This window comes from Saimiri boliviensis, chromosome 2 (assembly GCF_048565385.1).
Source record: "Saimiri boliviensis isolate mSaiBol1 chromosome 2, mSaiBol1.pri, whole genome shotgun sequence".
NCBI lineage: Eukaryota > Metazoa > Chordata > Mammalia > Primates > Cebidae > Saimiri > Saimiri boliviensis.
In genome coordinates, this window is record NC_133450.1 from 234916625 (window position 1) to 234988713 (window position 72089).

Consider the following 72089-nt stretch of genomic DNA (forward strand, 5'->3'; position numbering starts at 1 on the left):
AGATTATTAATACATTTCTCAGCAGAAACCCTGTAGGCCAGAAAAAAATGGAAACCTATATTCAATACTGAAAGAAAAAAAAAACGTCAACTGAGAATTCTATATTATACAAACTTGTCCTTCACAAATGAATTGTTAGGAAATTCCCAGATAAATGAAAGCTGGCAGAATTAATTATCACTGAATCTGTCCTGTAAGACACTATAAAGGGAGTTCTCAAAGTTAAAATGGAAGGACACTAGATAGTAAAGCAATGCCTTTTGAAGTTATAAAAATCCCTATTAAGTAAAGTATCTGGGGAAATATAATATAACCAGTTTTGTTGTAATTTTTGTTTGTAACTCAACTTTGAATTTTCTTCAGAATTAAAAGACAAATGCATAAAAATAAGTATAAATATATACTCATGTGTTTACCATGTATAAAGATATAATTTATGGCAGCAATAGCATGGTGAAAAATGGACTGTAGAGGAGTAGAGTTTTGTATGTGATTGAAGTTAAATTAGTATTAAGTAGATTGTTATAAATTTAGGATATTATATGTAACCCCATGGCATCCAAAATATCAATGGAAAGTATATGGGGAATTGCATAGACGAATGACTAGAAGCAGCTAATGTCACTGATGTCATGGAGAGGAAAGGAAGGGGTTAGCAAATACAGTATCTTCAGCTGAAACATCCAGAGACTGTCATTAGGACTAAGTGAGGAAACAACTCAACCTACAGAGAAAGAAGAAAAGCAAGTCAAGACAATGGCCCACCTAGGAATGACATGGGGCCAAGGGACGCTCCCTCACCCAGGAAAGTGATGAGTGAATGATATAATGTTATATGTGGAAAACCCTAAAGATTCCATAATAAAATGTTAGAACTAATGAACAAATTTTGTAGAGTTGCAAGATACATAATACACAAACATTAGATACATTTCTATACATTAACAATTAACAATCCAAAAAGGAAATTAAAAAAAATCACTTTCAATAGCATCACAAGAATAAAATGCCTAGGAGTAAACTAAACCAAACAGACAGAACTAATGAACAAACTTTGCAGAGCTATAAGATACATAATCAATGCACCAATATTACATATAGTTCTATAAATTAACAATTAACAATTCAAAAGGGAAATTTAAAAAATTCATTTTCAGAAGCATCAAAAGAATGAAATACTTAGGCATAAACTAAATCAAAGAAGCAAAAGACTGAAAACTATAAAACATTGCTGAATAAAACTTAAAAGGACATTGAAAAAAATATTTCACATTCATGGATTGGAAGACTCAATATTGCTAAAGTGTCATTACTACCCAAAACGATTCAGCAATTCAGTGCAATTTCTACTAAACTTTTTCAGAATCTCAATTACAGTTTTGCAAAAATAAACTTTTCCCAAAATTCATATGGAATCTGAAGCAATCCTAAATATAAAAAATCTTGTAGAAGAAAGACAACACTGGAAGATTCACACTTCTTGATTTCAAAACTTATTACAAAGGCAAAGTAATCAAAACAATGTAGTACTGACATAAAGATACACAAGTAGACCAATAAAATGGAATAGAAACCTCAGAAATAAATCCTTGCATATATAGTTAAATGGTTTTTGCCAAGACCATCCAATAGAGAAAGACTAATCTTTTTGAAAAATGGTGCTGTGCAAACTGGATATTCAGATGCAAAAGACTGAAACTTTTCCCTCACTTTACATCATATGCAAAAATTAACTCAAAATGAACCATAGACCAAGATGTAAGAACTAATACAATAAAACTCATAGGAGAGGGCAGGCGCAGAGGCTCATGCCCGAAATCCCAGAACTTTGGGAGGCCAAGGCAGATGGATCACCTGAGGTCAGGAGCTTGAGGCCAGCCTGACCAACAAGGTGAAACCCCGTCTCTACTAAATAAATACAAAAATCAGCTGGGCTTGGTGGTTGGCATCTGTAATCCTAGCTAGTAGGGAGGCTGAGGCATGAGAATCACTTGAACCCGGGAGGCAGAGGTTGTAGTGAGCAGAGCTTGGCCACTGCACTCCAGCCTGGGCAACAGAGTGAGGCTTTGTCTCGAAACAAAAACAAAAACCAAAAAACTCGTGGGAGAAAACGTAGAAATAAATCCTTGTAACCTTGAATTAGGCAATGATGTCTTAGGTACAACACCAGAAACAGGCCACAAAAATGTAGATAAATTGGATTTCATAAAAATGAAAAACTTTGGTTTTTCAAAGGCCAGTATTAGCAGAGTAAAAAGACAACACACAGAATGAGAAAATATTTGCAAATCATGCATTTGATAAAGAATGGTAACCAAATTATACAAAAATCCTACAACTCAATGATAAGAAAATTGTTTTAAAACGGGCAAAGAACTTGAACTGACACTTCTACAAGTAAGATATATAAAAGGGCATTAAGCACATAAAAATATGTTTGACATCACTAATAATTAGTCAAATATAAACCAAAACTGCAATGAGACATCACATTTGTTAGGATGGTTAATATAAAGAACAAAACAGAAAAGAATAAGTGATGTCAATGATGTAGATAACTGTTGCCAGGACTGTCAAACGGTGCAGGTACTGTGGAAAATAATATGGTAGTTCCTCAAAAAATCAAACAGAATTTTCATATAATCCAGCAATTCCACTTTGAATATCTACCCAGAAGAATTGAAAGCAGGGACTTAAACAGATGCTTGAACACCCATGTTCATAGCAGCATGCCTATGAACACAATAGCTAAAGGTGAAACAACCTAAATGTTCATTGACAGGTAACTGGATAAGTGAATGAGTTGTATATATATGATGGAGTATTACTCAGACTTAAATAATTCTTCTTCATACTATAATATGGATAAACCTTAAAAATGCAAAGTGAAGTAATCCGGACACAGAAAAAAAATAAGACTGCACTTAATATGAGGTATTTAGAATAGCCAAGTTCATAAACACAGAAAATAGAACAGCGGTTCGCTGGGGATGGGGAAAGGGGAGTTATTATATAATGGGTACAGAGTTTCAGTTTGGGATAATAAAAAAGTTCTGGAGATTGATAGTGGTAATGGTTTCAAAACAATGAGAGTGTATCTAATTCTACTTAATTGTACACTTGAAAATGGTTAAAACAGTAGATTTTTATATTATGTATGCTTTACCACAATAAAACGCATTTTTAAGTTCTTCTAAATTTAATACATTAACTCTTTGAACTTTGTCAAAATAAGATTTCTCATCATAATCTCCAGAGTAATATTCAAGAAATATACAGCCAGGGCATTTAGTAGGAAAAGTAATTTCCTTTAGTGCATTTCTTATTTGATACAAATAGCCTTTCAAAAGTAACTACTTAATGTTCAGTCTTGCTCTCACACCAGTGCCATCTGATCTCCTGAATGCTGCCTCATTGAGAACAGACACATTTGGGGCAGCTCTTCCATGCCCACCTTTCAGAATTAGAATTTTTACTTCCAGCATCCTCTTCATTTATGATTACACTTGCTTTCTTCTCTAACTGCATGTCATCATTTTAACTGCTTACTTAGGTTTTTTTTTTTTTTTTTTTAAACAGGATCTTGCTCTGTCGCCCAGGCTGGAGTGCAGTGGTGTGATCTCGGTTCACTGTAATATCTGCCTCCTGGGTTGAAAAGATCCTTCCACCTCAACATCCCAAGTAGCTGGGACTACAGGCATGCGTCACCACGCCCCGTTAATTTTTTGTAAGCGAGGGTTTCACCATGTTGCCCAGGCTGGTCTCAAACTCCTGGACTCAAGAAATACCTCCTGCCTCAGCTTCACAAAATTCTAGAATGACAGTAATTAGTTTTTTTTTTTTTTTTTAAAGAAAATTCCTTAATGTTAAAAAATCATACAGTGGAGCATGAACATCTAGAGTATCCAAATCCTCCCGACTAGTTTCAGTTGTACATGGATCTATCCAGCAAGCCATGAACTTGAGAATACATTTGTGCTCTCCCATCTCTGGCCATCAAACCTTGCCCAGTATACTTCCTTAAGTATCAATTATCCCTAACTTCTGTGCTCTTGTCACTGCCTCAGTTCAGCCTTTCATCTCTCCCTGCTGTGATTCATGATGTCTCACTGGACTTGTCTCTCTGCCTCTAGTCGCTTCCCTTCCAAATCCGCTTCAGATTTCTAGCAAGCCCAGAAAACAATCAGTCCAAATTAGATCAAGTTGCCACTAGCCTTTGGAAAAGAGATCTTTTAAACAAAACAAAACAAAACAAAACAAAACAAAACAAAACAAAACAAAACAAAACAAAACAAAACGTCTTCTCTGGGCTTTAAACATAGGGTCTTTATTGTGTTAGGGTAGCTTCTTGTTTTGCTATTTCTAGTTTGTTGTTTTTAATCATGAAAGGGTGTTAAATTTTGCATTATTTTTCATCAGTTGTGTTGATTATGTGTGTATTTTCTTCTTCGTTCCAGTTATATGGTAGATTACATTGATTGGTTGATTTTCATATGTTGAATCATCCTTGCATTGCAGAAATACATCCTACTTTGTCATGGTGTATAAATTTTTATGTACTGTTGAATTATGTTTGCTAGTATTTTATTCATATTTTTGTATCAATATTCATATAGAATATTGGTCTGTAGACTTATTTTCTTATAGTGTCTTTAACTGACTTTGGTATCATAGTAGTGCTGGCCTCATACAATTTTTTACATGACTGAGAATAATTGCTAGTAAGTATTTGTTAAGTTTTTGCTTACTGATTAAATCTCCCCATTAGTCATAGGTATATGCAGATTTCCTGTTTCATTATTATCCTGTCTCATTAGGCTGTGTTTCTAGAAATTCATTAATTTAGCTTGGTTATTTGATTTATTGGCATATAATTGTTTATAGTACATTTTTATAATCCTTTGTATTTCTGTAATATTAGTAGTAATGTCTTTTCTTTCACTTCTGAATTTAGTAATTTCAGTCTTCTAATTTTTGAAATTTACCAATCTACTTAAAGGTTTGTCAATTTCGATTATCTTTTCAGAAAGTCAGCTCTTGGTTTTGTTAACTTTCTATTGGTTCTCCTCTATTTGGTTGATCTCTGCTCTAATTTTTATTATTTCCGTTATTCTGCTAGCTTTGGGTTTAGTGTGTTCTTCTTTTTCTAGTTCCATAAAGCATGATATGGTTTGACTGTGTCCCCATCCGAATCTCATCTTGAATTGTAGCTACCATAATTCCCACATGTCATGGGAGGGACCTGGTGGAGGTAACTGAATCATGGGGCAGGTCTTTCCCTTGCTGTTCTTGTGATAGTGAATAAGTCTTATGAAATCTGATGGTTTTATAAAGGGGAGTTCCCCTGAAAACACTCTCTTGCTTGCCACCATGTAAGATGTGATTTTGTTCTTCATTTGCCTTCAGCCACGACTGTGAGCCTTCTCAAGCCATATAGATCTGTGAGTCAATTAAACCTCTTTCCTTTATAAATTACCCAGTCGTGGACATGTCTTTATTAGCAGTGTGAGAACACACTAACACAAGGCACAAGACTTAGGTTGTTATTTTGAGATTTTTCTTCACTTTTAATATAAGCATTTACAGAAATAAATTTTCCTTAGCCCTGTTTTTATTGCATCTCATAACTTTTGGTATGTTGTGATTTCATTTTCATTTATGTTAGATATTTTATAATTTCTCTTATGAGTTGTTCTTTGGTTCACTGGTTTTTGTTTTGGAGATTTTTCCAGTTTTCCTTCTGCCATTGATTTCTAGTTCCATTCCTTTGTGAACATAAAAGATATTTCTATGGATTTCAATCAATCTTCTAAAAAAATTGAAACTCATTTTGTGACCTAATATATAACCTATCACATAATTTTCATGTATTCTTCCCATGTTGGGTAAAGTGCTATGTATATGCTTGTTATTTCCAGTTGTTTTACAGTGTGCTCACTCCCTGCTTTTTTAATTAATCTTTCATTTAATTATTCTATTTTTTATTTAAAATGGAATATTGAAGTCTCCTACTATTATTGTAGGAGACTATTTTTGTAGTTGTCTATTTTTCCCTTAATGGTCATGTTTGACTTTTATATTTTGGATCTCTGATGTTTGATGCACATATTTTTATAATGGTTATATTTTCTTGATAAATTGAATTTCATCATCATATAATGTATTTATCTCTTATAACAGTCTATGACTTGAAGTCTATTTTTCTAATTTTAGTATAGGCACCTATGCTTTCTTGGTGACCATTTTCATGGAACATTGGTTTTCATTTTTTCACTTTCAACGTAGACACATCCTTGGGCCTGAAGTGAATGTTTTGTAAGCAGCGTATAGTTGTGTCTTATTTATGCATATTCTGCCAAACTATGCTTTTTGATTGCAGAGTTTAAAGTAATTATTGATAATATAAATTTACTATTACCACTTTATTTTTTTCTATATGTATGATAGGTTTTTTAGGGGCCCTCATTTTCTTCCTATTGCCCTCCTTTGTTTTCAGTTGATTTTTTGTAGCAGCATATTTTGATTTCATTTTCATTTTCTTTTGTGCATATTTTCTTTATGCTTCCCAGTGGATTATATATAACATTCTAAACTTAGAAAAATCTGTTTAAAACTTGTAACAACTTAACTTCAATTTCATACAACCAAAAAAAGCCTTTTAGTCATTTACAGCTCTGTCCTCCCTTTATATTATTAAATACCATACATTTTATCTTCATGTATTTTGTATCCATTATATACAGTACTCATTAATATAGATTTACAATTACTTTTATGCTTTTGTCTTTTAAATTCTATAAAATAGTAAGTGGAGTCAAGAACCAAAATTACAATAATATTAATAACTTTTTCCCTCAGGTATTTACCTTTACCAAAAATTTCTAAATTTTTGTATGGCTTCAAGTTACTGTCTCTCATGCTTTCATCTCAACTTGAAGAATTTCCTTTAGGATTTCTTGTAGGGCAGATCAAGTGATAATAATCTCACTCAATTTTTGTTTGCCTTGGAATGTCTTAATTTCTCCTTCATTTTTGAAAGACAGCTTTGGGAGATACAGTTGTCTTATTTTTAACACTTCAAATATATCATCTTACTGCCTCCTGGCCTGCAAAGTTTCTGCTGATAAATCTGCTGATAATCTTATTAGGGATCCATTGTACATGACTTGTTGCCTCTCTCTTGCTACTTTGTCTTCGACTTTTAACAGTTTAATTACAACGATGAGTTTGTGTCCTTTGTAGGGACATGGATGAACCTGGAAACCACCATTCTCAGCAAACTGACACAAGAACAGAAAATCAAACACCACATGTTCTCACTCATAGGCAGGTGTTGAACAATGAGAACACATGGACACAGGGAGGGGAACATCACACAGGGGTCTATTGGGAGGAAATAGAAGAGGGACAGAGCAGGGTGGGAAGTTGGGGAGAGATAGCATGGGGGGAAATGCCAGATATAGGTGAAGGGGAGGAAGGCAGCAAATCACACTGCCATGTGTGTACCTATGCAACAATCTTGCATGTTTTTCACATGTATCCCAAAACCTAAAATGCAATTTTAAAAAAAGCAGTTTAATTACAATGTGTATCAGTTAGATCTCTTTTGATTTAGTCTACTTGAAGTTCATTGTCATTCTTGCATTTATACATCTATGTCTTTCTTCAAATTTGGGAAATTTAGATTTTTTTTTTCCCTCTTTTTCTCTTGAAGTTCCTCTAACGTATATATTGGTCTGCTTGATGGTGTCTCATAAATCTCTTAGGTTCTGTTCACTTTTCTCTATATTTTTTTTCTTTTTGCACCTGAGACTTGCTATCTTAAAATGATCCGTTTTAGTTTGCCAAGTCTTTTTTGCATTTGTTAAAATCTGCTGTTGAAGCTTTCTGATAATTTTTTAAATTCAGTAATTGTATTTTTTAACTCTTAAATTTTGGTTTGGTTCGTTTTAATAATCTTTTTATTTATATTCTAATTTTGTTTATATATCTTTTTTTTAAGATTATCTTTAGTTCTTTGTCCATGTTTTCTTTGGATCTTTGATCATATATAGAACAGTCTCTTTTTAGTAAATTTTTTTCTAGTAAGCCAAAGCCAGTGTTTTTTTAGAGTATGTTTTTCTAGATTTATTTTGTTCCTCTGAATGTGCCGTATTTTCCTGTTTCATTGTATGATTTGTGAACTTTTGTTGAAAATTGGGCATTTGAATAAAAACAGCCACATTGCAGACTTTGCAGACTGCCTCTGTGCAGGAAAGATCCTTATTAATCAGCTTGGCATGAAGGTTTAATGTCTTCTCTGGCTCATCTGGGAATGCATCTTCCCTAGGACTGTGTATGCACCCTTTTCCCAGTACCCTTATATACATGACTATTTTTACATGTCTTAATTTTCCTAGGAGTTTTACCCCTTTCTCTTCCCTGGCTTTAGATGTCCTATTGTGGTTCTCTGCCTGTAATATCTTCCTTCCAGATATCTATGGGTCTGAAGCTCCCCTGTAGTTTTCAAGCATTGCAATACCCACCACTGCTTTCAATATCCCCTGACCTGCTATCCAAGCTGCCACCATTCTTGTGTGATTGCTGAGTCAGGCAAGACAGGAACTCATTCCCTGGGCAATCCCCAGACAAGCTAGAACACTGCAAACAAGTTCTTCGCTTTTACTTCTTTCCCAAGAAAAATACCAGGAATTGAGTAGCTTCCTTTGGCACTCTGCTAAGGAGGGAGTGGAGCAAAGTGAGCACAAACACAATGCCATTTTCTGCTATTAAGAATTTTCTTTTCCTTGATTGGGTATTTACTTGGTTGCTACAAAGACTTGACTGGTTTCTAGAACTTTCACTGAGCTATTCAGTCTGTTATTGCTTGATATTTCTCCAGGGAACAAAAACCTGGAATTCCTAGTTTCCCATCTTGCTCAAGTATTTTGATTCCTGAATATTTTTATGTATATTATTTATTGCTTTAGAATCTAGGTGGTGAGGGAGGTAGCATTTACGCACTTCCTTCCTAATTTTTTTTTCAACCTGACATGCTGAAGAAATGATGAAAAGGACTCATGGTGCCTAACTTCATATAGCTTATAGAATAAAGGGTAAAACAAAAATATGCATATAAATGACTAATATACAAAATTGAAGATATTATAACCTAGACTATAAAGCAAGCAGAAATAGGGGCTGGATGATGGAAAGTGTCCTGGGCAATCCAGGCTGCTAGGCTGCTATAACAGAATACTATAGACTGTGGATTAAACAACAGAAGTTTAATTCTCACTCTTTTTTTTTTTTTTTTTGAGTATTGCTTGCTCCATCACCCAGGCTGGAGTGTGGTGGCATGAGCTCAGCTCACTGCAACCTCCACCACCTGTGTTCAAGCGATTCTTCTGCTTCAGCTTCCCATGTAGCTGGGACTATGGGTGCATGCCACCATGCTCAGCTGAGTTTTGTATTTTTAGTAGAGATGAGGTTTCACCATTTTGGCCAGGCTGGTCTCAAACTCCTGACCTCATGATTTGTCCCCCTCAGCTTCCCAAAGTGCTGGAATTACAGGCGTGAGCCACCATGCCTGGCTAATTTTCATACTTCTAAAAACATGAAACTCTAAGATCAATGTACCATGAGATCTGGTGTTTGGTGAGGGCTTTCTTCTAGGTTTGCACATAGCCACCTTCCTGCTGTGTCCTCACGTGGTAGAGAAAGAGTGTGCTAGTGTCTCTCCTCATATAAGGGCACTACTAATCCCATTATGGGGGCTCCCCATCATTATCTAATTCCCTTCCAAAATCCATATCTCTAAATACTATCACACTGGGCATTTAGGTGTCAAATATATGAATTTGGGGGAGGGTTACAAATATTTTGCCCACATCAGGAAGTATTAGTTTGCTAGGGTATCTGTAATAAAGTACTAAAACTGGATGGTTTAAAAAACATATAAGTATTATCTCAGTTCTAGAAGAGGGAAGTCCAAAACCAGGGTTTCAGCTCTGTTCTTTCTAAAGCCTTGGGGAAAAATCCTTCCTCACTTCTCCCAGCTCCTGGTGTTTGCTGTCAATCTTTGGCATTCTTTGGCTTGTAGATGTACCACTCTGATCTTTACCGCCATTGTCACTTGATGGTTTTCTCTCTGTGTGTCTCTCTCTTCTTATAAGGATACCAGTCATGTGTTCTACAAGGGGTGTTCCCCGTAGGGGCCCATCCTACTCCAGTATAACCTCTTCTCAACCTATTCTATCTGTAACAGCCCTGTCTCTAAATAACATCACATTTTGAGTTACTGGGGCTTAGTATTTTACATATCTTTCGTTGGAGGGCACAGTTCAATCCAAAGCGGAAGGTGATGCCACTTTAAACAAGCTGGTCAAGGAATGCCTCCCTGTGGACAAGATTTTTAGGAGTATGTTGGAGGCAAGGAATCCAGTGGAACAGCCACAGCCATAAAAGCATACAGAGACCAGTATGGTGTGTGCAGCAACCCAGTGGGAGGAGGGGCAGGGTGAATTCTGAGAATTAAAAGAAAGCCAGGCCAGTTGGCACCTGTGAGTAGAGAAGAGGATCTGAGATAAAACTGGAGATGAAGCAAGTGGCTGGATCCTAAGAGCTTTATAAGCCCGATGAAGGTCTGGGCTTGATTCTCAAAGCTTTAGAATATCCTGCTCTGCTCATCCTGGCTGCTGCGGAAACAGAGTGGAGATAACACAGGTCAAGGAGACCGCTTAGGAAACTGATACTTACCTGGTAATTCCTTCAATCCTTTTGAATCTTCGGAGGAGACAAATGAGTAAGAAGGACAGATAATGTTTTTTTTTTGCTACCTATTATACAAATGGAGAAGATCTAACAGCCAGGGAGACATGAGGGTGTGGAAGAGACAGACACTTGTAAAGAAGAGAGCCTGAGCACAGAGGAAATATGGGCCTGCTGAAGGCGAGATGTAGCTCTGTGACTGGCCTGGAATTAGGATGCTTGGAACCAATCTTCTATTGCGATGTCAGGGAGCAAGATATGGCTGTCGGTGGGACAGCTGGAGTGCGGTGCAGGAAATGTCAACGGAGAAAAGGAGACCATGACAATAGGGGCCAGATGTGAGGCGAATCTTTCAGGCAGCCAGGTAGAGAGGAAGACCACCAGGCCGAAAGGATGGCAGATAATGAAAAGCTGAAGGGAAGAGAATGGCATCATTCAAAAAGAAGCAAGATTTGTGCAGCTGGGAGGGGAAGATATGGCCCAGAAAAGATCATGTGTCCAGAGGAAGGCGAACATCTGCTTGAGATGGGACCAGAAGCAGAGACCTGGAGAAAGGTCCTTCCACAAAATGTTTAAATTTCCAAGCAATTTGATGAATAGGACACACGCATTCCAGAGGACATGGTGGAAGGTTTGGGGAGGAGGGGAGGAGAGGAGTGTGACGGGTTGGATCCAGGAATGCCCAGAGCAATGCTAGTGCATGGAGTTACATTTTACGCGTATAATCATCTGTGTTCACTAATATTTTGAGTAGACCAAGAGAACTAGGTCAACCTCATAGAAGGCAGGGATGAGAAAGTCTCTGAGATTACAGGGAACAGATGTCAGCTTTAGCATCTGTGTAGCTCGGGTGAGCTGAAAAGATTAAGAACATATAGCAAGCATGGTGCCTCGTTCTTAATGGGGCACACATGGTACAGAAGGAAGGAAGGAAGGGTGGGAGGGAGGGAGGGAAGTGCAGGAGAACAGTGAAAGCTTGTTAAACTTAAGAGCGTCTAGTACAGTTGGATGGTACAACCTAAGGGATGATTAAAAATACAGAATCAGGATTGAAACCAAAGGAATAACACTATACCTTTATCTGCTGTAAAGAAGACCTACCTCTGAGATTCTTTATTTGCAACAAAATTACACCATCCTCTAAAAGTCACTCTTGGGCACCGCCAGGGATGCCATGGTCTACCACCTTATCCATCACACAGGACTGAAGCTTTTATTGCCCCAGTGGCAATACAACGGAAATACACATTTCAGTCCCACTCGGGACCTACTGATTCAGAATCGCTGAAGGTGCAGCTCAGCAATCTGCTTTTTAGCAAACAATCCAGGTGATTCTGAGGCACAGGAGAATTGGAAACTCATTGCACTAAAATTCATTTTAAAAAATATCACACATCTATAATTTTGGAGTATCACTGCTGAAGGCTCTCAGCTGACTCCCTTTTTTAGCATTACCTTCTACCAAAGACAGCCACCTTGTCCAAAATTGCGTTCCTGAGAAGGAGAGACAGCACACAGACAATGACTGATCCAGAGTGGCTTTCTTGCCTCAGTGTGGGCTATCTTTGAAGGGCCACCCCAACTTCAGAGCTCTTATGTTTGGTCCAGTAAACTCACGGACAAGAATTACAGGAAAATTGTATTTTCTTCTTCCCTTTTGGGGGTAGCCTTTATGTGCTTCCTTTCTTCAAGATCGGCAGAGCTTTTTTGCATTTCAAGGCTGTGACCTTAGTTCCCAGGATTTGGCTCCTCCAGAGATTAGGCTCGAATGACGTTGTTGAGGAGGACATGGTGACTGGGCTTTGAGGTGCAAAGAGACTGAGGCCACTCCTGGAGGTAGACATCCTTGCTGGTGACAGGGCTGCTGGGAAATGGAGTGTTCTCTGGGTAGCAGAGGACTATGCCCCACCCTTTTATGAAGGAACTTTAGAAGGGACAGCTGAGAAGAAACTAATGTTGTAACGTCAGGAAAATCTGCCGAGTCTTCATTACCAGAAACATCACAAAGGGTGGAGTGCATTGTTCTCTTGAGCATATTGTACCAGCCTGCTGCCATTTGCTACTGGTCCTGCATGACCTGAGTGGCATTGCTCATCTGGATTCCTGCTCTAAGAAGCATCAGCTTTATCAGGGATCCCACCCCAGACCTACAGAATCAGAAAATTAGGGCATGGCCCAGCTAGAAATGTTTGAACAAGCCCCCTCCTCCAGGGTGATTCTGATATATTGTAGCATTTGAGGCACTCTGGCTTGGAGCTTCTCTACTTCTAACAAGCTTGGGAATCTTCTAGAGATTTTATTGAAGTCAGATACTGAGATTGAAGTAACTTTTCAAAAATTTTAGAGAAGATATGTTGACAGGGCATTTGCTAAATGTATAATTTAAAAAAATGAAAACAATTTGTAGTGCAATGAGTTTCAAGCTCTACTATGCCTCAGAATCACCTGGAATGTTTGCTAAAAAGCAGACAGCTGGGCTCCACCTTCAGCGTTTCTGAATCAATAGGTCCAGGTAGCGCTGACATGTGTATTTATAACAACATCCTAGGGTTGCTAATACGGGTGGTACTCAGAACCACTGTCTTAGAGAAAACAAGATAAAAATAAGACAAGGAGACCCATGGAGAACACAGTCCAAAGGCAAGTGCTCACTGCATGCTTGTTTGCTCAGCACCTGATCAGTGCATCTACTGCCTTCTTTCTTAGTTTGTTAGAATTTGGTTCTTCCTCTTTGTTGGTAGTGTCTGGCACTCTGTGGACCAAGGTCATAAATGGAGCTATGAGCCCTCACACAGACCATGCTCGCCTGATTGGGGAGCAGAGCCGATGGGTACCCTGTGGGATGTGCAGTTTGTATAATATACCAGGTGACCAGCAGAGGGTGAGAGTGCCCTGGGGCTCAGCAGGTGCATCCCTCACCCAGGTGGGTACCCAGAGTGGTTGAACCTGTCCAGGAAGTTCTTTGCACAAAGGGTCTTCTGCCCCTCAAGCCACATGATGTCTGGGCAGAGAGAAGGGTGGTGTCCACCCAGAGAGGGGCCGTCTTTTCATCTGTACCAAGGCCAAGTGTAAGCTTGCAGAGTCCTAAGCTGTGAGAACAAAGCAGGAACTCAGCTGAAGAGGCTCTTTTTACAGGCACCCAAAGGCCCTGGGGAAAGTGCACCTGTGAGACTGTGGAAAATGATGGGGCTTCCCTAAAAGGAGTGACACTGGATTGATTTACTTTAGAAAACAAAGGCCTGTTGTTTCTTCCACCTCAGCATCGAACCGCTCACTACCATTTGCTACTAGTCTCTGCATGACCTGAGTGGCATAGTTCACCTGGATTCCTGCTCTAAGCAGCATCAGCATTAGCCCACCCCAGACCTACAGAATCAGAAAATCAGGCGTGGCCCAGCTGGAAATGTTTTAACAAGCCTCCTCCTCCAAGGTAATTCCGATATATTGCAGCATTTGAGATACTCTGGCTTAGAGCCTCCTCACTTCTAACAAGCTTGGGAACTTCCTAGAGATTTTATTAAAGTCAGATTCTGAGATTGAAGTTCTGGAGTGGGGATTAAAAGTCTGTATTCTTAATAAGTTTCTAGGTAATGTGGATACTGCAGATCCATGAATTCATGTTGAGTAACAAAGGTTTATATTAGAGCAATGGCTCTTGACCTTTGACTTCCTGTTTTACTCTTGGCTACTATTAAAACAACAACAACAACAGCAACAACAAAAACCCATAGCTCTAAACAACCAAAATGTATAGCTCACAACTGTAGAGGCCGGAAAGTCCAAGATCAAGGTAGATTTGGTGTCTGATGAGGGTCCACTTCCTGGTTCATATATGATGCCTTAGCTCTCTGGGCCCTCTTGTATAAGGGCACTGATCCCATTCATGACAGTGCTGTGCGGAGGTCCCACCTCCTCACACTGGTAACTAGAATGTCAGCATATGAATTTTGGGGGGATGCAAACAGCAATTTCACGCTGAAATACATGGATGTTTGGGTCCCACCCACAGAGGACTGGACTGGAAATCGGACCTTGTTTTAAAATGTATTTATAGCTCCCCTGCTGATTCTAATGTGCAGGCAGGTGTCAGGAGCCCCTAGCCTAGAAGCAAATGGGACAGGCTCTTAGAAGGATGTAAGTTAAGGGGAAGTTAAAGGAGGAATCTGGGAGCAATCTGTTCCTTCTGACTGATGAAATGTTAGGGATCCTGGGTAGTGCCAAAGAGGCCAGAGACATCATTTTAAGTGAGTTGCTCCTTGTTTAAATGAGGCCTCTGGGCCCCTGCTTCACATTCTCAGAACAAATAATGACGGCATGTGGCAAAAGGCAGAATCCTTCTGCAATGCGGGGTTCTCAGCACAGAACTGCCTCTCTTTATCAGCTCCAGATTTGCTCTCCCTGCTTCCATGATGGCACTGGCATTTTGCCTTCAGTATTTTTACCCTTCTTTGTTTAGTTCTTAAATTCCATTTTGTCATTTAACCTGATAACCTATATTTTGGTTGTCATGGAAAACAACATCCTGACTTTTAAGACTGTCAGGATGGTTGTTCAGGATCCACAAATTGCATCAGGCAGTGCTCAGAATCCACTGTCACTGTCTTCAGAGCCTCTTCTGGGATGGCTTTCTGAGTGGCCATACATTCCTTTGCAATGAAGAGGAGACTGGAGGAGAGGGTGACCACTCTGCTTTTAGCTATCATTAGCGTAGGTGCAGGTTTGCTGACAATAGCCTTAAATGACGTTAGTAAAAACAGTGTATTTTTTATATTCCAATGGCCATAGGATCAAGGCCAGAATTAGGATGAACTGGGGAATAAAATAAGTTTTCTTGACTATAAGTTGTAAAATGCATAGTTTTAAAGTATGATTTTAAAAACACCTATTTCTTGTGAATAGTAGGGCAGAATTTTACTCTGGAAATGAACTTCAAAGGATAACATGTTTTAATTATTCAGAAAGTAAAGACGGGATTAAAACAGATAAATAAGATTCTACAACACAAACCAAATGTAAAGAGCTACAAAATATTAATTTTGCTCGTCTTTTAGCAAATTTGGTATTACAAAAGAATGAGCAACATAACTAAGAAGAAATCTTCCTTCAGTCTGTAGTTTAAATTTAATACGGCTCAATGTTACGGTCAAGCACTTTTAAAAATGCCTGCACAGAATTGTTAGCCATTAATCGTTTTCTTGCTGATTCACCTGTTTTTAATCAATGTGTCTTTGACAAAATTGTTTATCAATGTCAGGAAATAAACGTGGTTATTTCCTTGAAATGCTAATGCGGAACCAGTCAGTGAAAAGGCAGTTCTAATCCAAGCTCGCCAATGGCGGTGTTGTCCTAGGATCCCATTAAATTAGAATGTATTAATCTACGGTGTGTGGTTGGCTACGGGGCAGGGCATTTCGCCTGTCTTTAAATGAGTCGGTTTTTAAAAGTTACTATCTGGAAATGGAAGGAAAGACTACATGGTTAGTAGTGATTATAGTTGGCAATGCCAACAAAAGAATCTGGTTCCCTTTCGATGGAATTGTTTTAATTCATTAAATTATCAGAACATTCCGGTCCCTCACCATCTATTCCAGGAGCCTGCGGTAGGTGGCACCTAAAAGCTCTTTGGAGGCGAGCAGGCGCCATTTAAGCAGGAGCAGCGGCCTCTGCAGCAGCTGGCACAGGCGAGAAGGCAGAGATCGGGAGAGAGAGGAGGAGGAGCCGCGTGCGGCGGCGGTGACAGTGCCGGGCCGGCGTGGCTCGGGCCAGCGCAGGTGCAGGGGCTGCGGGCGGGCGGGGCGCGAGGGCGCGGGGCGCGCGGCGGGCGAGCAGCTGACAGCGGCGTCACGGCGGCGGGAGGGAGCGCGCGCGCCCGCCCGCGGGAGGAGCTGCATCCACACAGCCTGCGCGGTCCTGTCCTGCGCGAGCGGAGCTCGGAAGACGCTCTGAGCGGAGTTGGGTTCTTCCCCAGGTAACCGCTTTCCCCCTTCTGCCGCGGCCTCGCTGCGTCCGCACTGGGGCACGGGCGGCTTTGGCTTGATGGTTTGCCAGCCCCCGGGAAAGGGATTGCCGCTCTCTGGGAGGGCGAGTCCGCGTGTAAATACTGGAGTTGTTCAGGGGGGAAGAAACCTGCATTTCTGTATCCTCGTCAGGAAGGGTGAGCATCAGCCCTACCCTTGTCTGAAACATATTCTTTAAAAAAAAAAAAAAAAAAAAAATCTGTATCTTACCTATGATTAGGGATTCCTTGCAAAACAAGAGTTACCGTTTTTGGAAAATTCTACGGTGCAGGCGTTTCTGTTAACGTGGAAGTTGAATGGATTGTAGGAAAAGTGTTAAGAAGATGTGGTCTAAAGTGAGAAAAAATGCCAAGCACGTTAGAGACTGCCGCTTGCTTCGGCGTGCTTTCACCCTCGGCTGCTTCACTTCGCGGGCTTGGCTGAGACCTGTCTGAATCTTTTGTTTGTCTTTTTAAGGAATGTGTTTCGTGGTATCTGTCTGTGTTCCTTTCCGCTCTCTTGTTGTAAGGGCAGAAGAGGGGCAAGGGGCTGCATCCAGTCTTCAGTTGTAGGACTGTGGTTTCCTATCAGATGGCAATGACTGCTGACAGCTCCCGGGCGCACCTGCAAAGCCGTGCTGGCTTCGGGCAGTGTGGGAACCTGCCTCTGTCGTCCTCTCTTGAAAAATGCTGTTTTTCCTCTTTAAAACTCCAATTCACATTCTATGTAGGTTGGGGAGACTTTTAAACTACAAGCTCTGTGAATCATCTCTTGCATCAATTGAATGTTGGAATATAACATTGTGGTGGAACTCAGTTTCTTCCTACTGTGCAGAGACACAGCTTGCCTTCCCTAGGAATCTATTTTACATATTTGCCCTTGTTATCTTTTCAATGGATCCCCTAGCATGTGAGAAGCTAGTCTAGCGTATCAGAACTTTTCTGCTTCAAACTAAAAATTTTCAAAAATATTATTTTTAAGGAACATTTCGTAGGTAACGCTGAAAGTCTGGAGGGTTTTACATTCCAAACCAGTCACAATGTGCTCCATTTCCAGTGGCATTTGGATTCGAGGAGGTGGAGTGGGAGGGAGAGAAAAGCGGAGGATAAAATTAGAATAAATGTAACAAATTTGTAGGGGAATCATACTTTTTTTCTTGGTTGTTGCCTGAAATTGCAAATTGTCCACAATTTTATCTATCTCTGGAAACGAGGGAGGCTCTGTGGGTTGGGGACAGGAAGACACAGTTCATTTTATAGAAATAAAAGATACAGTGGCAAGGAAACATTTTCATCCCATTTAACAGATGGCATTTAATTTGGTAATAGTCTCGGGCAGGCACAGAGAAAGGAAGGGGCAGGGAGGGGTAATTGCTGTCGATACCAAGGCGTATATACCGAGAACTGCTGCTCACACTTCAGTGATCCCTGCAGATGGGAAGTATGTGTTCATGGTTATTGCAGAAACCTCCAGAATCTTTCTTTGTTATCCCTTCAATAGACTTGTTCCTAAGAGGCGACTCAGAAAACATACAGATGGAATGCCAAGTTGTGAAAGTCACTTTTCAGTTTGTGTCTAACAACTCAGCATTCTCAGCAAAGCAGTTTCCTCATGAGAAGAGCAGAGGAGAGCTTTATTTATTTATTTATTATATGTTGTTCCTATCCTATACACCCACACACAACTTTTACTGTATTGGAAATGTATTATTTCAGTGGTAAATACTGCATATCTTACTGAAAAATTAAAACCTTTTAAAAAACAACTGGGTGCTTTTGTGAAAAAGATTGTACCTGTGATAATAAAAATGTACTGTTCATTCTTCTTCTAATTTGGAGGCCAGAGTTGATATGCTGGAAATTAACCTATCGATTTAGGCAAAATCATCATTTCCCTATGATAAATGCAGTAAATTTTCCACCAGAGAATTTCTTTGTCAGAGGAGCATTCAGTTGACTGGGGCAAGATGGTTGCCTGCCAGCTATTTTAAGTAAAAAAGTGTTTAGTGCTGAGCTGTAACTTTGGATTCAGAAAACAACCATCCCCAATTCTCATTCATAGGGTGTATTGGCTCTATCTATCATCAGTCTATCTGGTATGAGTATTGACAGTAGACAGATGTCTCTTTAAGAATAGAACTGATTTGTAGGACACTGATGTTGGTTATGATTTTTCCAGGAAAACAGCTACTCAATCAGAAGAGAATACGACAGTTCTTATTTGTCCAAATTGCTGATGGCTTTTTAAGAGTTAAATTTACAATTCATGCATATTTAAATTTGAACTTAAAATTATTTAGCTGATGTCAAATAATGCTTTAGTTTTCAGTTTATTACATGGTTTGCGAGTCTCTCCTCACTGACAGGGAAGGACTCTTTGAAGTACTCAAAACAAATGGCCCCTCATTCTCTCCTTCTTTGCTCTCAGCCACTGGCAAATTTAAGAAAGAGATTCCTTATAGCTGACTTCTTAATGCAGTGTTTTCTTATAAATCAGTACTGTACAATAGAATTGAAATGTGTGAGGCACGCGCAGAGTTCAAAATGTCCTAATGGACGTAATAGAAAAGTAAAGGGAAATTAACTTTAATTTTAGGTTTTTAAAATTTTTATTTTTTTAATTTTTAATTTTTTAAATTTAATTGATTTTAATTTTGATTTTAAAGGTGAAATTAATTTTAATACTATATTTAAGCCAGCATATTAAAAAATGACCATTTAGATATAATCCATATAAAATACTAATAAGATATTTTACCATTTTAAATGACTGCTGAGAAGACATCTCAATTAGGATTCGCTGTGCTTCCAGTGTTCAATAGCTCATGCATTTGATGGCTATTGTATTGTCCAGCACAGCTATAGATCATTAATCAGTTGATGGTAATTTAAAAGCTAAAGCATTCGGCGCCATCACCCACTAAGCACTATCAAAAATAAATATACAAATGTTCTCAGATTGCCATGAGATATGTGTCCTTCTCTTTCCTGCCATTAACTGTTGTGCTGTCTTGAACCTATTACTTGGTTCTTTATCAGAAAGACAAAAGGATTAGATCAAATACTTCCTGTGATTCTATAAAAAATAACCAGTGAGTAGATATGGGGGATCCAATCTACATGCGGCCTAGAGGTTTACTGTGGCAGAAACAACGGAGAACAGGTATGCCAGATGGGTGTCATCATTTTGCACCATTACCAACTTCTATCCCAAGAAGTACTGCCCACCCCACCCCGCACCTGGGGTTTGCTTCAGTGTAATTCTTGATTATGGAGATCAGCAACTTAGTCCCCAGGACCCATTATGGATCATTCAATTTTCATATAATTTTTTTATTGAACAAGCAGCAGTAAACCCATTATAAAACTAATAAACAGCCAGTGGCTATTCTTTACTATGTGATAAAATATATTACACAAATCTTTCAGTATTATTCTTTACTGGTATGAGTATTTTCAATGTTTGTGTCTATTTATTTTGACACCATTAAAGTTTAGGGTGAAATCTAATGCTTTAAAAATGACACATGGATACCAAATTCTTGAAACACAGAAATTAATGGCCTTAATGAAAATATATCCGTTTCTTTATCTAGTCCCTGAATACCTCCATGATCAGTGAGTGCTTGTGGGGTGGGTACCATTTCCATCACATGGTTCTCTGTCTCAGAAATTATGATAGGAGATTTAAAGAGGGCAGCATTTTGTATGAAAGGATTTGGGGCAATATTTTTTAAAGCTAATTAATGTCTGCAAAGTGATAATTTTTCTGAGTTAATAAGAACGCAAGAACTTTCCATTATGCGTTCCCATAATAAACACACACACCCCTCCCTCCTTTAACATCTTCAGATACTCATTAGGGCTCAAAGAAGCCTTTGAAGGAGGAAGCTTTCTTTGCTCTGTCATCCTTACTTTCTGATTGTTTTATTGGAGCACCTTTGTGACTTGAGTTTGGGGATTTCTCTCTAGAAGATGCTGAGCAAGAAGGAAAAGTGATCAGAACCCAGGTTTCTTCATTGAGGAAAATCCAGGTGGAGTCCACTCAGCTCTCTGTTTGCATACAAAAATCCAGCTCAATGCCATTTTTGTATAAACTTAGACTCATCTCCCCAGCCTTACCACCCAGCTCCCTGCTGCCCCAATAACATGCATACAACACACACGATCAGTGGAGTATCTCATTGCCTCCTTGCCTATAAAACAGTCATCTGACACTTAAAAAAGGATTGACTAAGCCTTTTGCTTCCATCTCTTCACCTTTGTGCTTCTCTCTTGGAACCTTTTTGGCCTTCACTGGGTTCTTACAGAATGAATGGGCGTGGACCACAAAATGTAAAACTGACATTAGCTTTTTAGTAAGGTCTGTGTGAGTGTTTGCAAGCCAAGAAGAGATAGAACCACGGATAATAGAAATGGCTGGGCAACCTAGATTTTGAAAATAACCTTAATTTCTCTGACCGTCACGACAACCATGTGCTTATCTATTTTTTAAAAATGTTGCCAGGTTTACGTATAATGCTTTGTGTATCTTTTTTGTTCTTCCATTCTCTAAATGCTAGTTAAAATTCCTCCATATATTCAGTAATTTCAAGATGCAGAAATAAATCAAGTTGTTGGAACAAATATTTAAACAAAGAATGAAAAGGTAAATATGGGAGAATTTTTAATGGTCTCAGAGTAGGGAAGGGCTTTTTAAGGATGAACTCAAACTGAAATACTGAAAAGGAAAAGTTTGTTAAATTGGATCCACAGAAATTTTAAATTTTAAATTTCTTTCCAGAAGACAATATAAAATAAACAATATGAAAGGAAAGATATTTGTAACATATTTTAGATGAGGCCTGTTTTTTTAAACACAGTGGTTCTCAAATTCTGTAAGCATCATAATCACCTGATGGCCTTACTAAGCCTGAGATTGTGATTTCAAACCCATGCGACTCTGATTCAGCTGATCTGACTCAATGGGGACCTGGTGTTTCTAATAAAGTCCCAGTGAAGGGGATTGTGCTGCTCTTCCAAGCACAGCTGGAGAGCCATGGCCTTAATCTAAGATAATACCATCCTTGCAAACCACTAGAAACTGAGCCAGGAACAAGAACACACCAGTTCCAAAGATACAAATACCAATTCCTTTTAACAAATGATGCTCAACGTCGCCCAAATTAAGTAAATGCAATTAATTAGGTAATGAGAAACAGACACCTTGTTTCAATGGAAGGGATCAAAGAGTTTGATAATACTCCATATTATGCAAGGTCTGGGGAAATAGCACTCATACACCATCATGGAATAGGTGATGGAGAAGTTGGTGGTAATTTTCCAGAGCAACAGTCACTCACTACCAAATTTGAAATGTACCTACCCTTTGATTCTGCAGTTCCATCTATGGGCATTTTCTCTACAGGTAGGCTCAGAAACATAAAATATTTTTGTATAAGGCTATTCATTGAGCAAAAGACTGAAAATACCAAGAAAGTGGTTAATAAATGATAGCTTATCCCTCAGCAGAGTCTTTTGAAGCTGTTATGGCTTCAAAGAGTCTGGCTCTATATATGCTAGTAAGAACAAACCTGTAGATGTCTCCCAGCTTGCTATGTGTCAGTGTATGATGTTTTGACTTTACAGTAGTGGGAATGCTATGTACATTCAGTAGAAACTGAACTTTGATTTTTGATACTTTCCTGGGCTGGTGATATGTAGTGGTATATGGTATGATCCTCTCTCACGATGCTGGGCAGTGGCAGTGAGCCACAGCTCTTAGTTATCCACATGATCACCAAGGGAAACAACTCATACTCTATAGTGGACTGTGTTGCCAGAAGACTTTGTCCAACTGTCGGTTAATGAAAGTGTTCTGAGCACATTTAAGGTAGGCTAGGCTAAGCTATGGTATACAGTAGGTAAGTTGTATTAAATGTATTTTTGATGTGATATTATCAATTTATGAGGGGTTTATTAGGAGATAGCCACCTGGTAAGTTGAGAAGCAACTGTACATGAAACACTGTGAATGTCACACTTGCATGTATCTGTCTACCTCTCTGACTAAATAGCTATCAATTGATACGTCTCTCTTTGACTGTGTACCGTTTTGTTAACACTTGATCACAGTGCTGCTTTCTCACCAATGACCACTCAAATCATTTAGTCACATGCTAAATGTTGCACTACCAACCCCCTTCTTCCCATTCAATTTATGCTTTTGACAAGAGACCATTTCTGGCAATTGAGACAAACATCATGTTGAGTAGGTTGCCATTGTGAGTTAATGTGAAACAATGAGCCAATTAAGTTAACCCCTTGTAGAAATATTCAACTTTATTTTGTTGCATTTCAAACAAAATATTGTTGATTTTCCCATTGGTAACTTTTTGGTGATATTTTTATTCTTACAGTGGCATTCTTTAAGAATATTCAGTTGTATTCTCTGTCCTTTAGGACAATTCCAGATTCCACCGAAGTTGTACCAGTTCCATTATGGAAACAAAGCCTTGTTTGGGGCAGAAGCGTCTTGCCCTGCAATCTTGAGACTGCAGATGGAACCCAGACCTCTTATTGTAGGATTTGTACTCAATAGAAACGTATACTAATTGGAAACTGTGAGTCTTTACCCCAGCATTGAAAGATACGTGAATACCAAATATCATCTTACCTTCTCATTATCTTAAGACTGGCAAAGACCAACAGATGAGACTTCCTACTGTGAATCTAGTCTCCCATGGCCTGGCCCTTCTCTGGTCGGGCTTTTGTCCCTAGTGTTAAGGCTACATTGACATCATGAATTAAATATCCCATGATGTAAGCATAACCCATGTCTTCCTCCAAACATGTGTTTTCTTGACCTGTTGGTATAGTTGTCCAGGGTTCATCTTTTGGTGTGGACCTTATATGAAGCATGTATAGCATTTTTGATGAGTCAGAAAACATGCACGGTTATCCATTATAAGCTGTCTAGCATCATCATTGCATTTTTAAATGAATATTATATAAGTTTCAAAGTTGCTTGGCAGTATTATACGTTAGTCTGAAAGACTTCCTTCTGCAGCATTTTAGAATCCAGCACTTCTTTTTCAGTTGTTACTAATTTGGATTGGTTTGGGTGCCTTCCCAGATTAGCTATGATTATTATACCTAGGTGCAATAAAATGTAATTGAAGATTCTGTCCCCAGATACCTGATGGTGTGAAGCGTTCATCCATAGCCTCCTTGTTTTTACTGAAACCTAGACCGTGTTCCTGGTCCCCTAGGCTATTGTGATTGTTCCTCTTCCACACGTGTTTTGACTTACCTAAACTTGAGTTCAAATGTGGATTCTGTCACTAGCTGTGTAACAATTCTCTGTGACTTTAACCATCCAGAGTCTCAGTTCTCTCATCTATAAATTGGGGCTACTAAGAGCTAAGTCGAAAGGTGCTTTTAAGACGAATCTTGCCTAGAACCTCTGGATTCCAGCTGGATTCAGGCTGTTTGGGTGGTTGATATCTGATGAATGTTTGAGTGGTTCCTCTTTCTCAGTGTCTCAGACTTATTCTGCTCTTTTACAACTTGGCATGAAGCCCATTTTCTTATAGTTGTACTTTTTTCCGGAATGGAATTCTGGCTTTAGCTTCAGCCCTTTCTAGTTTACCAGAGCTCACACTCTCAAAGGAATGTTAAAATGTTCCCTTCTTTTCCTATATATCTTTCTGTTTTCATTGAACCAACTGGGATTCTATTTTTTTTATCTGATTGAATCCACTTTCCTCCTTTTGCCAATGTTTCTTTCCTCTGTTGACTGGACTCATCGCTCCACAGGAGTTCCTGGCTCTAACTGAGTTCGGTGGTTTTGAACATGAAAGAACATGCCTTGGTTGATATTCTTGTTTTTCTAGCCTTGAGCTGTTCATCTGTGTAAAGATCCTAGGCATCCTGGCCTTGACTGGAAGCCTGCCAAAAGCCCCTCCGGTACTAAGGACTATATGAGGTTATGGATCATTGGATTCAAGACACACTGGTAGCTATTCCCTCTTACAGCAGTTTTGTTAACCTGCCTGGTCACCGTAAAGCAGACACAAATAAATTTTCATTGATTAATGGCTCCTAGGTCCTTATTATATGCCCTTGCCCTCTTCTGACCTCCGGGATATTGTTCTTCACTCACCAAAGGTGTTGACCCTTGCTTCATTTTTTCCCTCCTGACCTCATGTTCAGATACCATCCAAGGTAACTCCACTCATCTTCCGTCACTGTTCTTATGCTCCACAGGCACAGGAGGACCTTTTCAGGACAAGACACGCTTACATTTCTAGGGAGACCAGCGGAAGCCTCCCCACTCTGATCATAGCACTTCCTTTTCACCCTCACCAGGAACTTACATTTGATCTTGCCAGTATATTCAGCTATTGCCTTCTCTTTAAAATGTATACATGCCTATGTATCTGTGTTTTAAAATCAGTTTTTAAAAACTTAACAAATCAAAACTGTGTACCATGTAGCTACCAATTTATAAACTTTTCTCTGATTCACAACCAAAGTCTCAGGAAGTGTTTCTGAGCTTGCCCACTCCTCAGTCTACTGCAGCCTTCTTCTACCCTGTGGTGCCATCGAAGCGCCTCCTGCCAGGTTCACCAGTGACTTGCATTGCATGGCATCCAGTGGGCACTCGCCAGTTCTCATTTGATTTCCCTTTTTGGTGCCAGTTCAGGCTGTCAAGCCCTCTCTGTTTCATAGTCTTTGCTTTCCTCGGCTTCCGCAACATAGCTCCTCCGTGGGTTTGCTTCTCCTCCGCCGATCGCTCCTTTTTTTTTTTTAATTTTGTGCAGATCCATGGCTTTTAACAAACATCAGATTCTGGAGTCTCTCGGGGCCATGTCCAAGTCATCCGCTCCTTTCTCTTTGTTCTTGCAAACCATCTTATCCACACACTTGTCTTGCATCGCTGCCTCCGTGCAGGTAGCTCCCAAATGTACATTCAATCCCAGATGCCATAGCTGGCCCTGGACATGTATCCACCTGTCTACCTGATGCGAGCCCCTGACTGTCCCAAAGCCACTTGGAGATCTGCATGCTGAAGATTAATCCCATGATTCCTTCCCTAAAACCTGTCTTTTGTCTAGCATTCTCTCCGCAAATCGTTTCATCCTAGCTATGCAGTTCTGGAAGTTGGAAACCTTGGGAGTTTTTCTGATGCTTCCTTCTCCTCCGTTCTACCTCCTAACCATTTTTTTCCCACCAACCTATCACTAGTTGCTGTTGATGTCACCATAATTGTTTCTGCCTTCCCTGCTCTCAGCTTAGCCCATGCTGCCTTTGTTTTTGACCAAATTGCCCACTTGACAGAGAAGCCAGGGCCCCTTCAGTGGCTGCCCTCTGCCCTCTACAAGCCTCACATGATGTCAGCATGCCTTCTTTTCCAGCCTCACCTCAAATGGCTTTCCTCTGGTGGCGGCCCATGGTGGCACTTTCCTTCTAGTACGTGAAAGGTTCCATGCTGTCTTCCTCCCCGGGGCCTGCCTGAGGCACATGGTGTTGGTCTGGTTTCATTAATCCATCTACAGCACAGAGCCCTGGATATCATCAAGCAGCAGCATTGCCCTGTCAGTGAAATAGACACATGGTCTGCACTAGTGCCCTGTATTTGCAGCCTGGAAGCCCCGTCTGAGATCATACCCAGGCTACAGAAACACATGTCACAGCAGAGTAGAGATGAAGCCAGAGATCTCTGCTTACCTTGTTTTTGTCTGAAGCAAGTTGCTTAGCCTGCCTTTCCCAGTGTGTTCATTGAAAGCAAAATACAGATGCCTGCATGCACTAAACAAATTCTTCTTGTGTACTACTTGTGGGCCAGGCAGTGTTCAAGCATTGGGAGACAGTAATGAATGGAACAGACAAAAAACCCTTAAGGAGCTTTTAATATAGTGGAAGCAAACACAAATTTTTTTTAAAAAGGAAATTACATACTATCTTATAAAGCAAATGTGCACTGGAGAAAATAAAGCAGGAGGATGCCACAGACTACTGGGTTGAGGCTGAGGTTGAAAACTGACATAGGGTGGTCAGGGAAGTTCTCATTGAGCTGGTGATATTTTAACACAGGCCTGTGGGAGGCAAGAGAGTGAGCCCTGTGACTACCTGGGAGAAGAGGGAGCAGCCAGTGCAAAGGTCCTGAGGCGGAAGCATGCCAAGTGAGTCCAGGAGCAAGGAGGCCAGTGTGGCTGGAATTAAGTGAGCTGGGGGATAATGGTGGGAATGAGGGTAAGGTGTGGACCAGAGCCCCTTAGCTGTTACTCTCAGGGAGACAGGGCCAATGCTGGAGGGTTTGGGGCATAGGAATGATGTGTTCTGCAGCCTCAGTGGAGAATTGATTGGAGTGGCTCAGGGCCTGAGGCAAACTGATCACCCCGCAGGCTGCTGCAGTCATCCAGGTAAGAGACTATGGTGCCTGGAAAGCCTGCTCACAATGAGGAAGGTGATTCATGGTGGGGTCTGGAAGAGTTTGGAAGGTATCACTGACAAATGTTGCTGATGGAGTGGACTTGAGATATAAGAGAACGAGAGGAGGTAAGGAGGACTCCAGGGTTCTTGGCCTGGGTCACTGAAGGGATGATGTTGCTGTTGACTGAGACCAAGAAAACTGTAGGGGGGGGCAGTGTTGGGGTGTTATAGGGTGTTTAGACTTGCACACGTTCTATTTGGGAAGTGGGCACGGCACCCACGTGGAGATGCTGAGGCAGGAGAGAGGTATATGAGTTAGCAGTTTTAGGGAGAGGTCCAGGCCATGGGTATGCAGTTGGGGTCCTGGCATATGAATGATATGCCATATCAGATGCCCCCACTGACTGAATGAGTAGAGTAGCAGCAAAGGATGAGTAGCAAAGATAGGGTGTGGCTGTCTCACAGGCAAGCTAGTTGCAGTGATGGTGCCGATCTACCTCTTCTGCTGCCTCCACCCTAGTACAAGCCACCCTCCGCACACATCAGCGTTATTGCTGGAGCCTCCTGACCGGGATCCTGCCTCCTCTCCCAACCCTTGGCCTGCAGGCCCTCAAAGAGGTACTTTTACAATAGAGGTCCCATCCTGTCTCTTCTCTACTCAAAAACCCTCCAGCTGCCTTCTGTTCTTCTTAGAATAAAAGCTGACCTTTTCCCTGTGCTTACAAAGCTCTACACTACCCGCCTGTCCCAGCCCCTTTACTTTGCTGACCTCATCAGCCTTTTTCCCTCAATTCAAGAATTATTCCCGTGTGTCTTGAGCTTGTTGGACAAGCGTCTGTGTTTGTACCTGCTGTTCTCTCTGCCAGAAGAACCCACCACCCACACACAGGTTTCCACAGAGTTCATGCCATTACCTTTCTCAAATTGTTGCTAACATATCAACTTTTCAGGGAGTCCTTTCCTGGCCTCTCATCATCTTTTATCCTCAGTACGTATTTTGAAATGTAATAAAAATATATTAATGTACTTTTGTCAAATGGTTCCACACTGTAGGAAATCCCGCATTTGGAAGACCTTTAAAATTATTTTTAAAATTTGAGTTTCAGGTTCTGAATTGTACTGATTGGAGAGTTAATTTTAAAAACACATTTACATTGCTTTGGGTAATATCATGTAAGGGTGGAATCATTTTTATATGTCCCTTTTCAAAATGCTGTTTCTATAGGATGATTAGCTTTCCAAAGCAGGTACTGTGTCTCTTGCCTTTAAATTACAGAGAAGAAGAAAATATGCCTATTTTTTTGGAAAATATCTGCTATCTGGCCTGCTCCTAAAGACCTATCAAATAGAAAACATTAATAAACTTAGAACAATGCTTTTGTATAAAAGGAAAATGCACACCTTGATATTAGTTCTACAACTCTCATTTTTTGCTACAGAGTAACTAGCGAATCATTGTGTGATGGAAAATATTTTCATGGTTGCTCCACATCTCCATGTAAAGTATTGGAAAGATTCTATTGTATTTTAAAAGTCTGACTTTTATAAATGAAAAATAACATATGCAAGTGCATGCTGTCCCGTAGCTCCCACCTACTTTTGGATTCAAGATCTTTTTTGCAATAATGTAGTGATGGATAATGCAGTAATTCACCTCTTGATCTGTTTCTATCATGTTATCACATATTTTTGTGTAATTTTTTATTTCCATTTATTTACACATACATTTTTTTATTTCCATGTATTTACACATATTTTTATTTCCATATATTTACACATATTTTTGTGTAATTTTTTATTTCCAAGTTGGCATTGCCAACTTTTGAGTGGTTTTAAGTAGAGTTTTTCAAAAAACTTATGTACTTTTTTATGGTTTAATTCTCTTCACTGCTACAACTTTCCTGTGTTGCATCACACACAAAAAATGTATTCCCACAGCAAATAATAAAAATGTATTGAGTGTTTCTGATGCATCTGACATTGGGCTAATGGCATGGATGTGCTGGGGAATGACCCAAAAGTCCCTGCCTTCCTGCCTTCTATATTCAAGTAAAGAGTAGGAGAGAGAGAGAGAAGAAGAAAAACAATGGATATAAGTGCATAAATAAACACCGAAAGAAGAATATATGTACCAAAGTCCCTTATTGTTGAAGGAGAATAATTCTAGCAAATAATAAACGAGCTAAAGTTTGTTGGGAACATTTGTATTTTTGCCCAACTGTTTAGCAAAGCTCTCTCTGTGTAACTTCTGATAGGGTTGGCCCTTCTGTATCTGTGGTTTCTGCATCGGCAGATTTAACCAATTGAAAAAAAAAATGGGAACAAGGATGGTTGTGCTCATACTGAACATGTATAGACTTTTTTCTCAGGTCATTATTTCCTAAATGATGCAGTATAACAGCTATTTACATAGCATTTAAGCTGTCTTAGTTATGATAAGTAACCTAGAAATGATTTAATATATCCAAGAGGATGTGCATAGGTTCCATGCGAGTGCTACTCCATTTTATGTAAGCGACTTGAGCGGCACGAATTTTGGTATTCACAGGTATCCTGGAAACGATCCCCTGCAGATACCAAGGAACAACTGCATTGTTTTTTTTTCACACTGTCAGCAGTTTTTTTCTATATATCTTATCATTAGATTTTGAGAAAAGTGAATTCTAGTTTGTACCATACATTTTAGTGGATTATTGTATATAGTTTACCACAGCAGGAAAATAAATGTTTTTCCAATGGGTTGTGGCATTTTGCCTTTCACTATTAATAGAAAACATCAAAAGAGGATTCTAAGCATTTTTTAAAATCAAACTTAATTAAATTTTGTAACACATTGGATTAAGTATTATGTGTTATTTAACTGCGCTGAAAAATAGAGGTTTGTTTTTATGTTCTCCAGCAGTGCAGACCGTGTGAGTCACCTATGTAATTTTGTATTTGTAGTAACCACATTTTAAAAAGTAAAAAAGACAGGTGAAATTAATTTTAAGTAATATATTTTTAGGCTGGGCGGGGAGGCTCACACTTGTAATCCCAGCACTTTGGGAGGCTTGAGGGAAGTGGATCACTTGAGCCCAGGAGTTTGAGACCAGTCTGGGCAACATGATGAAACCCTGTCTCTACAAAAAAATACAAGAAGTCACCCAGGAGTGGTGGCAAGTTCCTTTAGTCCCAGCCACTGGAGATGCAAGGGTGGGAGGATCACCTGAGCCTAGGAGGTTGAGGCTATAATGAGCCATGATTGAGACACTGCACTCCTGCTTAGCTCACAGTGAGACCTTGTCTCAAAAAAATGTACGTGCATGTATGTGTGTGTGTGTGTAAGCTAATATGTATAAATGTTTTTTTTATTTTTATTTTGTTCTACATTTCATATATTATCCACAGGATCAGCAATGATAACGGCCACCTAGCCTCTCCAGTCTGAAATGGCAAGATGGTCACAGCTGTAGCTGACAGTAAAGCACTGATATGCTCACAAATACATAAGATGATCATTTTAACTTGTAATCAATATTAGAATTTATGAATAAGGTTAGAAATATTTTTTATTCTAAGTTTTCAAAATCCAGGGCAGTACATTTCAGTTCGGCCAACTGCATTTCAAGGGGCCAGTGGCACTGTGTGGACAGCACAGGTCTGCGGGCTGAGCGTTAGATGCCATGGCTAATGATGATGGCTTCACACGGTCAGTAATACAGTATAAACTTAAGGCCAGTATGAAGGTGTGCATTTTAATTGGTCTTCTCAAGATATTTTGTTTTGTTTGTCTTGTCAAATTCGATGAGACCCTTGTTGGTTTTTTTCTTTAAAAAAAAAATTACTTTCAGTTCTGGGCTACATGTGCAGAATGCACAGGTTGTTACATAGGTGTACATGTACCATGGTGGTTTGCTGTACCTAACAACCCGTCATCTAGCTTTTAAGCCCCGAATACATTAAGTATTTGTCTTAATGCTCTCCTTCCCCTTGCCCTACACCCCCTGATCCTCGCTGTTTTTACTATATAGTGTGGATGAATAAGGAGGAGCTGTCTGCCTAGCTAATGCTGCCAATTATGTTCATTATGGGTATTCTCTTTAATTCATGGTTTTGTTATTTCTAAAAATGTTTATGCATACAGTCTTATCTATTTTTATTTTAGTAAAATATATATAACATAAAATTTCCCGTTTAAATCATTTTCAAGCATATAATTAATTAGTGGCAGTAAGTAAATTCACATTATCATGTAATCATCACCACCATCCGTCTTACAAAACCCAAACTCGCGTGCTCATAAAACAACTCTCCTTCTTCCATTCCCTTCGCCCCTGGCAACTCTCATTCTTATTTCTGTCTATGAATCTGACCACTCTGTGTACCTGCTGTAAGTGGAGCCATACAGTCTTTGTCTTTTTGACTGGCTTATTTTACTTAGCATAATGTCCTCAAGGTTCCTCCATGTTGTAGCACCTGTTAGAGTTTCCTTCCCATTTAAGGCTGAATAATACTTCTGTTGTCCTAGCCCATTCTTGCTTTGCTATAAAGAAATGCCTGAGACTTGGTAATTTGTAAGAGGCTTCATTGGCTCATGGTTCTGCAGGTTGTACAGGAACGATAGTGGTGTCTGCTTCTGGGGAGGCCTCAGGAAGCTTACAATCATGGCAGAAGACAAAACAGGAGCAGACACTTCACATCATGAAAGCAAAAGGAATAGAGAGTTGTGGGTGGGGGAGGGAAGGGTAGGGGAAGGAGGAATGACATATACTTTTAAATGGCCAGATATTACAAGAACTTACTCACTATTGCAAAGACAGCACCAAGCCATAAGGGATTTGCTCTCATGATCCAAACACCTCCCACCAGGCCCCACCTCCAGCATTGGGGATTACAATTCAACACGAGTTATAGGCAGGGACAAATATCCAAACTATATCATCTGTCTATGTACACTGCATTTTGTTTATTCATTCATCTTTTCTGTGGAAATTGGGTTTGCTTCCACCTTTGGGCTATTGTGAGTAATGCTGCTGTGTAAACATGGGAACACAAATATCTATCAGAGTCCCTGCTTTCATATCTTTTCCACCCAGAAGTGGAATTGCTGGATCATACAGTAATTCTATGTTTAATTTCTTCCACAGATTTTGTACCATTTTAGATTACCACCAGCAATGCACAAGGGTTTCAATTTTTATCTTTGCTAACACTTTTTATTTTCTGCTTTTTTTAAAAATAGCCATTCTAGTGGGTGTGAAGCAGTACTTCATTGATTTACATTTCCCTAATGACTAATGATGTTGACATCTTTTTATGTGCTTGTTGGCCATTGGTATGTATTCTGTAGAGTAATATCTATTCAAATTCTTTGTCTTTTTTTTTTTTAAAGAAATGGGGTCTTCCTATGGTACCCAGGTTGGACATGAACTCTTGGGCCAAACTATCTTCCTGGCTCAGTCTCTCTGGCAGTTTGGACTATAGGCATGTGTCACTGCACCCAGCTTCTTTGTTCATTTTTTAGTTGGCTTGTTCGTGTTTTTGTCGTTCAGTTTTAAGAGTTTCTTTATATATTCTGTGTACTACATCCTTTTTAAAATATGTTTCTTCCCATTCTATAGGATCTCTTAATTTTCTTGGTAATGCCCTTTGTTGTACAAATTTTTAAAATTTGGATGAAGCTCAATTTACCTATTTACATGGAGTTGCAAGAGGCCCCACATAGATAAAAAAGATCTTGAAAAAGAAGTACAAAGTTGAAGACTTGTATTTCCCAATTTCAAAATTATCTACAAAGTTACAATAAACAAAATTGGGTGGTGCTGGCATATGCATAGACATGTAGAGCAATGGGATGGAATTGAGAGTCTAGAAATAAACTCACATTTATAGTTCATTGATTTTTGACAAGGGGGCTTAGACCATTCAGTGCGGGAAGAATGATCTCTTCAACAAATGTGGTGGGATAGTGGATATCTACATGTAAAATAATGAAGCTGGACACCTACCTCACACCATAGATAAGAATTAACTCAAATGGATCAATGACCTAAATATAAAAACTAAAACCATGAAACTGTTAGGAGAAACATAGGAATAAATCTTCATGACCTTGGATTTGGTAATGGATTCTCAAATGACACCAAAAGAATGAATAACAAAATAATTCATGATTGTTTGAAAGAATCTTTTTTTTACACTTTACCAATTTTGTAAACTTTTAGGTGGCTAACACGAGAAAGTCACGTAACCACATATACGTAGATAACCCAGGGGCTGACAGTGAATGAAATAGCCTGAGCTGCACACAGTAGCGGATCAAAGCCCTTGTAACTGGCATCAAATACTTTCTTTTCCGTACACTCAGAATCGCGTGCTCCAGTTGACTTTATCTCTTGGTATGTATTTCCCTGCAGGGGTTAGCATGCTGCATTGGTCATTGGTCATTGACCAAGACAACAATATTGTTTGTTATTCACATGATTTTCCTTTTTGTTTCCCTTACTCACCTAAAAAAGGAATGAAGCAGAAAATGTCCAAAATGTAGTCAGGCTCTTGGCAGTCTTAAAAATGTCATTAAGCATATTTTATTTGTCTCTTTGGAATTTTTGGTCATCCTGTTTTCCCCAAATGAAATTGTTCTAGACAAATATAAGTGAATCTTATTTGTATACTTAAAGCTGTGGGCTTATTTGCCTCCTGAAAATGAAACCTTAAAAAATAATTTATGCTATCCTCACCATTCCAAGAAGTGCCCCATTTATCTCCACTGACTTCATTCTTGCAGATAGTATGCATCTTGAAATGAGCAGCTGAGACCCTCTGGATGTGTCTCACAAGACCACATGTGCCCCACTGCCAGGGAAGATGTCTTCATAAGACGACAACACAAGATTCCTGGGGAAGCATTTTGCTTTTCTGGATAAAGATGAACTATCGGTGTTTGTCTTGTTTATGATCAAACATTTCCCACTAACAAATCTATCATTTTTAGATTCAGATAAGAAGGTATATAAAGTAAACATTTGTTTAAATCAAGATTCTAAAGGTATATAAAAGTACTCTTTTCTACCTAAAGAATTTACACTTTGTTGATTTACACTTTCTTAATGACCATTATTCACCTTATATTATTAAGAGTTTTAAGGGGCTGTCATGTACCAACTTAAAATACAGGGTTTGTTTAAAGTTAATAACATTTCATGGAAACCAGATCAGTAATTGAGCAGAGACAATCTGTATAAAACTTATAAACATTTTAGCTCAGGCTGTAGATGGAACATTTAGGGCAGACTAGTACACTCAATTATCAACCTTTTTCAAACATTTTCTCTTAAAGATCTGAGTTCTTCCAATCTATAATTTTTCCTCTAGTTTTGACTATTTTTTTGGACAGCATCTCATTATGTCACCCAGGTTGATCTTGAACTCCTGGGTTCAAGCGATCCTCTTGCCTTAGCATCCCAGGTAGCTGAATTAAAGGTGTGTGTCACCATGCCCAGCTCCATGACTGTGTTTTGAAGCAGGATTAATTTAGGGTATAATACAGATAAAGGCTGTGGGTTGGTTTTGCCTGAGATCCTGCTTCTATCTCATTCACATGAATCCAAGTTTCTTCTAAAATATTGTTGAATGGGAAACTTGTGTCACTCAGTAAATCAAACTGCATTTTCCCTGAATCTAGGCGCTATAAGCCTAATCCTGATTTTCACTGCCTACAAGGTCTCATTTTGAATTCTTGACACACATTCTTACATTTTATGCATTTTGGGATGGATGGTTTATTGTCTTTTCTTAATCCTTTCCTTCATCTATCTGTCTGTGTATAAGCTTTTTCGGATTATAAGTGAGAGTTGAGACAATTTAGTTCAACCAAGTTCAAGTAAAGGGAAATTACAGGATTGTGGATCACATCACCCAGCCAGCCTTCCCATTCAGAAGATGGGCTGTCTCCAAACAGAACTGTATGTCTTCAAGAGTACTCATGCTCTAGCTAGCTCTCACAGCCAATGTGATGATTCTTTCATAAATCAAATGAAAAACCAGAGACCAAAAGACATCTGGGGAATGAGCAGATGAAAAAGAAGGATTCAAATGAACAAACAGAGACAGAGATAGCTCAGGTAAGTGAGGAGAACAGCCACAACCAATGACAAGGAGCATTTTCATTGAAATTCAGCACGGTATAACATTTACTAAGATAAGAAAGTACTTCTATGAAAAAGAGAAAATCAGAGTACAAGAAAGGTTATTAAAAATAGAAGATGCTGTAATCCCAGAACTTTGGGAGGCCAAGGTGGGTGGATCACGAGGTCAAGAGATCAAGACCATCCTGGTCAACATGGTGAAACCCTGTCTCTACTAAAAATACAAAAAAATAGCTGGGCATGGTGGCGCATGCCTGTAATGCCAGCTACTCAGGAGGCTGAGGCAGGAGAATTGCCTGAACCCAGGAGGTGGAGGTTGCGGTGAGCCGAGATTGTGCCATTGCACTCCAGCCTGGGTAACAAGAGCGAAACTCCGTCTTAAAAAAAAAAAAAAGAAGATGCTGGAGAAATCAAGAATAGGTACAGTCAATCCATCATCTAATAGAAACCTCAGAAAGAGAAAAGATGTAGGGGTTAGAATGCTGTCATTTTTTAAAATAGAAGAAAATGTCCCAGGCCGTGGGAAAAATTGGATTTTTAATCCCTTCTGTCTCCCTCTAGCCCCCCCAAAACAATTCTGAATATATCCTTGTGAATCTTCATAACTCCAAGTTTAAAGAGAAAACTCTGAACTGTTCTAAAGAGAAAAAGAAAAACACAAATTTCTTACAAAGGAAAGATAATCATACTGCCTTTGGATTTTACATTAACAAGCCTGGATTACAAAACTTAAAAATAAATAACCCCTGAAGAAGAAAGACTTTGAACTTGGGTTGCATTCTGGACTCTATCAAGTCACAGAGAAATTTTAATGCCATCTAAAATAATGTATTAGTATTGTTTATACCAGCACATGAAATGGTTGAAAGGAGACAAATCGAAATATCAAAAGTGGCAACTGAGAGTCAGAGAAAAAAAAGACTCCAGAAAAAAGTTGGATCCAAATGTTACCAACAGAAAATTGTTCTTCAATTAGCAAAGTTTGATAAAGAATATTATCCTTCTCTCTTAGTGGGTCCAGTCCTACCATCTACTCAAATATTTACAGAATCCTATTAATGTTCTTTATTGATAGAGTATGTATGTATGTATGTATTTGAGACAGGGTCTTGCTCTGCTACCCAGGCTGGAGTGTAGTGGTTCGATCATAGCTCACTGCAACCTCACATTCCTGGGCTCAAGAGATCTTCCTGTCCCAGCCTCCTGAGTAGCTAGTATCACAGGTGGACACTGTCACACTTAGCTTATTTATGTACTTTTTGTACGTATGGTGTCTTGTTACATTGCCCAAGCTGGTCTCAAACTCCTGACCTCAACCCATCCTCCTGCCTCAGCCTTGTAAATGCCGGAATTATAGGCATGAGCCACTGTACCTGGCCTATTGGTAGGGTTTAGAAACAGCCTGTAGCAAAGCACAGAACACTTATATTTTAGAACAAACTATAAATAATATAGCTGGAAATCTTAAATACTAGTGCATACTTTATTTTTCTTATAACAAAAATCAGGGTAGTGGAGGAAGGAATGTAATTGTGTTAATTTTGTAGGTAGACCGAAGATAATGTTATTCAAACGATAAGTGCCTTATTTAAAATTACAACAGTGGACATCAGAAGATGATGACTGAATTCTCATTCTTTTAAATAGTTGTTATTTCTGAAAAGAGAGACTGGAGGGGTCCTAAATGAAGGGGCCTGACTGTACATTAAAAAGCATTTTATAATCTCCTTATTTTGTTTTAACCGAATACATGCATTGTGTCCATTTTTTGGGTTTTAAAGTGTACTTTTGTAAAGATTTATTAAAATGTAATCGGTCAGGCTTTCTCCTGCTCTCTTTGTGAGCTTGACTCAGCTCACGCTTCGGTTTCGTCTGGGCAGTTTTAATTTGAGCTTCTGAACTAACAGGTGCCCTCTCTTCTCTGTTTCCTCCCTTCCTTGAAGATGGACCTGCCGAGTGTATCCTAGACCCCACTGACTTCTGCTTCCTTCCAGATTTGCTCCATCAGTTATCCATCACCAGAACTACACAGAATCTTTTGCGTCGCTCTAACCCTGCATTACCTTATACCACTCATTCTTTCTCCTTTTCCTAATCTCCGCGTTTATTTAAAGAGAAGTCTACATTTCCTGGCTTTCTAGCCATCTCTTCCTTTTCCATCACTCCCAGACCTATATTGCAACATAACTTCTACTCCCTTCACAGCCCCCCAATATGTCACTTAACTAAAATTTTGTCAGTCTTGATTTAACTCCTGCTTTGTGAAACAAAGATATACTTTATTTCTATCATACTTGATCTCTCAACACTACTATTCCTCTAACTGGGATCTGAAAATGTATCCTATTGGATTTTTTAGTTTTCAAATATTTTTTAAATTTGAAATTCATTTTCATGGTAATTTTCAGTGAGTAAGTTAGAATAATCTAGATAATGGCCATGTAACAACACAGTATTAACATCTGCGTAACCACCACCCACATCAAGATATGTGGCATTTCCAACACCCAGCAGGCCACTGTTGGGTTCAAAGATGTTGTTGCATGTATCATTCTTTGTATTACTTCCCCTTCCCCTCCCTCTTCCCCTTCCCCTCCCTCTTCCCCTTCCCCTCCATCTTCCCCTTCCCCTCCCTCTTCCCCTGCCCCTTCCCCTTCCCCAGCAAAGTCTCACTCTGTTGCAGAGGCTGGAGGGCAGTGGCGCGATCTCTGTTCCTGGGTTCAGGCAATTCTCGTGCCTCAGTCACCCAAATAACCAGGATTACAGGCACACAACCACCACACCTGGGTAATTTTTTTGTATTTTTATTAGAGACAGGTTTCGCCATGTTGTCCAGGCTGATCTCGAACTCCTAGTCTCAAGAGATCCACTTCATCCTCCCAAAGTGTTGGGATTACAGGCATGAACCACTGTGCCCAGCCTGTATTGTTTTTTCTTAATGTATTAATATGTTCATTTAGCATTTAGGGTACTGTTATTCATGCTATGAATATTTCAGGGTTTGTTCATCTTCTGTGAATATATGGGATGTTTCAAGTATTTGCCTGGTAGGAATAAAGCTGAAGCCTCTTACCTTTAACATGTCATTTCTCATACAAGGATCTATGACCTGATGCTCTATATCGGTGAATCATTCTCAGAATCAGTGGACAATGGATTATATGCAGTGGATTACTGGCCCTCCCAATGTCTATTTATAAATAAAAACTCCACTGAGACATAATTCCCCCTATTAAATTGTACACTTCAGCAAGTACCTTCACAGGGTTCTACAGTACAGCCATTACCACTGTTTTAGAATATTTCATTGCCCCCAAAGAAACCTTGTACCTATTTTCAGTTACTTCTTGTTTTCCCCCTAGTACCTACCCCGTCCCACCCCTAAGCAACCACAAATGCCCTTTCTGTATATTTGCAATTCTGAATGTTTCATATAATGGAACCATACAGTATGTGGTCTTTTGTTAGCAGCTTCTTTTACTACCATATATTTGCAGGATTCATTCATGTTGTAGTATGTACCAGTTTCATTTTATTGATGAATAATATTTCATCAAATGGATAGATCACATTTTACTTATCCATTCATTAATTGCAAACATTTGTGCTGTTTCTACTTTTTGGCTATTATACATAATATTGCTGTGAATATCTTTGTATGTCTTTTGTGTGGCTAAGTGTTTTTATTTCTCATGGGCATATACAAAGGAGGGGAATTGCTGGGTCATATGATAGATTGGGCATGTGGTATTCTTATTCCATTCTACGTGCTCTCTCCCTGGAGAATTTTTCAAGTGATTTTCTACAGTTTGGGTGTTTGTTAGTGAGCTGAAGATCAGTATGGAGCTATTGCCCCAGACCTATCTCATAAATGCACATTGAATTTTATACCGCTTCAACTGTCTGACTCCTTGTTCATCTTTCGGATTCTTGCTTCCACGCCACCTCCTTAGTGAAATTGTTCCTGATATCTCAGGTTCCATTACGTTCCTTTAGACCTCTCTTTTGCAGCACTTGCTGGGATATAATTTATTAAATATTTGTGAAGTTATCTTTTGGATTGATGTCTGCTTTACTTGGTTCTGAGTTCCATGAGAATAGAGATTCTTCCTTAAGTCTGTCCTCTGCACAGTTGTTTCCTGGCCCCTCGGCCAGAGCCTGGTTTAGTGGAAGCTCAGTGGCTATTTCTCTGGGTAATTGAATAATTGTAGCCATGAATACTTTATTTTATCTTTAGCATTTGCTTCCTATGTGTTGGCTGCGAGTTTAGTAATGGAAACACCTTAGTGTAGCTATGTTAAGTAAACAAGACCACATATTCAGCAACTCATAGAGTATGTGTGCTGCGAACCAAGAGCTCTTTGACATATATTGGGATGTAGAACTTGTTAAGACATGTTATCTTCTAGCTAGATGCTTATGCTCTAGTCTGGAGCTAAATAACCATAATACAAGGCAACGCAGAGTTAGGAAACTCTCTTCTGAGCAAAAAGAGAGTTTCCTTTTGAGGATGTAGAAAGAAACCTAAGAGTAGATTCCATTGGCCATTTTCTATGGTTTAAATGTGTCCCCTAAAAGTGCATGTGTTAGAAATGTTATCCTCAAATGTCTATGTTCATGGCATTTGGAAGTGGGGCCTTTGCGGAGGTAATTAGGAATAGATGAAGCCATGAAGGGCCTGGGCAATGCCTGTCATGGCATCAGTGGCTTTATAAGACAAGGAGAGAGACCCTAGCTGACATGCTTCTTCTCTCTCGTGACGCCATGCTCTCCTCCATGTAATGACACAGCAAAAGGCTCTCACCAGATCCAGCTTCTTCATACTGGACTTCCCTGGGCCCTAAGCCCAGGGAAGACACAAAGTGAGCCCGAGAGGCAGCACTCCAGAACTGTAAGAAATAGATTTCTTCTACAATTATTCCATCTGTGGCATTCTAATAGAGGAACAGAAAACAAACTAAGACACCATTGAGTTTTTTTTTAATGTAGAACAATTTTTCACAATGGTTCAGCCTCAGATTAATCATAATTATCTCATAAGCATTTGATAGACTTCATCAAACTCCTAAGCAGGCTCCCCTGCCTTCTTTTGTTGTTAATGAACTTCCTAACAGTCTTTTATATTCTCTGTTAGCATTGATGTTTCCTTAGTTTCTTGGAGGGTTTGGGCTTCCAGAATGCATGCAAGAACAGCCGTGTATTGAATTGAGCAGATTTGTAGGCAGACATACAAGGCAAAATGGGAAGGTGGGATGCCTCAGTCCGGGGCTTTGGCCGGATGTTCTGTCTGCCAGGAGAACATATTTACCGCACAGACGCACTTCCTTCCATTGATAGTTAAGTTTAGTCCTTTCACTGGACTCTAAAACTGATTTTGTTCAGTAAAGCTTTTTATTATTTTTCCAGTTACCCTAAAACTAGAAAAGCGAAGAGTCAGCACAGTATCTGCTTGCAGAAAAGAATGAATTGCATGCTTCACGTTGCCATGCTACTTATCAACTTCAGTTTTAAAAATTTATCCAAATTTGTATAATTCTCTATTTTATTTTGGTGTTACATGTCTTTCCTTACCAAAGAAGGTACAGAATGAAAAATGTTTGATAGAAGGCACATCTACACATCCCTTAGACTAGTGGTGAATTTGTGATAGAGTTGCCGCATTCTTCTCATTTCAATGACCCTTAATGAGTCGTTTATGCTACTATCCTGGTAATATCCAATTCCTTATGTTTCTTAAAAATAAAGCTTATAAAATCATCTTAATTTTGATGAATGAAATGACTATCCAAGCTATTATTTAACTCTTCCTGCTTAATGGAGACAATCTATACCATCATCTAAGTAATGGCCAAGGCACAGTGACAGCTGTGTCTACGGACTGCCTGTGGGATGGGCATTGACATCCACAGTGCTTTGGTTGTATCCCGGCCTTCCCTCTTAGCGGCTGTGTAACATCAGAGCCGCACCTTTCCCAATCTCTTGTTTCCAGTTTCCTCATTGCACAACAGAGCTAGTGGCACCAGCTTCTGCAGAGTAGTGAGGATTTCGTGAGTTAATATAAATACTGAATAAATACTAAGAACATCCTTTCTCCTCAATCATCTCCCTCTTCCAGTATTTGTTCGCACACACGCACACACACACACACACGGATGACCAGTATATTGGGTACTCAGTACTTCAGGAAAAACAGCAAAGATATGCTGCTGCTGCTGCTGCTGCTGCTGCTGCTGATGGTGATGTGTGTGCACCCTATGTGTGTGTGTTTTGGAGGGGGGGTTAATTTCCCTTCTCATTGCCTTTCCTTGGTGCTGCCTTTCGGGCTCACCTTGTATCTTCCCTGGGCTTAGGGCCTATGTGGGAGCAAATAATGCTAACTGTCGTGGTCCAATAAGGAGAAAGAGATGGGCTCCCTTGAGGCCCCCAGTAGATTGTCCTTTTGAAAACTGCAGATTGACCAAAGTTATTGGATTTAGAATTGTAGCCATTTTAAATGTTATCACCTCCCATTTTTAAGCTATCAAAAGAGGGTAGAGACATCCTTATTAATGTTTTTATATTTTAATTATTAATTCTCTCGAACATCTGGTTCCCTTGCTAGGTGCGTCCTGGCTGATCGTTGGAGCTCTCCAGCAACATGCCTGAGCAGAGCAATGATTACCGGGTGGCCGTGTTTGGGGCCGGCGGTGTTGGCAAGAGCTCCCTGGTGTTAAGGTTTGTGAAAGGCACGTTCCGGGAGAGCTACATCCCGACGGTGGAAGACACCTACCGGCAAGTGATAAGCTGCGACAAGAGCATATGCACGTTGCAGATCACCGACACCACGGGGAGCCACCAGTTCCCCGCCATGCAGCGGTTGTCCATCTCCAAAGGGCACGCCTTCATCCTGGTGTACTCCATCACCAGCCGGCAGTCCTTGGAGGAGCTCAAGCCCATCTACGAACAAATCTGCGAGATCAAAGGGGACGTGGAGAGCATCCCCATCATGCTGGTGGGGAACAAGTGTGACGAGAGCCCCAGCCGCGAGGTGCAGAGCAGCGAGGCGGAGGCCTTGGCCCGCACGTGGAAGTGTGCCTTCATGGAGACCTCAGCCAAGCTCAACCACAACGTGAAGGAGCTTTTCCAGGAGCTGCTCAACCTGGAGAAGCGCAGGACCGTGAGTCTCCAGATCGACGGGAAAAAGAGCAAGCAGCAGAAACGGAAAGAGAAGCTCAAAGGCAAGTGCGTGATCATGTGAAGGTCCTTCCTTTGGGAGGAGCAGCTGTGTGTCCCCGGCACCTCACTCCCCCCAGTGACACCCACCGTCGTCAGGGTAGCATGTACAATGCCCACGTGTTAAACATTGCATTTAATCGAGATGCGCCCTAGTGTCCTTAAGAGGGCGTTCCACACCACCAACAATAAGCCACCCCCCTCTGGAGTCACAGAATCTGCCAGGCGGTTCAAGTGAACACCAACGCGCTCAGCATCCCCGGGACTGAGAGGCGCCAATAATTTCTGAAGCTGGTGATCAACACCTGAAGATGGGAGGACGAGTACCCACGAAGCAACATGTGCCAAGAGGACTAAATGCCGTCTCCATGCATGTGACAGCGTGTCGACCCAGAGCTACCTGCACCAACCCCAGACTGAAGCCAATCACATCTTTGGGGGAGGGGAGGGGCAGGAAGCAGTGAGAAGATCAGATGGTTCAAAGTGGACCACAGTTGGTCCATTTTACAGCTTTTTTTAAAAGAGGATTTAAAAATTCAGCTTCTCCCCCAAAGGGTATTCATTCTTAATTCCCACCTGGCCTGTTAGAAGCCTTGCTACCCTGAGGGGATGTGTTCACCTCATGTAGACGTAGTTGGGAAGTATCATTTTAACCTATTAGAGTATTTATCTTCATGTACAGGGATAAGTTCACCAATAGCGTGCTTCTCTGTCAGAAGTTCTTTAGTTTTTGAGTGAGGATATCGTGACAGTATTAAAACATCGCAATAATGTTCCTGTGTGTTACACATCGAGGGTTTTAGAAATGTGATTTTCTTCTTTTGACCTGTGAGGACTATAACTTCTTTCGGTCCTCAGATTTTAAATACAAGCAAATAAAGTTGCTATTTTTGGACATTTTTTTTTTCCTCCAAGGTGGTTTTCTTCTCTTAAATAACTCGATCTCTACTCAGCTGGGTAGCAGGCAGCAAAGGCCATCAGACAACCAGAAGCACATTCATTTTTGTAGCTGTCACAAACGTGTATCGGACACACTTTGCACCTTAATGAAATACTTTGAAACAGAAGTTAGTCACTGTGTTTTTGATGATCTCTCTGTATTGGAAATATATTCCTGGAAAATGCATTTAAATAATAGTAAATTCTCTTGCATGTTCCATTATACATGACTTCTAAGAACTGTTCGATGCAGTATTCACTCTAGAGACAATTATCTTCTTCTCCTAATGATTTTGCGTGCATCTTTAATCTTTCAAGCCAAATTATAGCCATTGTGGGTTTCCTGTGCGTTAGCTTGGGGATAGGATGGTGGCTGGAGACAGGCAGGCTGCTCTGTGCTGGCCAGAGCCCACTCAGCTTAACTGTTCTGCCATCACAGAGCCTGGTTGGACTTGGCTTCCTGAAAACTCCCACTGATAGTGCCTGCTAGATCTCCTGTTTGTTTCAGTTGGCAGAACATGTACTGGCCCCAACTATGTATCATCCTCTCAGCAATCTTCCTGTCACCCGCCTGGCGGGCAGAAGAAGCTGTAGTTGCAAGTCGCACGTGGGCCTGCCTGGGGGTGGCAGGGGGGCTGCCTGGCTGTTGGGTGGCAGTGCCGGCACAGTCAGGGTTTAAGTTGGGGATATTTGACTGTGCCACCTCCTGCAACTGCTCTTTCTCCTGTCCCTCCTGTGCAGGGCTTGCAGCAGCAGCAGCAGCAGTGTGGCCATCTCCATTCCCTCAAAGCACACTTGCTCTCTCAACATGTCCTAGATTTCTTTAGTCTTTTCTGGTTCAGTTCCCTTGTCCTGATCTCATCCTCTCTGGTCTCCCAGTAACTCACCCTTGGGATGTGTTTAGTGCGTGGGAGGTGCCTTTGAGAACTGCTTGACTCCATGATCTCCTAGAACAAAACTGCCCTGACTTTACAGGGAGAATATTCATGCTGAGCTGAGAAAGCAAAGAAGTGGCCTGGGAGCCGGCTGAGGGTGCAGAGCATTTGGGCCAGTCCTGAGGCCCCCTTCAAATTCTTCAAGCAGGCTTGTTCTGTTCTAGAAGGCTGTTGCAGCATTCGCAATGATATCTTTAGTTGGCGGATTTTCTGGAACATTTGTTTTTCAGCTTGTCCCGACAACTATTTCTGTTTCTATTCTGAGAGAGAGATGATTGCGTTTTAATTTGGGTATAGGTTAAATGGAAGAAGAAACAGAAGTTCATGGCCAAAATGGGGTGTATCGATTTTGAGTGGGTTCTTTGCTAGGAGTAGAATGTGATCTTCGCCACTGACTGTAGTGTTAATAAGGCTTTTAATGTGAAATATTCTTGCAGACCGTCCCATTTCTACTGATTGTAAGTCAGAATTTCTTTTATCCCTTTCAAACCTGTTTCTACATGTTTAAGTGTTTAGGGCTTCATCAGCATGAGAAGCTTGTGATTACTGAAAATCTGATCTCATTCAGGACTTGTTTTTTTTTTTTTTTCCTTCATATTTTGCCTGTAGATTTTTGGCTAGGAAGGCTATTAAAGCCTCAATGATGGGTCTTCATTTTGAGATCATTTTCTATGAACTGAACTGAGGATATCGATGGTTACCCCAAAATCGTCTTTTAGGAGCTCCCCAATTGACTCAGGGTTTGAGGATTTAGTATCATGGAATCAGCTTTTTTTAATCCATTTGTATGTTTCCATTTCCAAATACGTAGCTGTGGTTCTTGAAAACATGGCCTACATTGCAAATGGGCACAGCAGTTTTTGACCCAGCCAGAGTAAGTTATAAAATTAAATATTGCTTTGAAGATGGCGTTCTGGGCATGGGCATGGGGCTCCATGACTTCCCTTCCGTCCCCATGAGTCCCTCCTCCATCCAGCGACAAGCCATGGGCATGCATACAATGCAGCAAGACCAACACAAGAGCAATATTGAATTGTTCATTCTATCTAAAATTACATGTATATATTTACCTTCCTGCATTTTTGTAGTATAAAGTCATAAATTGTACATATCTGGAAGCTAGTATATTTGTTTCACTGTTTGTAACATTTAAGAAATCCTCATTCTTTGTAGAACAAAAATGTATTAAATATTTTAAAAATTGCTCTGTGATACTTAATTTTTTTCCCCAGAATTTGTAATGTGTTGCTTCTACATAAGTTCTCTGGAAATATCTACAACTAATGGGACACATCTGAATCCCTGAAGACACGTCCTGGAATTCAGTACCCCACAAGGACAGTATGTATACAAAGTATTTGCAGAGCATGACTTTTATATGTGTGGGATATCCATGTGTATATTTATATTTAAAGTGTATTTATTGTTACAAGTCTATTCTCTATTATATTTTATTTACTCTGCGGTTATAAAAATCACCCTTGCATACAAGTTTCTAGTTGCCAGTGATGTTCTGGAAATAATGGGACACATTACAATAAAGCTACAGTTATGACGCCTTGGCTGGAAGGTGGTGCTATTTCTTAAGCGGTTAGCTGGTCTAGAATGGCCTTGACTTGGTGACCCCTCAGCTGCTGTTGTGTGCTTATGGCCATGACAGGAGGATATCAGGCTCTGTGTAGATCTAGCATGGGCAACAGTCCCGCACTCTGGGGTATCCTGTGAAACTTTTCCCACTGCTCCCTGTCATTGGGTGGAAATGAAGCAGATTTTCCAGACAGGGTAAAGTGAGAGGGCCCTACTTGTCTCAAAATAGAAGAGGTAAACACAAACTCTCTTCTCTTTTTTTTTAGTCCTGCCTCCCCCAACAGCCCCAGGCTATGAAATTATAAACCAAAATTAAAATTCTAAGCCCCCCCAACTGACTGATGGATACTCCCCTTGGCCAAGGGCATTCCAAAGTTAACCTGAAAAACGAGTTAGGGTCATGACGGGAAGTGGGGTCAGAGCTACCTCATTATACCCTCATCTTCTTGGAATTCAGGCACAACTGACCAGCATTAACATTAAAATGTCTAAAGATTGATAGACCACTTAGATCTGATAAGAGGCATTTCCTTCTATTGATTCTTTCTACATAAGAAGAAGCTTGGTTTCCATAACCCTTTATCTTAATCTAAACATTCCCTTCTACTGATTCCAGTCTTTAAACAATAATCTAACTCCTTCAACCAACTGCCAATTAGAAAATTCTTGAATCCACCTGTAACCTGGAAGCCCCCACTTTGAGGGGGCTTCCTTTTTAGACCAAACCACTGAATATCTTACATGTATTGATTGGTGTCTTATGTCTTGCTAAAATGTGTAAAATGAAGCTATAGCCAGCTCACTTTGGGGCATGTTTTCTCAAGATCTCCTGGGGTTGTGCCTGGGGCCATTACTAACTCTTATTAGGTTCAGAATAAATCTCTTGAAAAATTTTATAGAGTGATTCTTTTCATTGACAAAATGAGGTTGTTAAGTGTGGGACAAGTCAATGCCAGAGACATGGGATTGCAGCAGAGAAAGAGGTTTAATTGTAGGGTCACCAATGAGGAGATAGGAGGAAACCTCAAATCCATCTCCCGAAGGACTGAGGGGCTAGTGATTTTAAGAGTTTTGGAGTGTGCCACAGTGTGAAGTGTGGAAATCACTCATTGACCAAAGAGTGCAGGGTGTAGTCATCGGATGAAGATGAAGAAACTGTAATCTCATGCTGATCCTGTCCTTCTGTGGGGTCTTGAAACTGGTTACTGGAATGTGGGGCCTGAAAAAATCAACTGATCCTTAAAGAAAAGCCTTATGATTCTAACGTCAGAGATCCTGTCTATAGGAGCAACAGGGGTGCAAATCAATTCTTAAACCATCGTATCACCTTAATGTCAGAAATCTTATCTACAGGAACAAAGAGATACGGATGGTCAGAACCTAGTGCTACATAACTTTTAGCAACAAGAAAGTGGGCCAAAGTGCAGCCTGATTAATGCTTAATTATAACTATACTTCTATCCAGAACCTGGCATGCCATTCTTGTCAACCCCGTGGGAACAGTTTCTGCCCTAGCATTGCTGCTGAGCACTGCTTCTGTTTGGTCTTTATTTCTCTTTCTCCATACTAATTGTAAAATAAAGCTTAATTTTGATGATTCAGGAATAATTGATCAAACACTAAAGACAAAATCCTCACTCTGCCACAGAATGGCTAAGTGACACTGGGTAGGTTCTTACCCTCTTACTGCTTCTGTAAAATGGGAATTATTAACACCTGTAGGGTGGTGGCCCTGAGGATTAATTTACTGATGAGCACAAAGCCCAGAGTTGGCTTGTCACATATTAAGCTGTCAGTGGAAACAAAAATCTGCTGACTATGTAGCATTCTATTTGGAAGGTGGGCAGCAATGTGAAAATCAAACCACACAAGTACAAAAACCACCAGAAACTTCCGCTTCTTCCAGCCTCTTTATCAACAGCTTTCCCGGTCTTGCTGTCCGTGTCTCTCCCCACTCCAACATCCAACCCACTGTCATTATTGCATCATTAGTCAGGGCTCCCATTTATGGAGATAATAACAATCAGCAGGCCCCATTAGGCCCCATTAAAGGATATTCTGGTGCTTATCAAACTTTAATGTGCAAATGACGCACTTCAGGGTCTTGTGATTCAGTAGCCTCTGAGGCAGCAGGGCTGAGTGGGGCCTGGGAGTATGCATTTCTATCAGGCTCCCAGGGGATGTTTCTGCTACGGGTCCAAGGACCACACTTTGACATGCAAGGCTGTAATCCACTTGCTCTTTAGCTTTGTTGCACATGGGAATCACTTGGTAAAGGATTCCCAGACCTCCTACCCCCAACAGAAACTGTGTGTTAATAGGTAATTCTGATATGGAATCAAATTTAAGAAGCACTGCTATTAGCCAAGTTTAATTGGGAATGCCTGCCCGCTCCCTAAGTTTTGGGGTGGGATGGGGATGGGAGCAGGCTTTGTTAAATCAAATACCTCTTCAGTGACTTTTTTTTTCAATCAGTGGTATTGAGGGGCTTGGCTTTCTCTACCTACAGCATTTTCCAAGGTTAGCATTGAGAGAAAATTGTAATTTAGGAATAGAGAATCTGCCCACCTGTTTTACCCTGGGGAGTTCCATCAGGGTTGGGTGGGCAGTGAGGTCCCTGGTTGTGGTCTGAGCCCCAGCATCCATCTGGAGAACCCTTCCTTCCCCTCCTGATCCAAGCATGGCACACTCTCTATTCTTAACAACTCCTCAACCTTCTTCCATGCCTGCAAATACTGAAGACAGGTGCCCCTAAAGCCATCTTTGCAAAAATTATGACAGTGAGAAAAATCTAACAGGAAAATTATGAGTGAAAGAAATCTGACCTAAGAGACTCCATCTTGCTTCTAACCTCCAAGCTGCCCTTATTTATTCTTGAGCTTAGGCCGAACTAACTTTGGGATGAATTTATAGTTGAACTTTGAAACACAGATGTTAACAGCCCCTCCTTGAGCAAAATTCTCCTTGCCTGGAGGCCAGACTCTTTTGTAAAACTAACAAATTAGCCACAAGATTAGAAATTATTATTTTGAGACAGAGTTTTGCTCTGTTGCCCAGGCTGGAGTACAGTGGCATGATCTTGGCTCACTGAAACCTCTGCCTCACAGGTTCAACCGATTTTCCTGACTCCGCCTCCTGAGTAACTGTGATCATAGGCATGTGCCACCACACCTGGCTAATTTTTGTATTTTTAGTAGAGATGCGGTTTCACCATGTTGACCAGGCTGGTCTCGAACTCCCGACCTCAGGTGATCCACCCATCTCAGTCTCCCAAAGTGCTGGAGGATTAGAAATTATCATGAAGCTACAAGAGTTCTAACATCTCCATGTTTTCCTATATCTAACAATTCTATTGTAAACCCTAAGATTGGTGTTCACGGTATTTTTCAGACACTGCATTCTGATGGACAAGCTGGTGCCACTCAGACTGGTTAACTGGCTCTTCTGGTCCTGTGGCCCTCACCCAGGAACTGCCATAGTGCAAGAGGACAGCCTTGACTCCCTATAATGCCGTTCCTAATCCAGCCCATCCAATACTTCCCATTCTCTAGCCCCTTGTCCACCAAATTACCTTTTAAAAACCGTAGCCTCTGAATTTTCAGGCAGCCTCATTTGAGTTATAATAAAACCTCCAGTCTACTGCTTAGCCAGCTCTGTTTGTATTAAGCTCTTTCTCTATTGCAACTGCCTTCTCTTGATAAATCGGCTGTATCTGGGCAGAGGGCAAGATGAACCTGTCAGGCGGTTATGCCCCCATCAATCCTGCCTTGGCTTTGCTGACTTGCTGTTGCCCCAGATACTGTGACTGTGGGGTCAGTGGCCGCAGTTTCTTGCATTCAGCACTCAGTGGCTGCTGCTGTGGCCACATTCACAGGAACCCTTTAACCCATGGCACTGGCTCCGCCCTGCCAAGGTTGCTGCTTCAGATCTGGGCATGAACTCTCATGCCTTCATCTTTTCACGTCTCTGGATTGTTCTCATTCACTTTTCCATTTCTATTTACCTTTCTTAACTAAAGGACTCTTTACCTATCCTAGTCTATCACAAGTCACTCAGGGGCCCAAAGAGGCAGGCATCTTCCTAAGGCATTTTAACGTAACTTCTATTGTCACAATGATAATAATTATCATTATTGTTGCTATTACTTGTTTGCTCTTCTAACTCTTCAAGGTCTGCCTCAAACAACATGGAAGGAGTTAGCTTAGGTGCAGGAAAACAGAAGAAACCACCAGACTCCAACTCTAACTTCTGTAAGAAGGGAGAGGGGGAGTTCAGAAGAAAAAACAGTGGAGATTGAGCTGTTCATCACAAATGTAAGACGAAAGTTACGCAGTTCCTTTGCTGGGGGCACCACAGGGATATAAGTAGATGTGAAATGTCTTATTTGCCCTTGCCAAAAATCAAGACTATATTTTTTGCAGTCCTTTTAATAAAAAATACACATTAGCTTTCAAGAAGTACCTCTCCAAGTGTTCACGCTCACTCTGTGTGTGCACACATACGACACACACCCTAACAGAAATAAAGCAGCCCCCAAAGTCAGATATGACAAAATACCACAAATATCCCCATTCCAATCTTAGCATACGTATCAGGATCTCTGAGCAAGCTGGAAAATGGGCTTTAAGATAATGTCGCTATAACACTGGCAACATACAATTACAAAGTGGGTGTGTCAACATGTATTGCTTTGGTTATGCTTGGAAATCCCTCTGCTTAGAAATCCCTTCTCTCTGTCTCCCTGCCCATCCCTGCATATGAACGTGTCTCCTAAACTAAGGCTGCCCTCAATTGGCTCCCTTTATGCTTTCCCCAGTCATTCAAGCCCAAAGGATTTCTCTCTCTTTGAAATTTTTCTTGATTCTTGCTTTCTTTACCTTTCTGGCTCTTAGGACGTTTTGTTATATAGAAATTATTTCTTCATAATTCTGATTTATTTGATACCGTTTAACCCAAGTTTATGATTGAACCCTCTCAACAACCTGAACTATGCTTTGGACCAAGAAGTATCCCATGCGTATTTGCTAGATTGAGCAGAAAAACCCGCCTGACTGCCCGAGGTGGGACTCACCTGTGCAGTTCTAGTCTTCCCATTCTTCCCCCTTCTGGGCACAGAGTAAGATTGTACTTCCCGGCCCTCTTGTTGGTGACACTTGATGGGTTCTGCCGCGGAGTTGTGAGTAAAGGAGGCCCCTGATTTTAGGCTGGAGCATTTCATTGCCTTCTCCCCCAGGAACAGACAGTGTTCCAGAGAGGGGTTGCTTTCTTGACTTGCTTTTCAGAGTGAGAGCAAGGCTGAGTTGGGAGCAGAGATCCCTGCTGACCTGTGATAGATTTAAAGCCTGTTTAAAACTTGTGTCGTTTTAAGTCTTCAAGATTTTGGAGTCGTTTGTTACTGGGGAATAACCCAACCCATCTTCACTAGTGCGTTACCTCTGTTTATAGTCTCAGAGATTAGCATTTCCTCCTTGTCAATGTTTTCCTTCTAAGATTCTAATGAGAAGTTACTAAAATCTGTACAATGTAAATAAATACAGTTCAGTGGAGGTTAAAGTTCTTAAGAGCATGCCAGAAACTTGTAAAGTGTTTTTTTTCAATCCTTTTTAACAGGTTATAAAAAATAATATTGTCAAATTTATGCTGACTAGTGTTAGCAAGAAACAAATTAGACTGCAGAAATTATGCACCAAAGTCAATTGGATGAAAAGTACTCAGGTATTCTACACTTTTTAATCTTTGCCTGGTAAGTCAGTATTGCTCAAGATATTGATTGGGCAATTGAGTAGTCTGTAAGTATTTATATAGTTTTGAAGGAAAAAGGAGTGAAGTTCTTTTTTTCTATAAATTTAAAGATGTGAAATATAAAACTAATCGACATTCAGCAAAATTCCATTGACTTCCTAACAGTAATGCTGTCAATGGCAGTTACACAGACGGTAGGACCTTTGTCATGTCATTGAAGCAGATATTCCATTAACATTGTACATTTCATCTTGGCTAGTATGTGGTAGGCTCACCTGACAGCAATAATTTTTTTTCTATTTTCTTTTTTTTTTTTTTCGAGATGGAGTGTTACTCTGCCACTCAGGTTGGAGTGCAGTGACATGATCTCAGCTCCCTGCAGCCTCCATCTCCCGGGTTCAAGCAAGTCTCCTGCCTCAGCCTCCCAAGTAACTGGGACTACAGGTGTGCGCCACTACACCTGGCTAATTTTTGTATTTTTAGTAGAGTCGGAGTCTCACCATGTTGGCCAGGCTGGTCTTGAACACTTGACCTCAAATGATCCTCCCACCTCAAAGTGCTGGAATTACAGGTGTAAGCCACTGCACCTGGCCCAACAGCAATAATTTAACAAATGAAGGTTGCCATGTGGAAGTTGCTGAGGGAAGGTGCTCAGTGGGGGTGCTGAATCAATTGCATGCTTTTTGCCAGTGATTACAGTTCTTATGCTCAGCCCACCACCACTGGACTGTCCCTGTATTTAAGTTTCCCCAAATAAAACCCTGTGTCTCATTTGCTGCCTCTAGGTCTCTGATCTCTTGAATCTGGTGCCGTCCCTACTGCAGTGAATGTGTTTGTTTCACGTACTTTCTTATTTTTGTTAAATTGCATTTTTCCTTTGTATACCTAACTCACGGTTTGGTAAAACATAAAGGTCCAGATAAAATAGTAGCAAACTAGTACGACCGCTATGGAAAACAGTGTGGAGATTCCCTAAAGAACTAAAAGCAGATCTACCATTTGACCTAGCCATCCCACTTCTGGGTATCTACCCAGAGGAAGAGAAGTCATTCTATGAAAAAGATAACTATACCATGAAATACTACTCAGCCATAAAAAGGAACAAAATAATGGCATTTGCAGCAACCTGGATGGAACTGGGAGACCATAATGCTATGTGAAGTAACTAGGGAATGGAAAACCAGACACTGTATGGTCTCACTCATAAGTGGGAGCTAAGCTTAGATGCAAAGGCATAAGAATGATACAATAGATTTTGGGGACTCAGGGAAAAGGGTGGAAGGGAGTTAAGAAAAAAAAGACTACACATTGGGTACAGTGTATACTGCTTAGGGTGATGGCTACACCAAAATCTCAGAAATCACCACTAAAGAACGAATTCGTCTAACCAAACACCATCTATTCCCCCAAAACCTATGGAAATAAAAATAAAAATTTTTAAAAATATCCCTCTACCAAAAAAGTGTGTATAAGAGCTAAGACAAAAATATCTGAAGATTTGATATTTTGGGTCTGGATTCCTCATGATAATGCATTGATGAAAGTTTATCAATTCATTAAATTTCTACCACCACTAGTATACCAATCAAGACATTATTTTTTTAACAGAAGAAATGCAAAGTAACACTGTGCAAAAATTAAAATAAATGAATTTTTAAAGGAAGAGAAATAATCTGTTACATATTTTATATCAGTGTGAAATAAATGTGAAATAAAGTGTGAAATACATGAGTTCTTCAATGAAGAGAAATAACCCAACTTTATATAGTATTTTGTAGCAGAAAGAGACATAAGTGACATTATAACAGAGACCTGTAAAACCAAACTCAAAGTTTTTGCAAATTTTCTCAGATAGAAAGAACGATTGGTCTTTAGTTAACATTCCTTTATGTATTGATGGATATCATGTAACGTTAAAAGCACACAAGTGGAAGAGCACAGCAATAGGGTGTTAGCAGATTCTGTTTCATGCTGGGTTGTATGCTGGTGGAACACGTGAGCAGTCAATGGAGAATCCATGCCATACAAGAAGATGTTCTGTTATTGTTATTTGTTTAATTAGTGATGATTTTTTTAACAGAGGATATGGGGCTGTAGAAAGTACACTGGGGTCAGGTCCAGTGGGGACTCATGATGACTGACATGATAAACAAAGAGTTTTACTTAAATACCAGATCACATACTGCTTTATTTTGCAGAGAAGTTGGTGGTTAACAATATGCCTCCTGCTCTTGATGGATTATTTTTTGTTCAAGGGAATAGTGAAAATTGTGAATATGATTCAATCCTGTCCACCAGCATCTTGTAGTCTGCTGTGTTTAGGAAAATGGGGAGGGACAGAGGCTTGATTGAGCACCCTGGCTTTCAGCACTGAGCATGGTGGCCCTTGAAGGGAAAGGCACTTACCATGGTCTTGACATTAGAGATATGTGAAACCGTGTTCTTTTTGATATTGGTAATATCAGTAGCATAATCAAATGGCATATTTCTGAGACACAGTGAGTACCTTGACAGGCAGATGTTATGGTTTTTCTTCCATTAAGGAGAGTGCATTGTCTGTAATTAAGTCTGGCAGAGGACAAAAAGAAAAAATCTCAAATAATAGTTACTTAAAAAATAGATTTTCATTCTTTGTTACATAAAAAGAGTCCATGGATCCATGAAATCATGAGCTATCCAGATTATTTAGATAATTCATCTCCCCTATCCTAGATGATTCTAGGATGTGAGTGTGGGCTGCATCCTACGGCCCATGATGACTGCTGAAACTGCAGCTATCAAATCCTCTGCATCCAGAGGAGGGACTCAGAAGAAAGCATGCGTCCTCCACAGCACTTTAGAGAGCACTGTAAGCAAGGAGCTGACCTTGTTCACGCGGCTACTTTAATAGCCAGGGAGACTCAGCAGAGGCTCAATCTTTTTCATCTTGGAGGCCATATGCTTATCTAGAAGTTGGGGATTTTTTATTAAGAAGAGAAAATTGAATATTGAGAGAAACTGGCTGTTTTAAGATATAGGTTTTATTATTATTCAGGTATGGTGAAACCAACAGATCAGGAGAGGGCTACCTTTGAAAAGTTAGTTACTACTCACAGTTCCTATCAGAAGGGGGCATGCCATGCCGGGTGGGGCCACATGGGGAAGCACCAGGGTCAGTGAGGAGGCTGAGACAGGAGGGGTAAAACATGCACAAGAGCCTTTTTCATGTGGCTTCTGTAGGAAAGGAAAGGAAAGGCAGGGCAAGCAGATTTAGGATTGGCTAGCTTGAATAATTTCAGCAGTCTCTGGGACTGTAGGGCTGTCTGTTGTCATCACGTGCCTGGCCCTGGAGTAATTAGGGCAGGAAGATGGTGGCCTACATGGTGAAAACCCGAGAGAGAAGGTGGGGAGGAGGCGGGCTCTGGATTGGTTGGTTTGCATACATGAGGTGTGCTCACAAGGAGTCACTTACTGCTTTTAGGAGTTGGCTAATCCAGATAGGATGCTTCCAGGGTCACCCAGATGTCAAAGCATCAGAAATACGGAAAATAAAAAGACATGATTAATAAAATGCCAATCTATGTCTTTGATAGGACATCAAGATTTTGTGAGAAAGTAAAATGGCTCAATCATCAGCATTTCCCTGACATTTTATGATTTTTCCAGATTTCCTAGAGAAATAAAGAAATGCCATATTATGAATAATTTAAAAGAGTAACTAAATGCTGAAAAAAGAGCATGAGGAGAGCCTTTCTAAAGCCAAATGAAGTAAGTGACTAGAGTAAGAATCCATTTGCTGCCATCTCTTTACTGAAATTTTAACCTCTGGCTTTTGGGTGTTTCAGGCTCTTTAGCTACCATTAGGTAAAACACTGAAAATAGGGTCCACTGAGAAGCCTTTCCCCCTTTCTGGGTCCATTTTTAATCATAGCGCCCGAACTGCCTGCCAAAATAATCAACTACTGACTGTCACTCATAATGAGCCATATTCCTCTGACAGGAGTTTCTAATCTGGTAGGCGTGTATTAATATGACCAAAAAAAGACTGTGACTAGGCAGTGAGATGTGACGACCTTATGAATAGATGAGAGCACATGCTGGTGCCTGCGGACACTGCTTCCCCCAAGCACATGACATTTTCCCGTGGAGTCTGTTCAGTCATTCCATTGTCAACAGACCACACAGGGCGTCCAGGTCCCCAGACCTCTATTTAGGGGGACTTTACGTGTCCAGACTGTTGCGTGGTATGAGTGGAGGATGGCAGCACACCACATCCAAGGATGCTCATTTCACTGCCCCTCCGCGAGCGTCTCTGGTCGCTTACAGTCAGTGTGCTCTAGGGGACAGTTCCTATTGGGTCGCAAACCCAAATGTGTCCAGCTTTTCAACTGCACTCACTGACTTGAAATGGACTGTAGCAGGACTATTTCTACCTTGGCAAATGCTACAAATCAGGGTTTCCCTTTTCTCCTCTGCACAACTGGTTGTTAAGCTTTTACCAGCACACCGTTGCTGGCAATGGACAAAGCACATAACTTCTCCCCTCTGAGAGGCTGTCATTCTTTATATTCTTCCTCTCCTAGTTCAGTGCTCTGTATCTTCATCCTTCTCTCACCAGAACCTTCCTTGCTGATTTCCCAGCTTGTCAGTTACCAGTTGATTGTTAAATTCATCCTTATAAATTGTATTTTTGTATTTTTGAATTACCCTTGAAGAGTTTTAAAGAATTATAACCTGTAAACAGTGTGGTAACAATTTGTGCAGCATTTTGGGAACAGTCTTGGAAACATTAAAAAAAATTATAATCCACTTGGCCCAGCATCCACTTTAGGCATATCTGAAACGAATGTGAAATATTTAAGAAATAATCTTATATGCAGAGATGCTCTTCGTAGCCTTAATTAGAAGAGTGGAAAAAGCCTAACAGTCGGATGCAGCATGGAGTGGTGAGAAGTGATTGTCAGAATAGCCACCCTGAGGCACTGCCAGTGACTTAATTATCAAAAAAAGTTTAAATTGGGTTCACTAAGTCAAGAAAGTGTGTTTTATATACTTTAAAACCATGTGTTTTAATGGGCTTTTTTTTTTTTTTCTGTTTGGTGTTCAATTAAGCCAGAAAATTAGATTACTCAGAGCACTCGATTAATTGACTTTTCTAATTGAGATTTTTACAATCACATTCAAAACAAAAAGCCTTGTAGAGTCTTTAGAGTAGGGCTGTTTGCTTCTGCTGTAGGCTATGTAGCTTTTTTAGGTAGATAGAAAATAGCAATGTCAAAAGCCATCAAGAGCTTTGATCGGGAGCAGATTCACATCCCAGTTTCCTCAGCTGTAACTGGGAATTATGGTAATATCTCTTAAGATTAAATGAAACCACACACAGGTAAAAGACCTGGCACAGTGTGGTCAATGATAAACACTCAATGTCACGGACATGACCATATTCACCCAGTGAGAGCTGTTCCCAGGCAGGATGCACAAGGTAGTATCCAGCACCTTATCTCATTCTAATCTGAGCACTACTTCTTTAGGTCTTTATTTGTTTTTCTGATGGTAACGTCATGCTTTCTAATAATCAGTGAGAGTTAAAATATGTAGTTTATAATTACTTTGCTGTAGGTTTTCTTCTTTAGTTTACATTTTCACTGTTTCTGTTCACATTCTCTTTTAAAATCTGCTGTTACTTTCTTTCACACAGAACTCAAACTGGCACTAAATATAGATAATTTGAAATAGCTATTTTTACCCTTTCCTTTAAGGTTTCCTTTCCTTCTGAGTGTTTTGAGAAGAGGTTTACAGTGGGCTCCTGCTGGCTCTTCCTAATGGAAACCCAGTGGGTCCCTCCTGAGGTCAACAGACCTGCTTCCTCCTCCTCCACTGCGGGACTGACCAGGGGCTCGTGGTCACCTTGCTACAGGTTAAGGTCTTCATGATGGGCCCTGTCCTCTCCACGACGCAACATCTGATGGGCGTGGTGTGTGACCAGCAGGGCTGCCCTTCTCCTGAAGGTTTGTGCTCAGTTGTCTCTGAAAGAAACCCCCAATGACAGTGGCTTGAGCACATTTCTCCTCTTGAGTCATAAGGATGTCTTCAGGAAGCATCCCAGGGGTCCTCAGGATTTATCTAGGCTTCACCATCCTGGTTATTTGCAAATGGCTGCAGCAGTACCAATTGCTATGCCACATTCTAGGTGGCCAGGGGGAGGAAGGTCAAAGGGGAAAAGAGAGCATGCCAGCCACGTCAAACTCCTCTGCTTTCTCGAAGGAGCTTGCTGGAAGCCCCACCTAACAACTTCTACTCATCCTCCACTGCCCAGCACTGTCTCACAGGGTCGCCCACCTACTGGTCTATTTGTAAGGCTATAAATAATCTTATATTCAGAGATGCTCTTTGTAGCCTTAATTTGTAGAGGAATGGGAAGGGAGAGGGTCAGCTGTGAGCTGGGCACATTGCCAGACCTCGTGAAATTGGTATGCTGTTAGGAAAGGGGAAGGGGCCACCACTGCCTTGTCCCTTCATTGTCCACATCATCCATGGCACATCTGTGTGTTTCGAGTCCATATCAGACGTTATTGAACAGTTGGGGCAACGAAAGGAGATTGTTTCGTAGAAAGCATCCTCCTTTACTAGCCTGGCTTGGTTGCTGCCTTTGTTAGAATGTCTCCATCCACTCTTCAAGAAGCCCCACCCCATCCACAGAAGAAGGCTTGCCTCTGGACTTCACCCCCTTATTCCCTTACCCTCAGCCGCTTAATTATTTCCAGTATCTTAATTATTTCATCCTAAACAGCACTTCTCTACTTTGAGTAATGAACTGATAACTTTGAAAAAAAAAAAAAGAGATTATGAACCTTGGGTAGAGATCTATACTATGTGTACTTAATATTACTTGATATTACAGAGCTTGCTGAACTTCTTATAGTTTTATGCAACTTTAAAACAAAAACAAAATTCCACTGAAGCTTCAAATAAAACCGTGTAATCAATTAATATCAAATTAGTATCATTAGTCTAGTGGGAAATAGTTTTTTCCCTCCATGGCTGCTCTTGGTCAAATACAGCTTTGATTCTGCAATTGTGTGGTGGCTACAGCAGATATGCTGTGCGCTAGCTCAATGCTTCCAGCATATTTCTGTCTGCAAGTCACTGCATAAAAGCATCATTGCACAGTGTATCAGATGCCGTTTGGGCCCCATTCCTTTCTCACTCATGCTAAATTAAGTTAGTTTTCCTTGGTTTCAAGGCCATCATACATACAAGGAAGCTTCAAGGTGGGATGCCACATTAGGTGCTCCTCCAGTCTTGGCCAACTGTGCTCGACTCCTTCTGTCTTCCCTCCATCTCCCCACCAAGTTTTCCCCTAGGCATTACCCAAAATTAGAAACTTCCTAAGTGCGTGAAAACCTGGGAAAATGTAAAACTCTTGCTTTGGTTAGGCTCTCAGTTAAGCCCATCATATACCGTAATGAGGATAAAGTAGAGAAATGGGGGGTGGAGGAGGTCTTGGAGAGTAGCAGCTACATGTCACTCATATTTTTGAGACTAAAACAACTCAATCGGGGTGTCCCAGTGCCTTGGGCTTTGGACGTTAATCTGCCATCTGTGATGGTTAGTACTGAGAGTCCATGTCATTGGATCGAAGGATACAAACTATTGATCCCAGGTGTCTCTGTGACGGTGTTACCAAAAGAGATTAACATTTGCGTCGGTGGGCTGGGAAAGACAGACTCACCTTTAATGGGGGGCGGGGGGCGGAGAATGGGGAGCACAATCTAATCAGCTGCCAGCGAGGCTGGAATGTAAGCAGGCAGAAAAACGTGAAAAGAGAGACTGGCCCAGCCTCCCAACTACATCTTTCTCCTGTGCTGTGTGCTTCCTGCACTCAAACATCAGACTTCAAGTTCTTCAGTTTTGGAACTCAGACTGGCTCTCCCTGCTCCTCAGCCTGCAGATGGCCTATTGTGGGATCTTGAGATCTTGTGAGTTAATATTTAATAAACTCCCCTTTATATATCTGTATCTATCTATATCTGCGTATAGATCTATTCCATTAGTTCTGTCCCTCTATAAACCCTAATTCATCATCATAATTGTGTATGAAGTATGAGCAAAGCATGACATAAATGATATGGGAAGGAAAAACAAAGCCTATTCACTCATCTAGGGCAAAGTCTCAGGAGAGTTTAGGAGAGTTTAACACACTGGAAAACCTGACCCCATGTATGGCAGTAAGGAACTTACCAGTCTTTTAGTAGTATACTTTTACTATTTTGCTATATAATTTAACACCAGAATTCATTGACTCGAGTTGAGAAAATAATGGCCACGCAGCATCCCGGCATTCTATCTGGGTTTAGAGTCACCATTAAGCAGTAACAGGAAAAGGGAAAAGGCAGGGTAGATGTTGTAGGTGTTGTTTCAGAATTATCTGTGCCACTTTTTGGTCAAATTGAACAGATTCTGTTCTGATTCTGACAGGAGTCAGCCTTCTCTCATCCTCCAGGAAGAAATGGGACCCTAGCTGAGGATCACTGGACCCACGAGTGGCGTGAGCCACAAGGCATTGTTGTTTAGGTCTTGGTTGCCCCACTTCATGTGCCTGTGATGTGGAGTTGCTCTTGCCTTTGAATGTGACTTGGATAAATTTCTTCTCCTGGCCTCTCCTCTACTCATTATATGTAACTAACTCTGCCTAGTGTCAGAAAATAATTCTGGAAGTAAGTCTGAAAACAGTTCTGCAGAATTGAACTTCCTAACCATACCAGTCAGGATTATGTTATACGGTGATAACAAACAGTCCCGAATATCAGTGCCTAAAAACAACAAAGGTTCCTTTCTTGTCCTGCTGCTTTTCCCCTGTGCCTTTGCTGGGACACTCCTCCAATGGGATCTAGGATGTTAATGTAGCCCTTATTCTCTGGAATGAAAGTGACACACATTGTTTCTGTCCAAAACTAATTGGCCAGAATTAGTCATATGTCTTCGTCCAAGCTCAAAGGAGCCAGAAAACACAGTCTGGCCATGTTCTTAGAGGGAGGAAGCCAGTGAAGAAGGAAATAGCTGCGATCAGCATTAATGAGCACCCATCTATCCAGCATCCTAGCTGGATGCAAGGTCTCCACTGAAAGACAGTGAAAATACAATGGGAAACTGGAATTAATCTTTCTATTGGTGGATTCTATCCTCATAGAATTTAAAGTTTTTACTGAGGATATGCACTTTCAAAGGAGGACAAGAAACCTCTATACTGAGAGTCAAAAATAAGACCATCTATCATTTGAGGAAGATGCTGTCTGCATAGCCAATCACCCCTGCCATTTTGGTCTACATTCACCAGTTATTTTGTTCAATTATGTTCAGTTTCATGCAACATCCAACTGACTGTGTATTTAGATAAGATCATAATCAAAGTCTCATCAGAAGAGCTTGCTGGAGGAAGTCCCATTGCATAAGACTTCAGAGGCAGAAATATCCCTATATAAGGTAGATAGAGGAAAGCTATTTTAATTTCCTGTTAATAAAAGCACCAGCTAAGGTGGGAAAGGTGAGGCAAGGGTAGGTGGTTTTAATGAGGTCTCAGAGTGCATCCAAGGCTGGAGCAGCATCCAGGCGGAGAGTGAATTCTAGATATTGGAACCTGTTGCCATGGTGATTGGTTGGAGGAAGGTGGGACCATTTTTAAGAAAAGGAATTCTAGATCATCTGAAGGAAAAGAGATGCACTTAGCCTCCACATCGTCTAATTCTACAGGGAAACATAATTAGATGACATTTGAAATTATGTACATCATATCTACTTTATTACGCAGTATCAAGCAAAGAAAAACATGAATGCAATTAGCAGCCATGGAAACCCTGGCAAAATCTGACAATATTTGTATTTCTACCTCTTGCAACACCCCCCCCCAAAAAAAATGAAAAATTGGAAGTGGAAACCACTAGAATTCAAGTACAGAGAAAAAGAACGTTGATTCAGAAAGAGAACAGTTCTAGTGATACATTGTACTGCACAGTCATCCTCTGCAAGCTGCAAAAACACACTCAACTATGGTGATAGTAACCACACTTTTTCATAAACGCAAGTTCCACCTATATGGGAGAAACAGGTAGATAGGTGCACCAAAATACCAAAATAATTTGCCCAGTTTGAAAGATATTAATAACATGATGGACAGATAGCACCGTGAATATCTGACTGAAAATTCCCTATTAATATTAATTTCTTATGGAATGTAGTCAACGAATGTAGGCAATGAATGACGGGCATTAGCGAGCTCCTTGAGAAATATGATATGACTGCCAAGGTGAAAAGCAAGCTTCAGCTATAGTAGGTAGGAAGTTTCAGTGGCAAATGAAAACCACCTTTGAGATTTATAGAAAATGAATTTTTCTTTTTACATCACTCAAAGTGAGTATCTTCACTTTCTATTTCTAAGAAGTTAGTAGTAAATACAAATAATAATAATAAAGGAACAACAAAAGGTAGGCAACAGAGGAACCTGGAGAAAATAGAGAGGAGCTGTTTGTGAACGTTGAATCTCTGCTTTTCCAAATTCTGTGGATCTAGTTAAGAAATGGGAAGCCTATGGACATCTGACCCATTCTACACACACTTTAGGTGGAGGAACCCCCAGGGCTAGAGCAGATGATGCCTGTGTTATGAATGAAAGGCGAGAAGACTGAGTCTGGCTTGGGCACTGTGACTCATACCTGCAATTCCAACACTATGAGAGGCAGAGGCAGGTGGACGGCTGGCGCTCAGGAGTTTGAGATCAGTCTGAGAAACATAACATAGTGACCCTCTGTCTCTACAAAAAATACAAAACTTAGCCAGGTGTGGTGATGCACACATGTAGTCCCAGCTACTCAGGAGGCTGAGGTGGGAGGATGGCTTGAGCCAGGGAGGTTGAGGCTGCAGTGAGCTGTGTTCATGCCACTGCACTACAGCCTGGGTGACAAAGTAAGACCCTGTCTCAAAAAATAAATAAAAATAAAAAAAAGAAGCCTGAGTCTGAGGTTCTGTGGTCAGAGGGGATGAAGGAGGGTGCTAGGGGAGAAGGAGGCACTGAGCTATAACCAGGGTCTAAAGGCTAAGAATTCCTGTAGTTTCTGGACCTATAAACATGGTCCCCCCATGAGTACTGGGAAGCCCAGCTTAAAAAGATAGGTGCCATCCAGACTTTCTTTCTAGCCATTTAAAAAAATAAGAGCAAAATGACAATTCCCTTTCATTTTTCCAGGGGAAACCCATCAGATTGAAACTTTTCATGGAGTCAGAATGCATTGAGTAATGGGACCCTCCACAGACCTGAGGCCACCTGCAGGAGAGAAGATGAAATATGAGAGCATCTTCTTGTATCCAGCTGAGACTGATGGGCTTTTCAGCCTTATTTCTGAAAGCACATATCCAACAATCCCTATTTCAACAGGGAGAAAACTCTTCTCGCTCTTTGTTTCTTTTCCTGTCCTCCCACCAACTCCAGACACCTTGTTAGAAGACAGGGGAAGACCCTCTCTGTAAAGTCTATGCATACAGGTGAAAACCTCATACCTTATGCAAACATGCCAACTCGTATCCTAAAACAAGGATATGTATTTATTGCATCTCTTTGCGTTTACATGGTTATACAGAACTCACCTTGTAAAGATCTGGTGCCAGCAACATATATGAAATTTTTTATATGCAAAAGAATACGAAATAGACTTGCCCTAAGACCCAGCAATTGCACTTTTGGGAATTTATCACAGAGAATCGAAAACTTACTTGTATGCAAACACTTGTACACAAATATACAAAACAGCTCTATTTGTAATAGCCCCAAACTGAAAATCACTCAAATGTCCTTCAGCAGATAAATGGTTACACAAAATGTGATATTGGGTTTCTGTAAAAGTAACTGCTGTTTTCATGACTTGCAACGGCAAAAATTGCAATTACTTTTGCACCAGCCCAATACATCCATACCATGAAATGCTACCTGGCAATAGAAAGAAACAGGTGAGTGATACACCAGCTGAGATGGACCTCAAGGAAATTATGCTGAGTGATGAAAGCTGGTCCCAAAAGGATACACAGAGGTGATTGTTTTAGATAACCTATTCTCAACGTCCATGGCTATGTTGTAAACATAATTAGTTAAGTTCGCAACATAGCCATGGACATTGAGAATAGATTGGTGGTAGCCCTATATTAGAGATGGAGAGTAGGGGTTGGTGTGGCTATCAAATTGAGTATGTTGTTTGTGCTGGTAGTTATGTTAATCTACACGTGTTGATAACATTGAACAAAGCTACGCACACACCCACATACTCATGTGTATAGTGCATGTACACTTAGTGAAATCTGAATAAATGCTAAGGATTGTGCCAATGTCAACTTCTCAGTTTTAGTATTGTATTATAACTGCAAAAGATGGGGGAGCCTGGTTGAAGAGTGTTCAGAATGTCTTGGCATATTTCTCTGCACGTTCCCTTGTATCTATAATTGTGCCTTTAAAAAAATGTTAAAGGCAGTATGACGCTAACTAATCCAATTGCTGCTGCTCATTTCGTGCTATTTCTCCATTAAAATGTCTGAGAAGCCTCAAATTCCTGTCCTTTTAAAATGTAATAGGGACAATACTTTAGAACACCATGTGACTACAGCTATCACATGTAAATAACATTAAAAATTACAATAGAAAATTTAACAGGTATTCAAATGTCAAAGAGTCACTGTTAGTGAAACTATTGGTGAACCACTAGCCCTTGTCCAACAGACTCGGCTTCAAAATGGAATACAAATTGTGCTCAGTGTACACTAAAAAGAACATCTATCATTCAAATAATTACAAATACTTTAGGACATGATTCGATGTATTATAAACCTTCTGAAAGCTTTCTAACCTTAATTCTGTAAGAACAGTAAGCACTCCGGTGAACTTGACAATACAACTTGATCCCAAAGTGCAGATTGTGTTGCCGGGGGGGGGGGGGGGTAAGGCGGGCAGGCACAGTTTCATGTTTAAAGATTTTCTGAGGATGTTGGTGCCATCTCATTCAATACCAGAGCACAGTGTACCTCCATGAAATATTCTGGGTGTTAATCTACTGAAGAGAGAGAAATGAATTCAGTAACTTTTTAAGAATGCTAGAGACAGAAGCAAAATTTACCAAGAACACCATATATCCTAGATACAAAAGAGAAATGAAAACAGAAGTATTATTCCTGCAAAGATAAAACATCACCTATTTATCTTTAGTGTTGAAGAACAGAAAGGAGGAAAAATAAAAATTTACATTTGACTTTGGAGAACGGCAACTTTTTTATATTCTATTTTTATATTCCTGCATAGTTGACATCTTTAATGGAAACTAATATATTTTACTAATTAAAATGATATGCTTTCATTATAACAGAATTTTACTGGCATGCTTGTTTCAGAAAGAAGTTAAAATTTGTTCTGTATTCTGAACTGTTTCCCAAATGACCTACTCTATTTTAGCATTAAAAACTGTTACTTTCCAGAATGGTAGAATTCACTAAATTAAGAATTTGCCTCTAGCATGATAGAGTCAATTTAGAAAACTGTAACAAAGTAGGAAAAGGTACAAAAGACTGTATATTATTTTAGATAAAAATTTGCTTTTCGTCTTAGGACCACACATTGAATCCATGTTCATGAATATTTATTGGTTGATATCTTGATGTGCCACACTGTGCATAGGAGTTTCTGTACTGTCATTCCCTTCTCACTGTAATTCAGCCTCCTGCCACATCATTATTCTTACTACCAGTGCCTCTTTGTACCAAACATTTTCCTTCCTTCGTTCTACTTTTCACGTCACAGTGGATAAAACTTTACTTCATATTGGGTAAGTTTTTGGTAGTTGTGTTTTTTTGAGGAATTGTTCAAATTTGACTGTTTAATTTACATCTGTAGGGTTGTTAATGGTATTCCTTTTTATTCTTTTAATGTCTGTTGGGTCTGTAGTGATAGCCACTCATTCCTTCTTGGGTTGGTAATTTGTGTCTTCTGTCTTTATTTTTCAATAGCTTTTCCAGAGATTTACCAGTTTTATAGTTAAAAGATCAGCATTTGGTTCAATTAATTTTCCCTATATCTGGTTTTGATTTTCATTGATTTCTGCTTTGATCTTTATTAATTATTTCCTTCTACTTCACTGGGGTTTTGGGGTTTATTTCACTCTTACATTTCTATTTCATAAGGTGGTAACTTATGATTGACTTGACGCCTTTCTTCTTTTCTTATGTAAGCCTTTTGTTTACAAATGTCTTTCTAAGCACTGCTCTTGCTACATCTCACAAATTTTGATGTTGCATTTTCACATTCATTTTATTCAAAATGTTATGTTATTTCTCCCTTTAAACATTTTCACAAGTATTGGAAAACTCACTTGGCAACCATGGTAAGCTGAATAATGGCCCCCAAAGATGTCCACATCCTAATCCCTGGAATCTGTAAATACGTTAGTTTACATTATAAAAGGGACTTTGCAGTTGTGCTTAAGATCTTAAGATGCAGAGGTTATCCTGGATTATCCAGTCGGGCCCAGGGTTGTTAGAAGGGAAAGATGATGAGGAAGGGGTGACAGGCAAGGAGAAGCAGAAAACCGATGAGAAGATGGACCTCCCCTTGAACCTCCAGAAGGAGGGAAGCTCTGCCAACACCTTAGTCTTTGCCCATAAAACCCATTTTGAACTCTGATCTCCAGAACTGTGTGATAATTAATGTGTTGTCTTCTACTTAGTTTGTGGAAGTGTGTTACAGTACTCATAGGAAATGAATATACCAACTGTTTTTGAAAAATGTCAAGTCTCCTGATTAGTTGTAAGAATAGCACACCCATGAGCCCTTCCCCTGCATTAACATCTTGCCATGTTTGAACCCCTCCATATATGTCAATGCTGTTGGATCATTTGGACGTGAGTTGTAGACATCATCATGCTGACTCTGAGTATTTCAGCATAAATTGAAGAACAATCACCTCTCCTTTTTAAACAGTACACTGGACACATTCAAGTGATTTAATGTTGCTGTACCTAACACAGAGTTCATGTCCACATTTCTCCATTTATGCCAACAATGTCTCTTACTGCTGGAATTTTCCCCCGATACAAGACCCATCCAGCATCCCATGTTTCATATTTAGTCTCCTAAATCTGAGCAGGTCTCAGCCTTTTGGTTTATTTTCCTCCGATGGTATTGACAATTTTGCAGAATCTGGACTGGTTGTTTTGTAGAATGTCTTGCAATTTGGGCTGTTTCATCATGACTAGATTCATGATCAACATTTTTTGGAAGGTTTATTACATAAGGATATTATGAACTTTTCAGGGTCTTACTTCAGGAGACATTGATACTTTTTTGATGTATATGACTTTACATTTTATTTTTTGAAACATATCATGTAGTGACTTATTTTCTGGCATACAGTTCTATGAATTTGAACACATGTATAGATTCCTGTAATCCCCATAACAATTGGGATGCAGAATAGTTTCATCCCTACAACGTCTCCCAGGCCCTACTCTGGACCTGCTTTGCCAAAATCTATACCTTAACGGGATCTCCAGGGAATTCTCAAGCACAATAAGTCTGAGAAGCACTAGTTTAAAGGACCTGAGATAATGTTTTCAAGTTTCATGGCTCAGAGCAGGCTATCAATTAATTATGGCTATTTTAAATAATTCTCTTTTATTACTAGACGGCTTCCAAGCTCATATATTCACATTCCATTATGTGAAAAAGATCAATGAATTTATGATTTTGAGAAAGAAAATTATACTGTGGTCAAAGCCAGACATTGTCTTGCTGTAATTACAGTTCTATATCGCTTCATTGGTCATCACATTGTCACTTTTCCACTGTGGTAACTTCAGAAAACTTTCATGAGTTGAGATTGTTGACACCTGCTCCCTATGTGCATGTGGTTGTGGACCAGATACCCAAACCCATGCACACATGCAGACATTCCCACCTTAGGTTACTAGAAATAGCCTTTTGCTATTCTAGTAATAGAATATTCTTATGGAATATCTAAAAATAGCCTTATGAAAGATGGTGCTATAAAAGTTAATTCTCCACTTGAGCCTTTTACTAAGAAGAGCATTCTGCTGAAACAGGAGGCTGCGTGAAATGTCCTGGGCCCTCTGCCCATCGTCACTCCTCCTGTAGGTGATTTAAAGAGGATGGTGCAAAGTGGCCTGCTGAGGTTGGCCTTGGCAAGGCTGGGTCATGGTTCATGTCACAGTCTTTGCTTACTCATCTAGAGCCCAGTGTATTTGATTTACTCTTTCCTAAATATTGCTCAATTAGGGGCTAAGAATTCCATGTCTTGAGAGGGCCTTGAAAATCGTAGGGCATATAGGATTCATGGTCCTTCTAATGTCACGTTAATGACCAATTTCAAGATCATGTTAATATGGTAATCCATTAAACCAAAGTGAATATTCACACGTCTGTGTGCTGTCATATTAATGGTAGTGTTCACAGTGCTCAAATGTCAGCTGTCCATTCCCCAAAACAGGTCACTCTCAAAATTCCTGTTGATAAAGTAAAGCTAATTTTGTTTATTGCAATATGGGGAAACACCACCCTCAGAGTCACAGTGTCTCTGATTGGGGAAGTAAGGGAAAGAGGTTTATCGAGTTTCACAAACTGGGCTGCGTGACTTAAAGGCACTCTTTCAGAAGAGGAACTGGTTGGAGTTGGACAGATGTTGTGACCAATAACTTGGATTGGTGTGCATAGCCAGTCAAGGGTCCAGAAGAAAGTATTGATAAGAGGCTGGTATTGATAGTTAACTATTTCATCTGTCAAGCAACGATTTCATAGAGTAGCTATGTTATTTTTGCCTGATCCCAGTATTATTTAGCACAGAAGTGAGAAAGTGTCTTTGTGCTAGGAATGCTTATCATGAAAACAAGAAAATATGTTTGATTTGAAATTATACAAGAACACAAAGAGGAAGGTTGTTGGTTTCAGTACTAGTAAGCAACATCTTGCATCCTGGATCAGCATGGGGCAGTCCTGGGCCTCCATAGTCATCTAAGATCTGAGAGTGACAGGATACTACTGATGTTCTGCCATCCTGCTGAGATGTACACATGTACATCTGTCAGGGGTTTGTGGATGCCACGCCAAACAGAGGCATCCTCTCAATGCTATCCTCCATCCGCTCTCATCTGTGCTTTGCTTTGTTGCTTCGTGGGGCTGTTTTTATGAAGTGTTGCAAAAACTTGAATAGCACATCAGAGCGGGGACTCACTGTGTAGACTAGGAAAAGAAAAACAAAAATCTATGAGATGAAAAATATGAATTGTGAGAAGAATGGAGGCAGTATTTAGCATAAATCACTGACAATCATTGACTACAGTTGCATTTTCTACTTTTGAGTTTCATAGAGTGCTCTGTCTCTAAGAGAAGGCTTCTGTAGACCAGAGGTCTGGAGATAGGGCCTGCATGCTCTTGAAAGATCCTTTGTGCTCAGCATCTTGCTCCTAAAGGTTCTCTTACGGAGCCACTGGTGCCCTTCGCTTGCTAGTGATGCTCAAATGTACGACCAGAGTGTTTTTAATATTTAACGAATCCTCGAGTCTCTTAAAAACCCATTTTACCAAATGCTGAACCATATTGTGGAAAGCAAATGAAACTATCTTTGTAGACAAGAAAGACAGTGAAAAGAGAAAAAGGGTGAAAAGGTGAGGGACACGGTCATGGGACAACCAATGAGGATTTGTGAATAACTTGAACGATATTTACAAATCATCTTGCCAGCACCACGAGGGCCCTTTCACTTTATTTTTTTATATTCAACAACCTTTATTTGAAAAATAGTACCTAAAATAGTACAATCCGAGTGGTATCTCTCACACTTCAATAAGCAATTTTAGCATCAACTAATGAACAGTAGCTAAGCTTACAAGAGAGCAATCAAAAGTGCCTTAAAGGAAGCGGCATCAGCTTAATTTCTGCAGAGTCTCTGGGCATCCAGGACCTGGCTACAGGGAAAAGAGAATCAAATGGCAGGTGCTCTGGACCCAAGCCCTCCCCTCATGACCTGCCTCCCTCCTGGGGGTCCTGGTAGCCCACGGTCCCCCTGGCACTTCTGGGCCCCTGTAGGCTGCAGGCAGAACCTCAGGACCCAAAGGACCTCTCAGAAACTTGGCCTCACAGTCAGCTGGCTTCTGCCTGTTGGGGTAATTTTCTTTCCAGAGCACCTGGAGTGCTCTTTCAGGGAACACAGTGGCCATCTAACCTTCCTGGTCCCTTTTCTTGTGGAAGAGGATCGCCTTCTAAAAACTACAAGTGTCTTTCTTTGATTACCTGAGCCAGGTTTTAGGCCATCTTCTTGTAGCAGTTGTGAGTCTTGACACACGCAGGTCAAGTACTCATGCACCTTGGGAAGTCTTTGCTTGAGGTCCAGGCAGTAGGCGTCCTCCCACGGAGGCCCCAGCATGCATTTTTGGTGCAGTTCACGCAGGGCGGGAAGCCTCAGCTGCAGCTTCGGGACCTCCCTCGCTGGCTGTGCCCTTGCGTCCTGCAGAGAGGCCTGCTTAGGTCAGAGTTTGGCCTTGTGCTATGGGTTCTTTACTCCTTTGGAATGCTTCCAACAGTTGCATGTCTGCTGCTCCAATCTCCCCCTCAGGACATTTGAAGGATGCACGTAAGTCACCATTGTATCACCACACTCTTCAGAGGTTTACTTGTGGCTGGGATGCTGGGGAACCACCATGTCCTGATTTCACGTTCCCTTCCTTTGCAAAGTCCTTAACCTCCATGTGGTCTCCACTGCCCTGGAGCAGTTGTAGGATGCTTAACGGGGTGTGAGCCGGGGAAGTCAGTCACCTCACGCCAACATTTGTGGGCTGTTTGACTCCTGCCTGGGCCTGCTCCGGCCTTTCTGTCTTCTCCTTCTTTGTCTGCAAGCATGGCTTCGGTCTCACAATTTCTTAGTCGGGCAGCTCTGCAGGCTGCTGACAGTCAGTGCGCTCATTCGGATCATTCATGCTTTGCCCCTGAATATCTTCCCCACCCTGCAGTGAGGGTGCAGGATGTGCCTTGCATCAGTCACTCACGAAAGTTCAGGGGACCTCTTTTTCATGCTCTTTTCAGAAACTCACCTAGGTCCTGATGTTTATTTCCTTTCGAGCCCTCAAGCAGAGGGTTTGGGGAAATCAAAGACTGGTCTCTGGCATGGGCGACATGAGGCCAGCACTGGCCTGGGAGGCTGGCTACATCTTGGCTCTGGCTTTTCCATGGAACTCACCCTGGACTGAATCCCTCTGTGCCAGCTCCTCCCTTCTTCTGAGTGTCCTCTCCTGACCATAAAGGCTACCACGGCAGTGCACGCCCGGGCCACCCAGGATATTCATAGGGTCGCTCGCACTGGTCCCAGGATTCTGTACAACACTGGCTCTGCTGCCCATGGGGGCAGCCAGCAGCAGCTGAACAGGCTTTGTGTGGTGGGCAGTAGGCCCCCCATGGCTCCTGAGGGCTGCCTAGCTCTGCCTGCCCTTGCCAGTGGCCTGTGGGCCATAACGGACCACTCAGAACCCTGTGGAGCGTTCCATGCCTAACAGAAACAGGGGCCCACCAACGGGGTAGATCGTCCGTTGGACTGGGAGAAGGCGGGGCATCTCGTGTCTTAGGAAGCTGTGTCCCTGATTTTGCTGTGCAAATTGAAAGTGGCGTTACTTTTGCAGGACCCTAGGGGAGTGAAAAGAGCTCCTGGCGGCTCCTAGCTCAGGCCATTCCAGGCCCCACCTGGCCTTCCTGCACAGCTGGGGGATCCAAACAGAGCCACGTTGAAGCCCTAAGTCCACACACGATCCTCTCAGGGCAGTGTGGTGGCGTGTACCTGGTGGGGCTCATTACCCCCGTGTTAAGTTTCCTTCGGCAGCAGGGAAGCCTGGCCCTGCCTGCAAAGAGTTCGTTTTTCTTGCTACATTGAGCAACCTGAAGAAGGGACTGTGTTTTCTTCACCTCCATAGCCCCAGTAGCTCGCCAGTGCCTGGTCTACACCAGGGGCTCCGCTGTTGTTTGTCTTGTCTTCTTGTTGAATCTGCTCTGACTTGGGACTTGTCACTGTCCTCACTTGACCTCCATATTCAGCTCCGCGAATAGGATTTAGCAGGTAAAGGCCCCTCGAGTTCTAAAACCGCTCCAGAGAGAACTCGGAAACCAGAAGCAGAGGCGGAGGCGGGGTGAATGGGGCCTTTTCGCCGGCGTGATGGATGGGACCTGCGGGTCTGGCTCTGAGGGTGGCATCTTATCCCTGCAACGCCTGGAGACTCAGACCCTGGTTTGCAAATCAGACTCAAGAATGGGCGCGGTGGCTCACGCCTGTAATCCCAGCACTTTGGGAGGCCGAGGCGGGTGGATCATGAGGTCAACAGATCGAGACCA

The 72089-nt window shown here is 40.8% G+C and overlaps 1 protein-coding gene across 2 annotated transcripts; it reads left to right on the forward strand.

Moving 5' to 3' along the window:
- The first annotated feature begins 16407 nt into the window (after nt 1–16407).
- DIRAS2 (DIRAS family GTPase 2) lies at nt 16408–45930 on the forward strand. 2 transcript variants are annotated; one of them, XM_039475114.2, is made up of 2 exons: nt 16408–16717; nt 41887–45930. In XM_039475114.2, the coding sequence occupies exon 2, from the start codon at nt 41923–41925 to the stop codon at nt 42520–42522; it is 600 nt and encodes a 199-aa protein (XP_039331048.1). In that variant the 5' UTR covers nt 16408–16717; nt 41887–41922; the 3' UTR covers nt 42523–45930. The 2 variants fall into 2 exon arrangements, with proteins under 2 accessions (XP_039331048.1, XP_074251638.1); XM_074395537.1 differs by lacking the exon at nt 16408–16717 and adding an exon at nt 16726–16903.
- Nucleotides 45931–72089: the final 26159 nt, after the last annotated feature.

Bases quoted from the DNA above. Each gene is read 5' to 3' on its own strand.
- DIRAS2 (XM_039475114.2), top strand. From the start codon at position 41,923: ATGCCTGAGCAGAGCAATGATTACCGGGTGGCCGTGTTTGGGGCCGGC.